The sequence below is a fragment of the Apium graveolens genome, chromosome 1 (genome assembly GCF_009905375.1).
Source record: "Apium graveolens cultivar Ventura chromosome 1, ASM990537v1, whole genome shotgun sequence".
NCBI lineage: Eukaryota > Viridiplantae > Streptophyta > Magnoliopsida > Apiales > Apiaceae > Apium > Apium graveolens.
Window position 1 is genome coordinate 158,837,486 of NC_133647.1, and position 72,089 is coordinate 158,909,574.

The 72,089-nt window shown below is 35.4% G+C and overlaps 5 protein-coding genes across 8 annotated transcripts; 3 read left to right on the plus strand and 2 right to left on the minus strand.

Moving 5' to 3' along the window:
- Positions 1-20,448: 20,448 nt before the first annotated feature.
- LOC141708669 (uncharacterized) lies at positions 20,449-21,513 on the minus strand. The gene has a single exon (XM_074512414.1). The coding sequence runs from the start codon at positions 21,511-21,513 to the stop codon at positions 20,449-20,451; it is 1,065 nt and encodes a 354-aa protein (XP_074368515.1).
- Positions 21,514-27,160: 5,647 nt separating this feature from the next.
- LOC141668791 (uncharacterized) lies at positions 27,161-29,295 on the plus strand. Its single transcript, XM_074475808.1, has 3 exons — positions 27,161-27,352; positions 28,237-28,274; positions 29,005-29,295. The coding sequence occupies exons 1-3, from the start codon at positions 27,280-27,282 to the stop codon at positions 29,116-29,118; spliced, it is 225 nt and encodes a 74-aa protein (XP_074331909.1). The 5' UTR covers positions 27,161-27,279; the 3' UTR covers positions 29,119-29,295.
- A 3,735-nt stretch (positions 29,296-33,030) lies between these two features.
- On the plus strand, positions 33,031-45,742 carry LOC141668802 (cytochrome P450 CYP94D108-like). Of its 4 annotated transcripts, XM_074475833.1 has the most exons (8): positions 36,795-37,247; positions 38,402-40,542; positions 40,762-43,364; positions 43,524-43,637; positions 43,724-43,881; positions 44,111-44,300; positions 44,401-44,643; positions 44,720-45,742. In XM_074475833.1, exons 2-3 carry the CDS (start codon positions 39,606-39,608, stop codon positions 41,385-41,387), a joined length of 1,563 nt encoding a protein of 520 aa, XP_074331934.1. In that variant the 5' UTR covers positions 36,795-37,247; positions 38,402-39,605; the 3' UTR covers positions 41,388-43,364; positions 43,524-43,637; positions 43,724-43,881; positions 44,111-44,300; positions 44,401-44,643; positions 44,720-45,742. The 4 variants fall into 4 exon arrangements, with proteins under 4 accessions (XP_074331931.1, XP_074331920.1, XP_074331924.1 ...); XM_074475830.1 differs by lacking the exons at positions 40,762-43,364; positions 43,524-43,637; positions 43,724-43,881; ... (1 more) ...; positions 44,401-44,643; positions 44,720-45,742 and adding an exon at positions 33,031-36,218 and having other exon boundaries at positions 36,789-37,247; positions 38,402-38,750; positions 38,929-39,335; XM_074475819.1 differs by lacking the exons at positions 40,762-43,364; positions 43,524-43,637; positions 43,724-43,881; ... (1 more) ...; positions 44,401-44,643; positions 44,720-45,742 and adding an exon at positions 33,031-36,218 and having other exon boundaries at positions 36,789-37,247; positions 38,402-39,335.
- Positions 42,029-45,476, plus strand: LOC141708679 (G-type lectin S-receptor-like serine/threonine-protein kinase SD1-1). The gene is made up of 7 exons (XM_074512424.1): positions 42,029-42,213; positions 42,321-42,522; positions 43,004-43,364; positions 43,491-43,637; positions 43,724-43,881; positions 44,953-45,060; positions 45,252-45,476. Exons 1-7 carry the CDS (start codon positions 42,029-42,031, stop codon positions 45,474-45,476), a joined length of 1,386 nt encoding a protein of 461 aa, XP_074368525.1.
- A 137-nt stretch (positions 45,743-45,879) lies between the features above and the next one.
- Positions 45,880-48,351, minus strand: LOC141668822 (uncharacterized). The gene is made up of 3 exons (XM_074475845.1): positions 48,089-48,351; positions 47,029-47,143; positions 45,880-46,390 (listed from the first exon to the last, which is right to left on the minus strand). Exons 1-3 carry the CDS (start codon positions 48,338-48,340, stop codon positions 46,314-46,316), a joined length of 444 nt encoding a protein of 147 aa, XP_074331946.1. The 5' UTR covers positions 48,341-48,351; the 3' UTR covers positions 45,880-46,313.
- Between the last annotated feature and the right edge of the window lie 23,738 nt (positions 48,352-72,089).

Here is a 72,089-nt window from a genome sequence, read left to right on the forward strand (position 1 = left end):
AAGCTTCAACGGATGTCTCTAAAGCTTCAACGGATAGAGCTTCAACTGCTAACACATCAACGGATAAAGCCATCAACGGATGAAGGCTTCAACGGATGTTCTGTTAAATAGCAGTTGATAAGTGGTAGTTGTAACAGCAGACAGAGGCACATGGGTTGACAGAGATAACTGAAATGTGGAAGCCTAATTTCAGGATCATCAGAAAAAGCAGCCGTTCTACTCTAGTACAAAGAGGCAATAGTCAAAAAAGTACTTGAGTGATATGGAGAAGAAACAAGTGGAGAACTTATTTTAATATTGTATTTTTATCTTTGTCTTCACTTGTACACTTGGTGATATATAAACCAAGTAGCAGCTAGTAATTAGAAAAGAATTTTTCCAGTGCTGTTTAGAAAAATCTTGAGAGAAAAATTATCTAGTTTGTACTAGGATGCAGCTGTGATCAACATCTAGAATCACAGATTTTCTGAAATACCATCTCTGGTGGAACAACAATCCACCAGAAAAGTTTTTAAGGTCTGTTGTGTTCTTTACATTAGTGCTTGAATATATATCTGTCTGTATTAGCTTAAAGCAATTCACACACTTGTTTATCTTGAACACAAAGCCTCTAAAACTGCTCAAAACTTGAAAAAGTTTTGAGATTTACATTCAACCCCCCTTCTGTAAATCTCATTGTTAGTCCACTAGGAATAACAATCTTCATAAATTCACCCAAGCAAGTTGTCATTAAAAAAATTCCAAATGTCAATGCAACACATATTACACGTTGTTATACCAAAAGTGATGCTTGTAAAAATTAATGTACATATAATGTCCTAATCATTCGTTTAATATTCTGAATTTATCTCGGATGTCTTATTTATAAACAGCCTAAATGCATTATTTTTACGAATCAGGCCTAAATTCTGATGATACGTAAATCACATTGCATAATTATGTTAAGACTGTAGCATTCAATGGCTAGCCATCCTGAGTGATAGTAGTTGAAGGAGTTTCTCATCAACTGATGAGGTTTTTTAACACTTTTTTGTGAGATTCTTTGTTATAGATAGCAATGATGTTATTCATTCAGAATTCGTTATTCTTTCAGGAGTCATTTTGACTCAATGGATAATAGAAATCTTGGTAAAGAAAATGAAATCCAAGATAAATTTTGCATGCGATCTTGAATTCTAAAGAAGAAGAAACATTTCATTCCATGCATGACAAATTGGAGGGATATTCAAAGAAAATTTAGCCTCATTTGTCAAGTCTCACAGGCAAAAGAATGAACAATCTTGATGGACCTTAAAGACTGTGTTACGTATTGTCTATTAAGAATTGTAATCTGGTGATATATAAACCAAGTAGAAACGGATGTTTCACTTAAGAAATAAGTTTACATTCTTGAGAGAAAAGAGAGAGATCCTCATATGAGTGAGATATTGTAACATGCTGCTGTAAGATTACTTTATATTCGTAACAGATTATTTGTTCAACAAGAAATCTCAGGTGGCAAGTCGAAAAATAAACCACCTGAAAATTTTAAATATATATGTTCAGTTTTATTTCCCATATACGAATTATTAACAAAAAATATATTTTCCTTATTTGTTCCCTTCAACCATCCAAGGATATAATATTATAATATAATGATACTATGATGCAAATATAAAAAATGATGTCGGATTTCACTTAGAATAAAACACCCTGAATCAGTAATATTCAAAATATTTTAATATTATTTTTAAGAAATTTTTTAAAAATTTCAATAAAGTTGCTCTAAGCTAGTGATTTATCAAATATTATTTTGACCGGGTTTATGAAGTTTGTTTTCATGTTTTTGTTTAAATAAGATTATTTTCATATATATCCTAACTTATTTTTTATTAACCACATATAAGGAGTCTCAAAATACATAAAGCAAATCATGTAAATTTTTCAGAATTTGACATAAATATCACCTTTTTGGAATAGATGGTCACGAATGGTACATTCTGATTTAATGGCAAACTAATTGGCACAAAAAGACATTTACCAAAATAGTGTTTCCACTTTTAACGATTTTTCTCGTATATGCTGCAATTGTTGTAAGAGCATATTGCTTTCATGTACTAAAATGACAAACAAGTCTTTTTCTTTTCATTTTTACTTTTCTAGTTTTCAAAAAAATGGAAAAAATATGTACACCCGCAGCAAAAGTTAATCTGGCCTCTTCAAGTTTTGGGAACCAAGATTCACGTTACCTTTTCAGTTTTGCAATGATAACCGTAATTAGTTACGTTCCCATAAAAACTTTATATTATATTAATTTTTGGGGTTAAATATCAAATTGACCACTAAATAAACTTGCATATCTTAAATTTACCACTGACAAATTCGGCATCTCATTTAAAACACTTTAAAAGACATAAATCTCGTCCGTCACCACTCCGTCCTCATTATTAGACAAATGATCGACATAAACATCTATTCTACCAAGACTTGTAGAAACATTAACCAAATTCATAACTTAAGTATCATTCCAAAGAAGTCTAACGCCTTATTTAAAAGTACGACCATCATTTTTAAAGTGTTTATGTCTTTTAAAGTGTTTTAAATGAGATTTATGTCTTTTGAAATATTTTAAATGAGACGTCGAATTTATCAGTGGTGAATTTGAAATATACAAGTTTATTAAGTGGCCAATTTGATATTAACCCTTAATTTTTGTAATTAATAATAGTTTTAAGAATAGCCATTTTCTCATCTTTTACTATTTGGAACATTATTTTACAAAAATGTGTCATTATCGGTTAACACCCTAAATTTTTTGACATCTATCTATATTATTATATTAAATACGAAAAATTAAAAGTTCGGTTATTGGTCCTTAATCACTCAATTCAAACCATCAGATCAAACTAATGAGAAGCGTTAGATATAATCCTAAAAATTATTATACAAGAAGTATAAGGTCTGAAACCTATCAGCAATATATTAAAATTATAATTTACAATATATTTAAACTAATCGTGGTATATTGTAAAATTATTATACTAGAGGTATAAGGTTCGAATCCCAACAAAAATATATTAAAATTAGCCCACAAGGGTTGGCTCTGTTTATTAAAGAGGGGATAACTATCCTCTTGGTCACAGTTCGAATCCCACGGGAAGAGAATTTATGATTATGCCTCCTGAGTCAGAGCATGTCGCTTAAATGCGGTTCACCTTGGTTCACGTAGTTTGCAAGCTATTACGTGAGCCCGTAGGGTTTACCCAGTGCACACCCAAAGGGTAGCGGCTGCGGGTTACCTACGATAAAAATAAATAAATTATATTTTACAATATATAATGATAAAAATAAATGTGCATTGCACGAGTTATATACTAGTACTATTATATTAAAGATGAAACATTAAAAGATTGATTGTTGGTCTTTGGTTACACCATTCAGAGCTGTCAGATCAAACCGATAAGAACCGTTATATATAATCTTAAAAATTATTATACAAATTTTGAATCCTACCAACAATATATTAAAATTATAATTTATAATATATAATGATAAAAATAATTGTGATGTATTTTAAAATTATTATACTAGGAGTATAATGTTCGAATCCTAATAACAATATATTAAAATTATATTTTACAATATATAATAATAAAAATAATTGTACATCTACTAGGTTATATACTAGCAAGAAGTAAAATCGTGTTATTTCATATATGTTTTCGTGTTATATTTATATAATAGATATACTAGAAACTAGAGAGAAACTTTGGAGAGGATAATCTTCATCTTATTCATGTATATAAACAATGTACAAACAAACCTTTATATAGGCCATCTAATCATAGGTTACAAGATAATGAAAAGCCAAAGGTTTGGAAGATCTAAAGCTTGGAAAGGCAAAAGGTTGTGGACTTGAAAAGTTGTGCTAAGCAAAAGTCATTCACAAATAGGTTGTACATAACACTCCCCCTTGAATGACTTATACGAACAACATGCCTCATTAAAACCTTTACTAGGAAAAACCCTGTGGGAAAAAAATCCTAGTGAAGGAAAAAGAGTACATGTAGTACATGTGTTGTACATAATGTAATGTAAAAGAAATATCATATATCCCCCTCATTTTAATATATCCCGAAGTTTACGCATTCCAATCTTGTGTATCATTTTCTCGAAGGAAGATGTAGGAAGTGCTTTCGTGAACAAATCTGCTGGATTTTCACATGATCGAATCTGACAAACATCAATTTCACCTCGTTGCTGAAGTTCATGAGTGAAGAAGAACTTTGGATCAATGTGCTTTGTTCGATCTCCTTTAATGTAACCTTCTCGAGTCTGAGTGATGCATGTTTCATTATCCTCAAATAAAACAGTAGGGCTTCCTTTATTGACTAAAAGACCACATGATTCCCGAATATGATGGACCAAAGATCTTAGCCACACGTATTCCCGACTAGCTTCATGTAGTGCCAATAATTCAACATGATTTGAAGAGGTTGCTGCAAGAGTCTGCTTTGTAGACCGCCAAGATATTGCGGTATCACCATATGTAAATACATAACCTATTTGAGATCTCCCTTTGTGTGGATCAGACCGATATCCTGCATCTGCATAACCAACTAATTCCACTTTTGAGTCTTTAGAATAAAATAAACCCATATCCATTGTTCCTCGAAGATATCTAAATATTTATTTCACACCAGTCCAATGTCTTCGAGTTGGAGCAGAACTATGTCTTGCCAAAAGGTTAACAGAAAATGCAATATCAAGACGTGTACAATTGGCAAGATACATTAGTGCACCAATGGCACTAAGATATGGTACTTCAGGACCAAGAAGTTCTTCTCCCTTTTCTCTTGGGCGAAATGGATCTTTATTCTTTTCTAAGGATTGTACAACCATAGGTGTACTCACAGGATATGCCTTATCCATAATAAACCGTTTAAGAATCTTTTCAGTATATGATGACTGGTGGACAAAGATTCCTTTAGATAAATGTTCAACTTGAAAACCAAGACAGAGTTTTGTTTTACCCAAGTCCTTCATTTCAAACTCTCTTTTCAAATATCCAATCGTCTCATGAAGTTCATCTGGGGTTCCAATGATGTTTAAATCATCAACATATACTGCAATTGTGGTGCCCTCCAAACCCGGGTCAGAAGTTTGGGGTCCACACACATATCTTATTTATAACCAGCTTATAACAATATAAAGGATAATAATATTATGCAATGACCCTACTTACCAACTACCACGGATCACAACAGATTAAAGTATGCCCACAAGCCACACACACTAATATATTACAAATCGTTCAAATCCCAACTATTTCAAACTCAAACTGAGTATTAAACATTATTACAAACTTTTACAAACTTAAATTATTCTAAAAGAAGCCTACTAGCTCAGCTTTCTTAACCTGAACCCCTAGCTCTCGCGCTGGACTGGGGATCCTCTTTACCAACTGGTTCCTTTTTAACTGAAAAGAATATACACAACATCGCAAAAATGAGCTAACTAGCTCAGCAAGTCACAATGACAAAACTGAGAATAATGATCATCAGGTGAATATGATTATGATATCAAGTGAACAATGGATTATGATTTAGAATTGGATATTATACTTTTAATTTAAAAACCAAGGTTAGGCTGCTGATCAGTCACGCACTAACCCCGAGCAAGGCACACAACATTGCTCTAACTACTGGATCCAAGGCACACATTGGCCTAACTTGACCATTATATGGTCTGACCACGAATCTGGTCCACAATTTTATAAAAACAATCCAATTCTAACATAATAACAGAATATGCAATAATAAACAATAACCGAAATCATTAACAACAATAAATGTTTAACAATGAAAGGGTTTCAATCCTTGTAAGGATCAACAAGGTACTTTCAAAACTTGAATGCTGGGTAATGAAAGAATTGGATAACAAAGGAAACAATGTTTCAGGGTTTCAAGGTTTTGGTCTTTCAAAGCATAAGATATCATGGATTGAGTATATAATAATTCAGTTCAGTGTCTGGTATTTAGTTTGTATGTATTTGTGGAGTAGTATCGTAGATTTGTGGTTCGTGTTTGGGTATACAATAATCAATGGCTTAGAAAGAATATGGTTCATGGCTCAAGAACAATAACTGAAATCAGGATTTAGGTTTCCGTGCTTCAAAGCACTTGCAATGTCAACAAGACTATCAAGAATTATAATATCTCGAGAAAGTTCAATACACTTGCCTGATATTAGCTTACTATCCTGCACTCGCTTTCAATCACAATCGTCTTACTCCTCAACTACCTGTTTCCCTTTCCTACGCCTTGCCTCTTCTGCTCACATATCATAAGCATCTATCAATCATCAACTCACAGGATTCTATTCAACACATACTTCTATCTACCCTTCGTTTTACCCAAATCCGATTAACGGATTGAAATCTATGCAATAACCAAGTAAACACCGAATATATAGACCGATAGTCAAACAACAGGTCACGTATAACACATAATACATCACGTAATCAATGACATATCATTTATAAAGAAGTCTCGGGTCATAAATATGCTTTCGGGTATTTAAAATGATTTTTAAAACATTTTTTGGAATTAAAACGGGTCGTTGGATCAATTTCGAAATAATAAACAGGGTTCGGTTGGCCAATTCTTGCTCCGAAACAATTTTAGAATAATTATCGAGCCTTGGAAATAATTTAGAATAATATTTTAAAGCTCGAAACTATTTTTCGGAATTTTTAAATCATTTTTAAATAATTAAATCTAATTAAATAATTAATTAAAAATCAATTAATAATTAATTAAATCAATTAATCAATTAATTTTCGAATTAATTGACTAATTAATCAATTAAAAATTAACTGAAATTAATTAACTAATTAATTCAGATTTATTTGTGAATAAAAAATAATTTTCGGAATTAAAATAATAATTTTTAGAATTTTCAGAAATTAAAAACAAATTTTTATAATAAAAATAAATAGGAAATATGATTTTAAACATTTTTAAAACAGAAATCCAATTTTTGCAAAGTCTGGAAACTACAGGGACCAAACTGCATCATTTTCAAAACTGTAGGGACCAAACTGCAATTTTGCAGTCCAATCGCCGGAAAAAGTCGGGGGTGGCCGGAGAACACGTTCCCGGCGTCCTCACCCCACCAACACCTCTAGATCACATCTACAGGTTACCAGGAACACAACCATGCAATCAAAACAACCTAACAATCCCTGAGTTGGCCGGAATTTGGCCGTGAAAATTTCCAGTTTCCGGCGAACATCGGAAAACTTCCAAACACAACTCCCTTCTCTACAGACCTCGTTGGTTCATGAAACTTATACGACTAGATTGCAAATTTCACAGAGAACACAACCCACTATAACACAACATCAATCTATCACAGAATAAGAAACCCCCAAATTTCAATTAAGAACATTCATACGGGTTATAAACCCTAATTTTAAAATTCGAAAATCAAACTCAAATTTGAACATGTTATTGAACTCCAAATCAAACGTATGACATATGAAAATCATCAGGAAAACAAGCTCTACAACATGCAATCATCAAATCATACAAACAATCATCCGAACAAAAATTCATATTTTTAATAAAATAAATTCGAAAATAAATAAATTTTTAGAAAAATAACCTTGATTTCTGCAGTGAAACAAAGCTCAGAATCTGATAGAACACCTCAAATCCTTCGTTTTGGTTACTCAAGCTTTGAAAACAGAGATCGGTAACACCTTCGTTTTGTTGTTTGATTCTTCGAACAGTTTTAAGAAATTAGGGCTTTTCTCTGAAAAATATATAATTAACTATCTGCAAATGATTTTGATACGAAATAAAATACGGTAAAAGGCTATTTATAATTACGGAAAATTAGTATCCCGTTGGATCATTCCGGATATAAAATGGTACGTTTATTTGTAAAAACTGATCCAAACGGTATCGGTTTTCGGGATAATTATCCAAATCAGTACAATTTGTACTGCGGTCTTGGTCTCAGCGCCTGGTTACACGTATTACGAAGTGATAATTGGGATAGTTTAATAAAAAGCTCCCGTTTATCGAAAATACGGGTTTTATTGATTTACCGAAACGAATATTGTATCGAAAATGTTGCGCCGGGACCCGCGCAGGACAAACCGTAAGCCGGATCGAAAAAGTCGAAACATGGAATATGCTCGGAATATTACAATTAGGTTAGGAAGGAGTTCTCGGAAGAGTTTCGGGTTCCAAAAACGTAACAACGGTTGACGTCGGTTGGTTCCCGTTTTTATAAAATAGATTTTAATTACCCGGAAAAAGATTTTAGAAATTTCATATGATTCTTATAAATCCATAAATCAACATAAAAATAATTAGGAAGATATAACAATTATCTATATTTTATTTTGGACATATAAAAATTAAAATACTCAATTAATATTATTTTTGAATATTCAAGTACAGATAACTCTTAACAATTAACTCACAGAATAGATACTGAGCACACATAATAATATCAAAAATAATTACACGATATATCCCGGATATTACATCCTTCCCCTCTTAAAAGGATTCTGTCCTCAGAATCTCCTAAGAAAACAAATGAGGGTACTTTTCTCTCATATCACTTTCTAACTCCCAGGTTGACTCTTCAACCTTTGGGTTTTTCCACAATATTCTTACTAACTTTACCATTTTATTTCTCAATACTTTCTCTCTTGCCTCTAGAATCTCTATCAGACTCTTTACATATGATAAATCTGCCTGAAGCTCTATTGGCTCATATTCTATTACATGCCTGGAGTCTGGATTATATTTCTTGAGCATCGATACATGAAAAACATTGTGAATGTGCTCTATGTGCGGAGGTAACGCCAATTCGTAAGCTACTTTGCCAACGCGCTTTAGGATCTCAAAAGGTCCGACATATCTTGGTCTTAGCTTCCCTTTCTTTCCAAACCTCGTTAATCCTTTCCATGGTGATACTTTTAGTAATACCAAGCTTCCTTCTTCAAATTCCATGTCTTTCCTTGATTGGTCTGCATATTTCCTCTGACGATTTTGAGCATCTATTAATCTTTTCTGGATAAGTTCAACAACTTTCTTTATCTGCTGTACCAGTTCAGGTCCAAGTATCTTGCGTTCTCCTACTTCGTCCCAATATATTGGAGATCTACATTTGCGTCCATAAAGGGCTTCATAGGGTGGCATTCCAATGCTGGCATGATAACTGTTGTTGTAAGCAAACTCTACCAGGGGTAAATGTTCGTCCCAACTTCCTTTGAAATCAATAGCACAAATACGTAACATATCCTCGATTGTCTGGATCGTTCTTTCACTTTGCCCTCCGTTTGGGGGTGATAAGCTGTACTCATATTCAGTCTTGTTCCCAAACATTCTTGAAAACTCTTCCAGAATCTTGAATTAAACCTTGGATCTCGATCAGATACGATAGACACTGGAACTCCATGACGAACTATAATTTCTTTCAAGTACATATGGACTAACTTGTCGAGCGAAAATCTTTCATTTATAGGCAGAAAATGAGCTGACTTGGTAAGTCTATCGACTATAACCCAAATGGCATCATGATTAGCCCTTGTCCTTGGTAATCCGACTATGAAATCCATGGTAATATGTTCCCATTTCCACTCTGGAATTTCCAATGGTTGTAGCAATCCGCTTGGTCTCTGATGCTCTGCTTTAACTTTCTGACAGGTATAGCATTTGCTAACCCATTCCACAATTTCCCTCTTTATATTTGGCCACCAATAATTCTTCTTTAAATCTCTGTACATTTTGGTAATCCCTGGATGGATGGAATATCTTGAACTATGTGCTTCTTGTAAAATTTCATTCTTTAACTCCATCACCGGTGGAATCCAAATTCTAGATGAAAATCTCAAAATGCCTTGATCATCCTTCTGCGTGCATAATTCTTCACCTACCAAACGATTTATATCTTGATCCATTACATTTTCCTGACATTTCTTTATTTTCTCCAACAACTCCGGCTGGAAAGTCATACTGTACATTTTCGCTTCCTCAGGTTTGCAAACTCTAATTTCCAATTCCAATTTCTGAAATTCCTTATATATATCTTCAGGTACTGATAACTCATTTAACTTTTCCTTCCGACTTAACGCGTCTGCCACCACGTTCGCCTTACCGGGATGATAATTAATCGAGCAATCATAATCCTTGATCAATTCTAACCATCTCCTTTGCCTCAAATTAAGTTCCTTCTGGGTAAATATATATTTCAAACTTTTGTGATCCGTGAAAATCTCGCACTTTTCTCCATACAAATAATGTCTCCAAATCTTCAAAGCAAAAACTATAGCTGCTAGCTCCAAGTCATGAGTAGGATACTTTTGTTTGTGTGGTTTCAATTTCCTTGACGCATAAGCAATCACCTTGTCGTGCTGCATAAGAACACATCCTAATCCTTTATGAGAAGTGTCGCTATAAATTACGAAATTCCCTTGATCGTCTGGAAGTGACAAAACAGGTGTCGTAATTAATCTTCGCTTCAACTCCTGAAAACTTTCTTCGCACTTGTCGTTCCATATAAACTTTTCATTCTTTCGTGTAAGCTTTGTTAATGGTGTGGCAATCCTTGAGAAATTCTGAACGAATCGTCGATAATATCCTGCCAATCCCAAGAAACTTCTTACCTCAGTGGGTGTTCTCGATCTCTCCCAATTCGTAATTGCCTCGATCTTTGTCGGGTCCACTTTGATCCCTTCGTTACTGACTATGTGTCCTAAGAACTGAACTTCTTGTAGCCAAAACTCACACTTCGAGAATTTAGCATATAACTTCTTTATCCTTAAAATCTCCAAAGCCGTTCTCACATATTTCGCATGATCCTCTTCCGTCTTGGAATAGATTAAAATATCGTCTATAAACACAATAACCAACTTATCCAAATACTCTTTGAAAATTCTATGCAACAGGTCCATAAACGCTGTCGGGGCATTGGTCAATCCAAAAGACATCACTAGAAATTCATAATGCCCATACCTTGTTCTGAAAGCTGTCTTTGGTATATCTTCTGACTTGATCTTTAGTTGATGATATCCCGATCTTAAATCAATTTTAGAGAAGTACTTGGCTCCCTTCAATTGGTCAAACAGATCATCGATTCTGGGTAACGGATACTTGTTCTTGATTATCAGCTTGTTGAGCTCCATATAGTCGATGCATAGTCTCATGCTTCCATCTTTCTTCTTGACAAATAATATCGGGGCTCCCCACGGGGATACGCTGGGTCTAATTACTCCTTTCTCTAACAATTCCTGCAATTGCTTTGCTAGCTCTTTCATCTCAACAGGCGTCATTCTGTACGGGGCCTTGGACACTGGTTCTGTTCCAGGTGCTAAGTCGATCGCAAATTCAATTTCTCTATCTGGAGGAAGTCCTGGTAACTCGTCAGGAAATACGTCTGGAAATTCATTCACTACTGGAATATCTTCAAGTTTTGCTGGCTCCTGACTTTTGTCAATCACGTATGCTACGAAATGCTCACATCCTTGCCGTAGTAACTTCTTGGCTTGAATCATCGTTAAGAACTTCTTTACCTGCTTCTGTCCCTTGAACGTTACTATTCTTTCATCTGGCATTTTCACCATTACTTTCTTATTTCGACAATCTATCTGAGCATCATGCTTAGATAACCAATCCATCCCTAATATCAAATCAAATTCTCCTAACTTAAATGGTATCAAATCTACACAAAACTTACTACCAGAAATCTCAACCTCACAATTCTCACAAACTTGATTCACAGTTACACGTTCTTGATTTGCTAATTCCACAGTCATTATTTCATTTAAGCACTCAACTGGACAGTTTAATTTACTAACAAAATCTTGTGAAATAAACGATCGAGTTGCTCCCGAGTCTATTAACACTTTGGCACATAAAGAATTCACATTAAGCATACCTGCCACGACATCCGTATCCTGGATCGCATCCTTCACCGACATGTCAAAAGCTCTAGCCCTTGGAGTCTCATTCACTGTTGGGGTAGATCCCATAATTCTCAATGCATTACTAACTGGGGCTGGTGTCTTGCAATCCCTGGCCATATGTCCTGGCTTCCCACATTTAAAGCATGTAAATCCAATGACTGGAACCTTCACTGCTGAATTCCGGATAGGTTGATCCTTATTTGCTGGCTGATTTCGGCACTCCCTTGAATAGTGCCCTTTCTGGTTGCATTTAAAACATACCACATTCAACTTGTTACAAACTCCTCCATGCTTCTTTCCACAAACTTGACAATCTGGAAAAGTTAATCTCAACTGATTCGGCTGATTCACATTAGCTGGACGATTGCCCTGGCCTCCGTCTCCTGCATTTTGTCTCCTGAAATTAAAAATTTTCCCTGGCTGAAACTTGCCCTTCTTAAAATTTGGAAACTTCCCTGTTTGTGACTGACCCTCACTTCCCTCAACTTTCCTTTTCTTGCTTTCCTTTTCTTTCTGGAACATCTCACTCTCTGTCTCTGCGATCATAGCCTTCTGTACAACCCCGGCATAGGTATCCAATTCAAAAATAGCTACTTTCCCCTTGATCCATGGTTTCAAACCCTGCTGGAATCTCTTAGCTTTCTTTCTATCAGTATCAACATACGACGGCACATACCTTGACAATTCCTCAAATTTACCCTCATAATCTGTTACCGACATATTCCCTTGCTTTAACTCTAAAAACTTCAGCTCCATTTGATCCTGAACAAACTGAGGAAAATACTTTTCTAAAAACAATTCCTTGAACCTTTCCCAACTAATAACATCCGTGCCTTCCAATGTCTTCACCATTTCCCACCAATAGGTGGCCTCATTCTTCAGATAGTAACTTGCAAACTCAACCTTCTGTTCCTCTTTCACTTTCACTAAGGCAAATGCCTTTTCTATTTCTTTTAACCAAACATTTGCTTCAATTGGCTCTAAGGAACTTTTGAATTCTGGTGGGTTTATTGCCTGAAAAGTTTTGAAAGTTATCTGGGGATTGGTCTGTCTTTGTTGTTGTTGTGCCAGGTGAACTGTTTGTTGGGCCAAGATTTGAAGAATCTGGGCTATTGTTGGGTCCATGGGTCCTGGGTTCACATTCTGGGTTGTATCATCTTGGTTATTATTATTATTAGTTTCTTCATTCTGGGTGTTGGTGCGGGTATTTCTTCTGGGAGGCATTCTCTGTAAAGAATCAATCAACTTATTTAGCTTTTGAATCAATCTTTTACATAAAAGAATAGTTTTGCAAAACAGAAATATTTCTTTTTGAAAACAGTTGTGACTAAATAAATTGCATGCTTCTTTACAGAATATAAACAGTTATGGAAAACAGGGCACAGGGTATCACAGGGTATAACTGGTGCAATAAATAAGGTAAGGTAAAACAGGTGCAATAAAATAAATGACAGTGCTGGAAAGGAAAAAGGTACTGATATATATAGATCAAAAGTTTTAGGGTAGTACAAGCGTAAAGACGCTTCGAAAGTAAAAGCAAAAAGGGTACAACAACCTACTCACTAGTCAGCATCGCTAGTCTATAAATACAACTCAAAAGTCTTCTGATACACACTACACACTACTGTCCATACTACATAACCATACAACACTGCTCAGCATCTCCATCTCAAAATTTCTAACTCAGCTCCAAGGAAATTCTGGTCCTGCCAGCCTCTCGAAGTCCTCCATCACCTCAGTAGCCCAGCCCATCAGTGCATCAGGGCCTCTGCCAGGTAGTGTAGCTCCATGTAGCCTAGCCTCAAGAACCCTCCGTGTCACATGAATCTCCTCTCGAAGCTCCCTCACACCATGATCAACATCTGTAGTCCTGATGATATGCTGTAACTCTCTGATCTGAGCCAACAAGGAATCACGCTCCAATAGAAGAGCCTCATACCGGTAATAAGGAACTGGGGGCAATGTAGACTGGAATGGGGCACTCGCTACTGAATGCCCAGTGGAATCTGAATCAGCTGGTGAGGGTCCTCTGACAGGTGGCCTCACGCCTGGAGGTGGAATAGCCTGCAGTGGTACGGGCTGCAACACAGGTGGAGGTAGAATATCCAATACTGGTGGAACAACAGGACGTGGATCCGAAGACGGCACTCCAACTGAAGGCTCTGAGTGATCAGCGGATACGGGAATAAAAGAGTCAGCCATTACTGCTATCTGAAATCATATCGTAATATAAGAATCTCGTACCATAACACGAACTATATTAATATCTGATATACTGAAACACTCAACCTCTCAACATTCTATCATCCTATGCCTTACTTCTAATCCTAACCCTCTACCCATTCCTGTTAACCTAGGCTTGTGTCAGTGACTTATAACCTGTAGCTCTGATACCAAACCTGTGGCGCCCTCCAAACCCGGGTCAGAAGTTTGGGGTCCACACACATATCTTATTTATAACCAGCTTATAACAATATAAAGGATAATAATATTATGCAATGACCCTACTTACCAACTACCACGGATCGCAACAGGTTAAAGTATGCCCACAAGCCACACACACTAATATATTACAAATCGTTCAAATCCCAACTATTTCAAACTCAAACTGAGTATTAAACATTATTACAAACTTTTACAAACTTAAATTATTCCAAAAGAAGCCTACTAGCTCAGCTTTCTTAACCTGAACCCCTAGCTCTCGCGCTGGACTGGGGATCCTCTTTACCAACTGGTTCCTTTTTAACTGAAAAGAATATACACAACATCGCAAAAATGAGCTAACTAGCTCAGCAAGTCACAATGACAAAACTGAGAATAATGATCATCAGGTGAATATGATTATGATATCAAGTGAACAATGGATTATGATTTAGAATTGGATATTATACTTTTAATTTAAAAACCAAGGTTAGGCTGCTGATCAGTCACGCACTAACCCCGAGCAAGGCACACAACATTGCTCTAACTACTGGATCCAAGGCACACATTGGCCTAACTTGACCATTATATGGTCTGACCACGAATCTGGTCCACAATTTTATAAAAACAATCCAATTCTAACATAATAACAGAATATGCAATAATAAACAATAACCGAAATCATTAACAACAATAAGTGTTTAACAATGAAAGGGTTTCAATCCTTGTAAGGATCAACAAGGTACTTTCAAAACTTGAATGCTGGGTAATGAAAGAATTGGATAACAAAGGAAACAACGTTTCAGGGTTTCAAGGTTTTGGTCTTTCAAAGCATAAGATATCATGGATTGAGTATATAATAATTCAGTTCAGTGTCTGGTATTTAGTTTGTATGTATTTGTGGAGTAGTATCGTAGATTTGTGGTTCGTGTTTGGGTATACAATAATCAATGGCTTAGAAAGAATATGGTTCATGGCTCAAGAACAATAACTGAAATCAGGATTTAGGTTTCCGTGCTTTAAAGCACTTGCAATGTCAACAAGACTATCAAGAATTACAATATCTCGAGAAAGTTCAGAACACTTGCCTGATATTAGCTTACTATCCTGCACTCGCTTTCAATCACAATCGTCTTACTCCTCAACTACCTGTTTCCCTTTCCTACGCCTTGCCTCTTCTGCTCACATATCATAAGCATCTATCAATCATCAACTCACAGGATTCTATTCAACACATACTTCTATCTACCCTTCGTTTTACCCCAATCCGATTAACGGATTGAAATCTATGCAATAACCAAGTAAACACCGAATATATAGACCGATAGTCAAACAACAGGTCACGTATAACACATAATACATCACGTAATCAATGACATATCATTTATAAAGAAGTCTCGGGTCATAAATATGCTTTCGGGTATTTAAAATGATTTTTAAAACATTTTTCGGAATTAAAACGGGTCGTTGGATCAATTTTGAAATAATAAACAGGGTTCGGTTGGCCAATTCTGGCTCCGAAACAATTTTAGAATAATTATCGAGCCTTGGAAATAATTTAGAATAATATTTTAAAGCTCGAAACTATTTTTCGGAATTTTTAAATCATTTTTAAATAATTAAATCTAATTAAATAATTAATTAAAAATCAATTAATAATTAATTAAATCAATTAATCAATTAATTTTCGAATTAATTGACTAATTAATCAATTAAAAATTAACTGAAATTAATTAACTAATTAATTCAGATTTATTTGTGAATAAAAAATAATTTTCGGAATTAAAATAATTATTTTTTAGAATTTTTAGAAATTAAAAACAAATTTTTATAATAAAAATAAATAGAAAATATGATTTTAAACATTTTTAAAACAGAAATCCAATTTTTGCAAAGTCTGGAAACTACAGGGACCAAACTGCATCATTTTCAAAACTGCAGGGACCAAACTGCAATTTTGCAGTCCAGTCGCCGGAAAAAGTCGGGGGTGGCCGGAGAACACGTTCCCGGCGTCCTCACCCCACCAACACCTCCAGATCACATCTACAGGTTACCAGGAACACAACCATGCAATCAAAACAACCTAACAATCCCTGAGTTGGCCGGAATTTGGCCGTGAAAATTTCCAGTTTCCGGTGAACATCGGAAAACTTCCAAACACAACTCCCTTCTCTACAGACCTCGTTGGTTCATGAAACTTATACGACTAGATTGCAAATTTCACAGAGAACACAACCCACTATAACACAACATCAATCTATCACAGAATAAGAAACCCCCAAATTTCAATTAAGAACATTCATACGGGTTATAAACCCTAATTTTAAAATTCGAAAATCAAACTCAAATTTGAACATGTTATTGAACTCCAAATCAAACGTATGACATATGAAAATCATCAGGAAAACAAGCTCTACAACATGCAATCATCAAATCATACAAACAATCATCCGAACAAAAATTCATATTTTTAATAAAATAAATTCGAAAATAAATAAATTTTTAGAAAAATAACCTTGATTTCTGCAGTGAAACAAAGCTCAGAATCTGATAGAACACCTCAAATCCTTCGTTTTGGTTACTCAAGCTTTGAAAACAGAGATCGGTAACACCTTCGTTTTGCTGTTTGATTCTTAGAACAGTTTTAAGAAATTAGGGCTTTTCTCTGAAAATTATATAATTAACTATCTGCAAATGATTTTGATACGAAATAAAATACGGTAAAAGGCTATTTATAATTACGGAAAATTAGTATCCCGTTGGATCATTCCGGATATAAAATGGTACGTTTATTTGTAAAAACTGATCCAAACGGTATCGGTTTTCGGGATAATTATCCAAATCAGTACAATTTGTACTGCGGTCTTGGTCTCAGCGCCTGGTTACACGTATTACGAAGTGATAATTGGGATAGTTTAATAAAAAGCTCCCGTTTATCAAAAATACGGGTTTTATTGATTTACCGAAACGAATATTGTATCGAAAATGTTGCGCCGGGACCCGCGCAGGACAAACCGTAAGCCGGATCGAAAAAGTCGAAACATGGAATATGCTCGGAATATTACAATTAGGTTAGGAAGGAGTTCTCGGAAGAGTTTCGGGTTCCAAAAACGTAACAACGGTTGACGTCGGTTGATTCCCGTTTTTATAAAATAGATTTTAATTACCCGGAAAAAGATTTTAGAAATTTCATATGATTCTTATAAATCCATAAATCAACATAAAAATAATTAGGAAGATATAACAATTATCTATATTTTATTTTGGACATATAAAAATTAAAATACTCAATTAATATTATTTTTGAATATTCAAGTACAGATAACACTTAACAATTAACTCACAGAATAGATACTGAGCACACATAATAATATCAAAAATAATTACACGATATATCCCGGATATTACAGCAATGATAGTAAACCCCAATTTTGTCCTTTTAATAAAAACACATGGACATATTACATTATTAGTATATCCATCTTTCAAAAGATATTCACTGAGACGATTGTACCACATACGACCCGACTGTTTCAATCCGTATAATGATCTCTATAATTTAATTGAGTAAATCTCTCGGGGTCTTGAACTATATGCTTCAGGCATTTTTAATCCATCAGGGATTTTCATGTAAATGTCACTATCGAGTGACCCATATAAGTAGGCAGTTACAACATCCATTAAATTCATTCGGAGCTCTTCTAGAATTGATAAACTTATTAAAAATCTGAATGTTGTTGCATCCATTACCGGGGAATAAGTTTCTTCATAATCGATTCCCGGTCTTTGTGAGAAGCCTTGAGCAACAAGGCGTGCCTTGTATCTCACAATTTCATTTTTCTCATTTCTTTTACGCACAAATACCCATCTATATCCGACGGGTTTTATACCTGCAGGTGTTTGGACAATAGGTCCAAAAACTTGGCGTTTTTCAAGTGATTTCAGTTCTGCTTCAATAGCTTCTTTCCATTTTGGCCAATCATTTCTTCTTTTACATTCATAGATCGATCTAGGTTCATGGTCCTCGATTTTTTCAGAAATGTCAAGTGCAGCTGCATATGCAAATATATCATCCATGACAATTTCTTTTCTGTTCCACCTCTTTCCTGAAATGACATAATTTATCGAGATCTCTTCATTATCAACAATTTCAGGTGTTTGATCATCCTTAGAAGACGTCTCTTCAGTGATCAATTCTATGATGTCATTTGATGTACCAACTTCCTTATCAAGTTTCCTTGTTTTTCTTGGAGTTTTATCCTTGGATCCAATAGGTCTACCATGTTTCTGGCGTGCTTTAGACTCATTTGCTAGCATGATTTTATTATCTTCTTCAGGAAGTTTAATTTTACAAGGAACATTAACAGCTGGTATGTGTGACTTTGTCACATTCTTGACATTAGTAAATGCATCAGGCAATCTATTTGCGACTTCTTGTAGGTGGATAATCTTTTGAACTTCAAGTTCACATTGATTTGTACGAGGATCAAAATGAGAAAGGGATGCTGCATTCCATAAAATTTCTTGCTTTTCTTTTTTAAATTTTATCTTATCTCCCCCTAATGCAGGAAAAACTGTCTCATCAAATTGACAATCGGCAAACCTTGCCTTGAATAAATCACCAGTCATGGGCTCCAAATATTTAATAATTGAGGGGGAGTCAAACCCAACATATACCCCTAATCTTCTTTGGGGTCCATTTTTGTTCGTTGGGGAGGGGATATCGGAACATAAACTGCGCACCCAAAAACTCTTAAATGAGAGACATTCGGTTCTGTACCATTTATAAGTTGCATAGGGGAATATTGATGATAAGAGGTCGGTCGTAACCGAACCAAAGAAGCCGCATGTAAAATCGCATGTCCCCAAGTAGAATTTGGTAAATTCGTTTTCATAAGTAAAGGTCTAGCAATCAGTTGTAGCCTTTTGATGAAAGATTCGGCCAGACCATTTTGAGTATGTACGTGGGCAACAGAATGTTCCACTTCAATCCCAATTGACATACAATAATCATTAAAAGATTGGGATGTAAATTCCCTTGCATTGTCCAATCTTATTTTCTTTATATTATGATCAGGGAATTGTGCTCTTAACCGAATTATTTGAGCAAAGAGTCGTGCAAAAGCAACATTACGAGTGGATAATAAACTAACATGCGACCATCGTGTTGATGCATCAATGAGTACCATAAAGTACTGAAATGGCCCACTAGATGGGGTAATTGGTCCACATATATCTCCTTGTATTCGCTCCAAAAATTTTGGGCATTCAATTGAAACTTTCACAGGAGATGGTCTAGTTATCAATTTTCCTTGAAAACAAGCAATACAAGGGACATCTTTAGATAAAGGAACAATTTTGTTCTTGAGAGGATGTCCATTTGAGTTTTCTATAATTCTTCGCATCATTGTTGAACCCGGATGGCCTAAACGATCATGCCGCATCATAAAATTAGTTGGGTCCTCTAATTTTTTGTTCACCACCATATATGATTCAACTGGATTTATGAAGGTGTAATACAATCCAAATTTATATGAGGGGAGCTTTTCAATTAGCTGCTTCACCCCTGAGACAACTGATGTGATATATAAAAATTCTTCATCATTTGCATTTGTTGTCTCTATGTGATATTCATTTTTACGTATATCTTTGAAACTCAAAAGATTTCTTTTTTGATTTGATGGAAAACATTGCATCATCAATAGTAAGTCGTGTTCCATTAGGTAACACTATATTTACTCTTCCAGAGCCATCAATAAGATCTGATGCACCAGATATGGTGTTCACATTAGCTTTAGCTAACTTTAGATGCGAAAAATATTTTTGATTTTTTAGGATTGTGTGTGTTGTTGCACTGTCTGCTAAGCAAAGTGATTCCTCATCTTTTATGACATATGATGAGAGGCTGCTATCCATGTTCTTCACAAAAATAAAGCAAAATTAGAAAATAAAATATCTCATAATATTCCATTGATTTGAAATTAAGCAACAGATCAAACAAAAAGTTTATAGTTCATCCGTAAATACATAAACACTTAATAAAATAAAACAAGGCCTTTTATTTAATTGGCATCATCACCGGCAAATTTGGCCACCTCCATATTGCCATCTCCAAAGAAATCAGACACTTCCATGTAAGTAGAGTTGAGTGGATCAATTTGATTATCTCCACCAAGGTGAGTTTCAAGCTGGGAAAGACCCAGAGGATCATGTTGCTCAGTAAAATTAGTCTCAACACATTTTAAAGAAGTTTGGTAGAGATCAACAAGGTGTTTGGAGGTACGACATGTTTTACTCCAGTGCCCTTTCATTCCACAACGATTACAAATGCTTTCAACCCTTTGACCCATCATATTTCCCTTAGGCTTTTCCTCATTCTTTGTCCACTTCTGGTGGTGAGGCTTCCTTTTAAAATTTGAGAAGTTTCGATATTTATGACCTCGACCATGACCAAAACCACGTCCACGGGCATGTCCACGGCCTCGTCCAAATCCACGTCCTCGTCCAAAATCAATATTAGTAACAGCATTCACTTCAGGGAATGGTGTGGAACCAGTTGGACGAGCTTGATGATTTTTCATCAAAAGTTCATTATTTTGCTCAGCAAGAAGCAGGACAGAAATAAGTTCAGAATATTTCGTGAACCCTCGTTCATGATATTGCTGCTGCAGGAGCATATTGTTGGCATGAAAAGTGGAATAAGTCTTTTCCATCATATCTTTATCGGTTACATTTTCACCGCATAATTTCAGTTGAGAAGTGATTTTGAACATTGCTGAATTGTACTCGCTTACACTTTTATAATCTTGCAAGCGCAAGTGTAGCCAATCATAGCGAGCCTTAGGGAGTATCACAGTTTTTTGATGATCATATCTCTCTTTTAGATCATACCAAAGGTTTAACGGATCCTTAACAGTCAAGTATTCAGTTTTCAAGCCTTCATGAAGGTGATGTCGAAGGAATATCATGGCTTTTGCCTTTTCTTGCTCAGTTTTCACATTTCCTTCCTTTATGGTGTCTCCAAGACCCATAGCATTAAGGTGGATTTCAGCATCAAGAATCCACGTTAAATAATTATTGCCGGTGATATCAAGTGCGTTGAATTCAAGTTTCGTGAGATTTGACATTTTTCTTTCTACAAAAATATAATTAAATTAAATTCATTAAAGCAAACACGTATTAAAGAATACACATTCATACACGAGCCATTGCTATTAAGAAGTAAGCATATATTCACAAAATAACAAAAATTTGACAACCAAATGCGTGCATAAGTTTAAAAATAGGCATATCAATTGAATATAAATAAAATCCTTAACATGGCAAAAGTTACGTACAAGGTATATTATGCAGGAAAAGATCAAAATAAGATAATAACAATTTTAATAAACCTCGGTTTAATATTTAAAAATACACCAGAATTTATATGCATGGTATAAAAGGATCAAACATGTCACTAAAATATATTACCAAGTAAACATAATGTACATACTAAAAATATGTTATACACTTGGTTCAGAAAAATACGGGACAAGTATGTGCACATTAATCTATTACAAATTCATATTTTTTTTTAAATCACAAATATTTAAAACAATTATATTTAAAACAAAAATCATATGAAACAATAGCAAATTATAACAAAGATGGTAAGAACACTAATAAATAAGTGGAATAAAATATTTTATACAGAACATATAATAAAATTATATATTTACCTTAATTAACATAACACGGTTAGAAAATAATAGGAAATAATAAGACTATAAAAACTACAGGAACCATAATCGTTGAGTCCATAGTACAAACATAAGAGTGAATGAGTTACCAAATCTAAATCCAACTCCACCAACTAAAGGAAAAGGCAGTAGGTTCTGGTAGTCAAAAGCAAAAGGAAGACTCCAAAACATATATACAGAAAATTAAATGAACAAGTTTAAAAGCTACACCACCACATGTCACTTGTGATTCACAAGCCAAGAAAACCATGGCGTACATATCATGTATTTGTATGCTAAGGACAAGTAATTACACATGCATTACAGAAAACAAGTGAGCCATCATATAAAGAACATGAAACTTATGGCGTAGGATGCCTACCCAGTACCAGCATGTGTGCTCAGAACATTTAGTATTAGCATGCACTTCATGTTACAAGAAGTAAGGAGATAAAGTACCTTAAAAGATTGACTCCCAGCCACCAGAAAAACAGAAACGCTAAATATAAGAACGTCGTGCTGATAACGTGTTATATTTATATAATAGATATACTAGAAACTAGAGAGAAACTTTGGAGAGGATAATCTCCATCTTATTCATGTATATAAACAATGTACAAACAAACCTTTATATAGGCCATCTAATCATAGGTTACAAGATAATTGTAACACCCCCAAATCCGGGGTCGGGGATCCGGGTTGTCACGAGTTCCATTTCCCTTAATAACACCCAATCTTAATAATTACTCAACTACTCTGTACTGTGACCCCACAATAAACACACACACCACACGTTATAGTCTCAGAGATGAACATCCAAAAATAACCACAAGTTATTTTATTCCACAATTATCTGCCAATACACCTTAAAAGGTTTTCTGAATAAATTTACATTTCTTTGCCATTATTACAATTCATAATTATACATAAATCTGGTACATTAGAAGTTGAAAGCCTAGCCTATTGGTAGTTCCTACCTCAGCTACGGCGGCATCAATGCTTCTAGAAAACTGTGGAACGTCTCCTAATCGCTTGCGAATCGGGAGCTTGGTCCTGTTCATCCTTTCTATTTGTTGTTGTGTGATGAAAGAAGAAAGCAAGGGTGAGCAGCAAGCCCACCAAAATAATATGTATAATGATTAATAGTATATGAGCCTTCTCATAGTACTCATGAAAGTCTTGGTCAAAAGAAATGAACCAAGTTTGATATCTTAATGCGATGAAGTCGCAAAATATTCAGTATATATACATATATACTTTTCAAAATCTTGGAAGTCCTCTTCCATGCATAATACACACAAAGTCCCAGTGTATAACTGTATAAAAAAATATCGTTGCAAGGTGATCTCATATATCTAACCTTGTCTCAACGTTTTTCTGAAAATCTTTGCCATTCATAAGACAATTATTAACTAGATATAAGTTTAAAAGATGAAGTTACCAAATGCTTCACTACACTTATATCATTTATAAAGCTACTTGAACTACCACTGTTTAAAGTATAAAGAGTTTTCAACAATTCATCACATAGATGAGACTACAAGACAAGATTTGAATAGATTAAATCTTTGAAATTCTATTAAAGGAAATGAAGTCATGATATACTTCATTACGTTCTGATATATATATATATATTTATATATATATCCACATATACATCTTCTTCATACAATTTCCTGAAAACCTCTGTCATGTAAAGTATGAACAGAATTGCAATATCCAATAAATTTGGAAAGGAAAAGAATTTGGCATAAACCAGATATCTTGCTGATCAGGCAAAGATACCCATAAGTAACCTTTTCTACTAGTAGATGGACGAATTCCCCACTGGTCATCACCCTGGTCGTAATAGGACCTTATGCTGGACTGCCACTCAGCCACTTATGCATTTGATGGACTCCCACTGAGCCACTTACACTATCATGGACGCCCACTGAGCCCATGTTGCTTATGCCGACTCAATAGATGGACTTACTTCCCGAACGTTGGGTAAGTAATCAATTCATTTACCAAAACTGCAACCGTGTTGCGAATATAAAATACACCACAGAGCCGGATCCCTCAGGTTTTGAGCGAGTATTTAAATCCCCTTAAAAAGAAAGATCTTAAATATAAAAATGAGTTTTGGGATCCGCTCTAACTTTTAAAAAAATCATTTTGAAGACTCGAAAACACTTTATAGAGTGTTTGGAGTAAAGCTGATTTAATGAAGTAAATCAGTCCCCAGAATATTTAGAAAATGACTGAATATTATTATTTAAATAATATTCCCATAAAGAATAATCTTTATAAAAATAATTGAAGTAGAAGTATTAAAACTTATACTTGAAACGAGTATTAAATAACCAAAGATATACTTATATGAAAGTACTATCTTTATTTGAATAATCAAAAATAAGTTTGATTATTTACACCTTATTCTTTAATAAAATAAAGAACAAATCTCAGCAAATAATCGGAGTCATAGATCCTCAAATGAATATTCAAAAATATTCATTAAATAATATAAACTGAGTCATAAGCCCTCGAATGAATATTCAAATATTATTCAATAAATAATATAAAAGAGTCATAAGCCCTCGAATGAATATTCAAAATAATATTTATTTAATATAAAGGAGTCATACGCCTTCGAATAATATTCGAAATAATATTCAATAATAAAATAAAGTTAAAGTTATCGAATAAACCTTATTCGATTAATAGTTTTGAAAACTATGACCATATATATATATATGTATATATATATATATATATTTATATCCATATATACAAAATCTACTCGGGATCCTCGACTCCCGGTTTTAGAAAATATTTCCACCTTTGGGTCCCTATACTAAGGGTATATGCAAATTACCGCTATCCTCTAGCATAGGTATTATCAACAATTATATATGGAAAGAATACGAAACAGGCATGCATATATATATACCATAGCAGCATGCTTCAATATATAACAACATTTGCTAATTAACCAACATGCATCTATCGCAAGATAATGCAAATACATATATACATCACAACAACAGTTATAACTGGTAGAAAACTTGCCTTAGCGACTGGGGGTTACGAATGGCTCGGGACGAGTTTGGTAACCTATAAACAACAAGTAAGTTGGAATTAAACCAAAGTCACTTGTAAATCTATACTTTAACTAACTTAGACTCTAACGCTTATTTTGCGCTTACTGATTCACTTAAGTCACTCGAGTACCCTCGGCTCCACCATTTTTAATAATTTAACCTTTACGAGTTTTAAGGCGATTCCTTCGCGAGTGTCTTACCAACTGCCTAACACACTTACCATAAATGTTTCATACTTCACTTAGTCCTTTTTGGTCTTTAACCTATGTTTCAAAGTAAGGCGAGGGGAAAAGTTTCGTTCGCGAAACGCCGTTACTTGAAACGGTCGTTTCTCCTAAACCGTGCATCGGAATCGAACGAACTACATATCAAAACGAAGCTCGTAACATGAGCTATCTAAACATGGCAGTGGTCATAATCTAGCAGGGGGTTCTCGGGTCCTAATGTTATGCACAAAAACAGTCCAAAGAAAATCGGACGTTACGACGGCTATGTTTACGCGATTTCCCAATTTTAAACCATTCAAAACCAACCCAATTCAACCTCAAATCCAACATACAACCAACATCCATCCTTATCACATCATAACAACCCCAACCAATTCAATTTTAACATTCATACTTATGCCTAAGCTTAACTTTAACCATACTTAAGTTCTTTTAATCAAAACAACAACATTTACCATTCCATTTCAATACCAATTCAATCCCAAACTCTAAATCACCAACATCAAGCTACAATATCATCCTACTAATCAAAATCATCTTATAATATATAGGAATCTAGGGTTTGGAGATGATATACCTTTCTTGAAGTGGTGGGAGGAGCTAGGAAGCCTTAAGAAGCTTTGAGAAGTCTTAGGAATGCTTGGATCTTCAAGGAAAACAAGAAAAATTTCAAGTTAAAAACTTGAAAACACTATTCATAGTCTTCTTCTTTGATTAAATGAAGAAGATGGAGAAGGAATTGATGGCTTAAACTCATGATATAGCCCTAACTAAGCATGAAGATGATTAGGGAATTAACTCACCAATTTAGGAAGCTTGGATCTTTGATTTTTGAATTTCCTTGCCTTTTGAATAGTAAAAAGCCGAGAGCAAAGATGAACCATGCCTTGGTTGCTTTTTGATTTTGATGAAAAATGATTTTGCTTGGCTTGGTTGACTTGTTTTTGTGTTTGATTTAGTTAATTACCTTGTTGCCCTTGAATTTGTGTGGTTCTCATTCAACCACACCTCCTTCCTTCCCATGTCATGCCTATGTCATGTTGTGATGTCATCCTTCCCTCTTTGTCCTCCTCTCATTGGTTGGGTGACATCACTCACTCTAATCCCTTTGATTAACTTCCTAATTGTTTGCCTAATGACCGCTGATCTGTTATACGGTTCGCTTAACTTTCGTTTTCGTTTATCGTTTGAAGGATCATACCCGGGATCTTATTACTTAGGTTCCCTTAACCTTTCTCAATACATTATATTCCTTTTTATGATCCTCTATTATAATCCTTTAATTTAAATCATTTTTGTCCTGTTACCTTATACTTAATTCTTTCCGCATCTAGGGTATTTCCGGTAAAAATCAAAGTGTTCGGATTTGGATTCTGACGATCTTTACATACACTTATATCCCATATAAAGTACTAATAAAATCTCAGAATATTCATATCAGAACCCCTACATAGTGTGGCATGAAAAATTTTCTCATTCAGCAAAAACACTATTCATAAGGGTTTCAAAATTTCTCAAAAATTGGGGTTATTACAATAATGAAAAGCCAAAGGTTTGGAAGATCTAAAGCTTGGAAAGGCAAAAGGTTGTGGACTTCAAAAGTTGTGTTAAGCAAAACTCATCTGTGTAGGTTGTACATAACATTTCGATAATTTTTGTTATGCGCTAGTTTTTAATTTTTGAGGATTCCGGCATCATGGGCCAAGCCCAACACATTAGATTTGTAGAATGGTGATATGCTTTATGTTTAGCAAGGCCCAAACTTTATTTATCTCCGTCCCTAAAGTTATTTCTTGTACATAATTCCTCGTCTCGCCGACGTTTACTGTAAAATTATCCGATTATTCCTATTTCCCACAACTGAAATGGCAAGGGACAGCTGTCTTGCAAGAATCACCGCCGGAGTTGCTGTCGGCGGCGCTGTTGGTGGCGCTGTTGGTTTGTACTCTTTTCTTTAATTCATTTAATACTTGTATATGTATCACCTATTTTATGCCTTTTTAGCTTCTTGAAACCCTAATTGTAATATTTAACAAGTTTATTTTTGTATAGTTTTTCCCGTTTAATATGATTGAATTTGATGATTCTTGATTTTGTGTATATGTACTTACTGATAGTACTCTGTATAAGTCTTGTAGATTGGACTGTCTGTAAAATAAGGGCAAGTGTAGGAATTTTTATTTAGATGGCCTAAGAGCTAAAATACTCTTGATAGGTTACAACTCTCAGGCTAATTTCTCGCCTCTTTAGATGGGTAGTTGTATATTATTGGTTTAGTTTTCGAATGTTTAGATATGACTATAAGAGCAAGTCCAATGCTAGATGCAGAACTACTATTGTCATTGCTGTAATTTGGCACCAGAATGTGCTTTTTCATGCTAAAATAGACTTCACTTAGCATTTTGCAACTAAGTAACTTTAAATTTAACTAGTTTTTTGTTTCTATTTTAAATTTCATTTGAAGCACACACCAATATGCGTTTCATTTTTTGTTATTTGATGATGTGGCTAGATTTATATATGCATCGTTGGTTTCAAACTTAGGACCATGTATGCATATTTGCATCTAAAAATAGAACCCCTTTGGAGTTGAATTTTTTAACAATTGGTTCCAAATTATAAAATTTGAATCAATTTTAGCTTTGCATTGGACTTACTCTTTCTGTTTTTAGTTTGGGTACTTGTTCCTAATCTGCTTTTGCATAAAATTAAGTAGATGAATTAACAAAGACAGTGAGTATTGACTGCATAAGATAATTTATAAACAGTGGCATAAGCTTTTCTTGGTGCGGCTAATATAACGATTATTAAATGACCTGCAGGGGCTGTATATGGGACATATGAGGCTGTTAGATACAAGGTATAATCTTCGCTTGTTATTATAGTCTTTCCAGATATTTGTATGATTTGATTTTTACCGTTTTTAGTGGGATATACTTTTTGGCTTAATTGTTTGTCGCGGTGAAATACTTTAACGATATGTTGTGACAGGTATTTGGATGACGGTCATAGTTAATTTTATGTATTCTTGTTTCTTCTATGCCTAGGTTTTGTTATCCCAGAGAAATAAAAGTTGAAGTGGACTTAAGTTAGTTGGGTGATTTATCTGGATCGTTGTCAGAGTCTTCTCCAATTAGTATGGGACCAGTTAGACAGTTTATATAGCACTTTATATATGCTTCTTGAACAAATCTGTACAAAGATGAAATGTTAATATTTTAGTGTATATCACATCATCAACAGCTGTTTGTTTACCAGCGACGTGTTAGATCCAGTGATTTACTTTTTCATCACTGTCTAGTCTGTCTCATGTCCTTGTATAGGAATTGAGGTTTAGCTTGTTCCAAGACATTCTTAGTTTATTTTAATAATCTCTATATGTAATCCTGGTAACTGATTTTCAGGCACTATTAAATATTGATAACCTCGAACATTAAAGGCCCGAAGTTAGAGCTACATAGGTTTCACTACATGACTTCTGAATAATTCTTGTGTTTCCAGTTCGTCATTCTTGCAATATAATTTAGTTCTTGCAACTTCAGCTGTTAATGAATTTACTTTCTAAAATTTCTTTTAATAATAAAATGCAGGTTCCAGGGCTTTTAAAAATTAGGCATATTGGACAAACAACACTTGGGAGTGCTGCTATTTTTGGACTGTTTCTAGGTGCTGGGAGTTTAATACATTGTGGAAAGTCATATTAGGGAGTGTTTTGTTGACAAATAAGTTTAATGTGTATCAAACCATCAAGAATGAGATTATCCTTTTACTGTTCATGTTTAAGTATTCCTTTTTGTTGCTTTGATGTACGAGGAGAAACCCATTTTAGGAATTGAATGTTAGTTATTCCCGTTTATTTAATCGACTCATTAGTTGTTTCATCTGTGAACATTCTACTGAAACCTGATACCTGGTGTGCTTAAAGCATATTAGATGACTCACAGGTGCACTTCAGACGATCTGATAGCAGAGGGATTTTACATTATATCAATATATATGATTATTAATGTTATGAAGAACATGATAAATGATTTTAAGAAAACAACTATGTAAATTGTGCAGAGTGCTTACCCGGGCTTTTGGTACACCTAGGATTTTTAAATGTGTAATCTAGTTCCCAGGATTTCTAAGTTCCTGTGTAACAATAAAACTTGATAAACAAAGGAGGCCAAGGTATTTTCAGACATTTAAATACTTTGTGCTTATCTTATGTGAAGCTGCTTTTGGGGCTTTAGAGCTTCAGTAGACTTCTCTTGGTGCTCTTATTGCAAATCCTGATGTAGAAGGCTTAGGTGGTCCGAGATGAAGTGAAATTGTCCATATACGAGGATATTCTTGACCCGGGTGTGGTGTTGGCTCTAAAGGTCCTTTTTTCAAAAAATTGTGCGTGTTAAGGAAAGGTAGCTCATGTTCAATATAATGTTGTAGTTAAGTTTTAATATATAACTTCTCTTAAAAACAATTTTAAAAAACAATTTTTTTAAGTTTTGCTTTTGAAAATATTGTTTATCAACCTAAAATGCAACTTCAATATATATTTTTTCCGAATTTATTTTAAGGTTAATTCGAGTTGAAATCAAAAACACAACGGATTCAATATAAATCAATTTTAATATCAGTTTTTTAAAATATAAAACAAAGTGGTGTTTTTGGTTAAAAATGACTTAAACGCATTTTGTGTACGTGCACCCAGACTAGATGAGATATTGCCCTTCATATCTAACACTTATTTAAGAATTACTAAAAAATTGTGTCTCGCCCTGAGTTCTGTGTTAACTTTTTGAGGGGTAAATCAGTTTTATAATATTTTAACGGATCTGTAATGTATGTATAAAGTGTAGTAACCCCCTCTTGTTCCCCATCTCAATTTCCAACCCTATTTTCACGGCTCATTCTTGGGCATAACTCGGAATGGATGAAAAAATGCCTCATTGTGATGATTTGCTCGATCTGATGTGGGACTGTAATCAGCTCAGCATGATGAAGATGCACTGGTTTGGGGAGAATGGTAGGAGGCTCTGCGGTATGGGGGAAGAGCAATATGGATATCACATGTGGATTGACCCACCACTTGGTTCACGGGCTGTTGCAGTCATCGAGGAGCTGCATGATATAATTGCTGAGTCGATGCACAAGTACGAGGGTAGGATTGATCGTTTGATTGAAAAGTATCAAACCCATATGACTGCAATGAAGAGAAAGGAAGAAATGACATTGATTGCAATGTTTGTGTTGTTCTCATGCATGATTAATATGGTATTTCAGGCTGTTGGTGAGAACACTGAGATTTCAATGACTGAATCTGATTCTGAAGAAGAGTAAAGCAGTGAAGTGTTTGTTTCTAGTATGACATTGTTGAAATGTTTGCTTTAAGTATCTTTTTTGTAATTTAGGTGTTGGTTGTTAGTTTATCATCTTTTTGGTGTAATTTTGTTGTTTGCCCTCCTCCTGATCCTACTTCAGTGATACCATTTGGGGCACCTTCACTAGACTTAGATTCTCCTCTAGTCCTTCTTTTAGTTTTGCCTACATCAGCTCATCCATTGGATGCACCATCTCCATCAATGGCACTCTCATTGGCACCAACAGTTGATGCCTTATTCTTTGGTGTATTATTCCTCATTTCGAACTGCTTTTCACAGCCATTACTCTATCAACCATATGCAATAATAATTATGACCATGAATCTCCACTTCATGACTATCACTAATTAGTAAAGTTCGTAAGCATTAAAAAGTAAAATACTTTTACCCTAGCTGGGCACGTTCTTGCATTGTGGTTGTATTCAATATAATAGCTGCATTTGACCTTTCTGTTTTGCCTTTTCAGTCTTGTTGGATATGTATCGGCACATCATTTCTATTATTTCTTTTTTTAGGCCAGCCTATTTGAGACTTAACTTGTATAGACAAAAGGCTTGTGATAATTTATTGCCTCCCACACTTCTTCTCCACATATAGGTTTTACGATATGCTGATAATATGACAACAATATGTCCTTGTGGTATGAGTGATGGATGAATGGTTCAAAAGGTTTCTTATTCTAGGCAATACATGCACATGTATGGTAACATGGGATGCCAGACAACTCCCACTTCTTGCAAGCACATTTATGAGCATCTAGATTAAGAACCATCTATATCCACCAGATGACCTTTTGCTCTTACCATGTACCTTCTCCATTGCCTTGACATGTGCCCTGAATTCCCTCTTTTTAATTCTCTCGGAATTGTGATCACAAACTTTATCACCAGTGCTATCTACATTGAAAAAAATCGCAGTAAATACTATAGTCAGCAAATCCCTATCAATTGCAGGATTGTATTCCTCATCAATATCATCATCATTATACTCTACATCATCCACGCCACTTAAAAGATTGTTTAAATTATCTTGCACATGCTTATCATTCATGTATTCAATGTTTGGATCCTGAGATGGTGCATACTCTTGTGTTGAATTCCCATAAGCACCAATAACATATACAACCTTTATTGTTATTAAATAAACATGCATAACCCTATATGTTGGAAACAACTCACACATTTCAACCACATCTGCATCATTTTCAATTAGATGCAAACTCAATTCATGTATGTTTTAGGCCATTTGTAGAAGAAATCTAGAGAACCTAAGTCACAAATCTCTTTAGCCATTAAAATTAACTCAATCAAACTCATTGTGTCAGCATCACATAGATCAAAATAATTTACAGTCCCACCCACATATTCAGTAGGATTCACTCTAAATTTCCCGTCATTGTGATACTTTATACTAAAAAGGCTTGAATCTTCTACATAAAATAATGAAAATTTAAATATAAACTTATGCACATAAAAAACTACACACACATCACTATCATAATAATACATGATTTACTCTAAAAATTGCCTTTTACTAGACATCATCAAAAACAAATGGTGCACATTGGAGCTATTTAATCAAATTAATATTGAAACCCTATAAATCAAACAATATAATTTTACATGCATTTCTTATTACAAACATAAACTGAAGATAAGAATAAATACATAATCTAATTAAGAGTCTCTGTAATTATTTAACACCACAAACATTAATCATAATTAAGTTGATACACACGCACATAAAGTGAAGGCCGAAAACTACCTCTATAACGAGGACTCTCGTCAGAAAAGTACACATTTATGTCCTATATAGTTCTTCGAAATCAAACCATATAGGCAGAATTTCGATCGTCCATGTGGCAATATTGGGCAGAAAAATGAAGGGGTAATGAAGATGGAATAAATTTTAGAGTAATTAATAAAGTTACAGAAGAGGAATATGTAATTAAAATGTAAAAAGAAAAATGAAAAGACAATCTTTACCCTCAAAAAGTTGACGGGAGAATTCCGACACATATGTTAATTAATGGTTAAATATAGTATATCAAATGCCGAATTACAATATCTCATGTGGTCTGATATATAAGATATACAAACACAAAGTACTTTTTACTCTTGAAAAAGTTGTATATTGTATTTAGAAAATGAAATATAAAAATAATGTTTTTAAAAATAAGTTTAAAAGTAACCCTATCTAAAGAAATATATTGAATTTTTTTAGGTATTTTCAGTCATTTTCCTAAAATTATTATTCCACGTGATTTTAAAGCTCCATCAAAATAAACACACTGTTGATCCTGTACGCTGTATTCAAGATGCACACACATACATACATCAGCAAACCAGCTACTTATTCTGTAAGTTGCAGCTTGTTAATTGATTTTATGACTCTATTGTATTTGTTTGATTGAATATAATCATTGAATTAACTTTACATTACATGTGTATATGGCTTCAAGATTGATTATTGTAGCACCCCATGAAGCTAATAACTTACTTGAAACCTCTTTAAGACAAGCTTTTGAGCTTCTTGAATCTCAGTTAAGGCCCCCTTTCTCACTCAAAATTCGCAATCAATCCGAGTATTTTGATATCAATAAGGCCATTCTTTATGGGATTTTATGTGAACCCCAGTTGGCCAATGTGCATATTAAGCACTTACATGGGATTGTTACTGATGGGTATGCGTTTTTTACGAATACCCTTGTTAGGATTGTTAGTGAATTGTATGTGAATATTGTCGATTCGGTTAGGGTGCAGTTGATTTGGGTTAGTTTGGAGATGATTGATGTTTTGGGAATTGGGTTTCGGGGTTTGTTAGTGGCCCTTTTGAGGCAAATTGTTGGTGGGGATTTCGGGGAGAAGAATTTGTGGTTGTGTTCGGAGATGGTTCGTGTTTTTATGGCGAGATGGGATTGTTTGGTAGAGGAAGAGCCGGTGGTTTTGACGAGTGGTTTGTATGTGTTTCTTAGGTTATTGGCGGATCATTGTAGGATTGTAGGTAATTCGAAGGTTGATGTGTTGAGAAGAATGGAGATTGATTTTTGTGTTAGGCTTTTGAGGGAGCAGTTTCATTTGTGTATGAAGATAGGGAGGGATCTTGTTAGGCTTTTACAAGAATTGGTTCATGTACCTGAGTTTCGAGCTATATGGAAGGACTTGATGTTGAACCCTGGTGAATTCAAAGTTCACGGGTTCTTGGATATTTCTCACCTTTATCGTCTAAGGACACCAAGTAAGTACTTTTTGCTTCGCATAACACCTGAGATGGAATCACAGTTGCGCTTTTTGCTTATACATGTTAAGTTTGGTAGTCAGAGAAGGTACCAGGTCTGGTTTGCAAAGAAGTTTCTCTTCGTAGCAGAGAGGGAGACGCTTCTTATTGACATAGTTAGATTTATTTGTTGCTCACATCACCCTCCTAATGAGATTATCTTATCGGATATAATTCCTAGATGGGCTGTCATTGGCTGGTTACTGAAATGCTGTAGGAAGAATTATGTGGGGGCTAGCGTTAAATTGGCACTATTTTATGATTGGCTTTTCTTTGATGAAAAAGTGGATAATGTTATGAATATTGAGCCTGCATTCCTGCTGATGGTTAACTCAATGTCCAAATATATTGATATGACACATATGCTTCTCGATTTTCTGCTCCTTGTGGTAGATAACTATGATACAGAAAGGAGAACTATCGTTGTTCACGGTGTACAATCAGCTCTCGATGTACTGATTAAGAGAGGTGTCGTTCAGTCTCTAGATGTTTTGTTTTCTTCTAATAAGCTTTCCCCTTTTCTTAAAGAAAGAATACTAAAGCTGTTATCGGAGAGGAAAGCAATTCCTTTAGAAGACTTCCAGGCTGGTAGTTTTCGTGGTTGCACTTCCTTGTCCATAGATCGGCCTGTTGCAATCAGGGTGGAATCTGGAACTTTACCACATGAAATCTCTGCATCTGCAAGCCGCAACGATGCAGAATTGGCCCCCCTTACTAGTGTATCCATTACTTCTTGTTCTCCGTCCGCAGAGAATGATGACCACCATGAACAAAGTCTAGAATCTTTGGTTCAGAATCTAAATAAAAACATCCAAAGTTCAAAACAATTGGGCGTGCAGACATTGGACAAGATCCTGCACTTATATGTGAGTTTATCTTCTGAAGGAGACACTACAAATTTTTCTCTCAGCCCTGATCAGTTGTCTAGTATAATTGCAAAGGAATTTCAGTCGAGCGGGTACCAGCTATTTGAAGAATACTGGGATCTTGACCCTCAGTCTGCAACAGCCATAATAGCGCGTCACTTCATATTTTCTCAGCATGAGAAAATGCAACTTATGTTTTTGTGTTGGTATAGAAATGGTCTTACAGTCGGGCCTTGCTTATTGTCTTATGCATCAAATCTTGCTCACGAGGCTCATGTTCTGGGTTATGGTACGCAGCCCAACACCTTTACACATCCCGACACCCTGAGAGAATCTGAGAAGATAACAGAGTCTGGAATGTCCCTACTTAGATGTCACTGCGAGCAGCATTTCTGTTTTATGAACAAAGGAAAGGAAACTTCTCAAGCTATTATTTCTACTTCAAACATCAGCGACAAACTAGTAACTACCTTGATAGAGGGTGCCTTTGCTGCCTATAGGTGCTTTATTGTGCATAGGGGAAAGGAGCTTGCTACAGATTCTGAAAATGTCCTGCCTAAGATACTCTACGGTGATCTGATGTCCTATGCCAAACGGGATCTTAAAATGTTGAAATTTTCTTTGTACAGTCTCTCATCTAATCTTCGAGAGTTATTTTTAGGTGAAGAAAACATAATGAAGTCAATTGTGAGTCAGTTAGACTATACTGACCTTCTTGATCTACAATTTGATCTAGGATTGAAAAAATTATCCATATTTGGGGACAGTACTGAAGCTATATGTCACTTGATAAGAAGTTCTTTTCAATGGGATTTTATCGAACAACACAACTTTTGGGGTTTGCTGAGATCAGAGCTTGCAGTTTCTGAGGTTCCAATAGAGAAGGTGCTGTTAGAATTTTTCTGCACTGATGATTTAGATCTTAAGCACTCCTCCATTGCTGTTGGTGGACTCTTGGCACTGTGCAGCTCTCTTGCACCTACACCTAAGCTTGTTGGAGCAGTTCTTTTACTACCTAATAAAAAATTCACCAATTTTGCTACTACAGTTCTATCTGCTTGGGCTGTGTCTAATACCTCAATGTTGTTTACTAGTTTGGCTGAATTTATGGACAAGATGAATTCTGGGGATTCTATGATTTCTGATCTGAGTGAGATAATGGTTAATAACTCTGCCTTCATATGGTTACTAACTTTTCTGGATGCAAAAAAGAATGAGAAGCAACAACTTTAGTCCAAGTATTGCCCGGGTCAAATATTTTGGTGTATTTTTCTTCGAACAAGTGTAGAGGAAAATATTGTAAGTTTTTTGTTCTGTTTTATTGCAGATAATTAGATAAATGAACACTGCTGAAACTAAATGAAGGCAGGCAATGTGAGCACCGTAATTAACTTTGTACATAGGCTTTTTGATGTAATTTTTCCTCAAATTATGAAGTATGTGGATATTGTCGATTAGCAGTAGCAACATATGCTGTTCTTTAGGCACTCCTTGAAGTCAGACTTCTTTCTTTAATTATGGTTTAGTCTAAAACAAATTGAACTTACATATGAGTTGGATTTTGGCTGTAAATCATAAACAATCAGTGTTTCTCTTGGGATCAAGAACAATGAGTATTACTTTGGATGTAGAAATGTGTGCTTTAAACTGATCTTTTTTGTACAATGTACAGTGATTGTTCTTTCGGTCTTAATAAGTGAAATAAAGTTCTTGAATATTTCAGAGCTTAAATTAGTTTTTTTTATGACATTGGATCTAATAAAGTCATATAGTTATTCGACCAATTACTATATTGTCGTAGTTTCTCTTGTTCAATATACCAATTCCACTGTAACTGCTGCTGACAAGCCTCCTGCTTTGTTTAAATAGGAAGTTCATCTCTTGCACCTGCTGAAAGAAAGTAATGCATCATAAAAGTCCTTTGGAGTGTGTGAGGACGCATTATTTATGGGAGATAAATTGGAGGAGCGTGCAGAAATTTGGTTTTAGTCATGGTGTGGGTATTAGAAGCCTTGGTTTCCACTCGACTAAAAAGATATAAATCAACAATGATAGCAGGTTTCCAAGTTGCCATGCATCAGAAAATTAAGTTCTTGATAATTGGGCCCTGGGGCATTTTACAAGCACAGATTGCGTTGGCGATGTTATGGGCTATAAACTCAGCTGCTGATAGCAAAATTCTCTGACCAATTCTTAACTGAACAATCAAAAGATTTGGTAACCAAATGAATCGAGATTGACCATTGACAAAGGATCAGAAGTAATATACCAGCATCCAATTTCAACTGATGCTGTCAATTTTAAACATCTACAAACTTTGTTGAACAGGTAAACTCTCAAATTTTAATTTGAACTCTACATCATCAACTCTCAATGTTCATTGCAATAGTTCTTTGTTTTAGTGTAATAGAGTTAAGTATTGTGTTTTGCTATTGTAGCTAATACCTGGTGAAATGACTTAATAATGTATTGTAGTTTGCTGGGAGTTTTTTTCAGCATTAGTAAATATACAGTTTTGAAAGGAATAATGTACATGGAAGTTTGATATTTTAGCATAGCAAATTACAATCTTGAAAGCTATATATGTCTATACGTATATTGAAAGTTTATTTCTTAATAACATTTAGCTGATCTGTAATATAACTTCACTTGTAGCTACTTAACATCCGTTATTGACCTTCAATTTTGGAGAAAACTCTTTATAATTACACTAGAAATATGTCATGGAAATTGTTGTTATAGGGTGCACGAGTATGCAGTGTAACTAATTAAAAAAGAAAGTTGGAACATGAAGTTGTGTTTTACAGATGGGTCAACTATTTATTTACATGTCCACCAATTTGGCTGTTCTTATGGTATCCTTAGCATGTGATTTATTCAGTTATACATCCATACTGGTGAACCCACATGAGTTTCTACAAGCAGTCAGAAAAGCAAAGAAAGAAATATTTTAAATAGTTTCTTGGTCTGATCCCAGAAGAGTTTATGTCGCGGCTTCTTAATAAGCTTCACGAAAACTCAAGTCTTCCAAGAAAAAGCACATCACTCATCAGTGTTTTCTGCTCTATTTAAATTTTGAATTAACCTAGGAAAGACACAAACAATTGTTTTAAAAGGAAGCATTATGAGGCCCCAGCTTTCTTTTTCTTGGCCTATGTGACATAGTTCTCCCGAGGGTTTTGTGGTATGATGTATTAACTTACTACATAATTTTACTTCTTAGATCAGATATACAAAGGTTGTCACTAAAAATTTGGCCCTGGTTTGTCTATTTTATTTCTGCTGTGTATGGCCTTCAACTATCAAAGACTTTGTTGTGCTCCAAAAAGTAGATGTCTAGATTATATTCTGTCAGTAAAGTAGAGTGATTCGTGAAGTGGTTTCTGTTGAATTGGATTAAAAAAACGTATAGCATGATCATGATTACATATTTTTAGTTATTGCATTTTAAAGTTAAAATTCGCTCATCTTTTTTTGTTTAGCTGCCAGGATGAAATCTACCGGAAAGCAGATCCACAACCTGGAAGGAAACTGTATGGAAGCCAAGATTGAATTGTTCTGGTGGTCAAATAAGCATAAACATCAAATATTACTAGAATGTCAGGACTTGCCAAATTCTGTCATGCCTGTTCTCCTTCAAGTTTATAAAACCAGTTTCCGCTTATGTTTTTCCTCTTCTCTGCCTCCACAACTTCATGATTCAACCATGGGTTGTAATACTCAACTGCAGTTTCACCAGCAACTCCTAATGCATCTGGGGCTTATTTTATTGCAGCATACAAGAAGAGCGTTAACCAATTTTGGAGCTTTTTTAGACAACCACAAATAAAGGTCAGAACCAGTGATATTTGACTAGTTAACAGTTTCTTGGGGGCTTTTGAGTTACACTAATGAACCTGTTGAAAGCATTACATTAGCTAAACATTTGGCTTTGAATATATCTCCATTTCCCCCATATTTACTTGAAATGGGCATGAGTCATGACATCCGCTTTCTGTAATTAATTTAGGAGTGGTGATTATCATTGTCCTGGTGGTGCATCTGTTGGATCAATAATTAATGGTCGGAATATTGTTAACTGGCTCAAGCAAGCTTAATACCAGTTTTTAACCTTGCTATGATAATCCGTGTTGTACTCATATCTCTGGGGATTGAATTTTTGGCTTACCTACTTTTACGAAGGATTTTGCATTTTTTTTTTGAAGTCGGTGCTTCTGCAAATTGAAGTATAATCTTATTCAAACATAAGGATAAGAGCACATTTGATTTTGTAGCTGTAGAAGAGGTATCTGCAGGACTCTTGTGGTTCCAAAAAAGAAGTGGTGAAGCTGCCCAACAATTCTGTTTCTGTATTTGGCATATGAAAAAGAATCAGAGATTACACTTTATTTATATTTAAATTGGGGCATTATTTTATATTTTTCTTCATCTGGGCTGGTACTCGATAGTATTATATACCTGCTGAAATCGGTTAACTGTAGCCGAAAAGTGTGATTTTCGAATAAATGAGGTTATCTCATTGGCACACATCACAATATCTGGAGGTTAAATACAAATGTAAGCATAAACAAATTTAGTCAAGTATGATTTTGTAGATGCTAGGAAACCTATCTATAACCTGCGTGACATGAGTTGAAAACTGATCACCTATTCTTGTGAAAAAATCATTGACTTTTCAGTTTAGCTATGGTGGACTCAAACTTATCTTCTCTTTCACTCTTGATCATCTCCTTCATCTTCTTCATTTTCACTTTGTTGTTGTACAACAAATCTCACTCCAAAACACCAGCTCCTCAGTCATATCCACTCATTGGGAACCTCATTGGACTCGTTCGAAACCGCCACCGTTTTCATGACTGGGTCACTGACATGCTCTCCACCACTCCTTCCCTTACTCTCCAAGTCACTGGTTTTCTTAATCTCTCTCACGGCATTTGCACTGCTAATCCTACTAATGTTCAGCACCTCCTTCGATCCAACTTCACCAACTTCGTTAAAGGCGATCGCTTCTACTCTGTCCTCCATGAGCTCCTTGGTGATGGTATCTTTAACGTTGATGGTCATCTTTGGTCTTCTCAGCGTAAAATTGCTAGCTATGAATTTAATACTAGGTCTCTCAAGAATTTCATTTCTGACACTGTCAAACTTCAGATCACTACTAGTTTGATTCCACGTCTTGAGGCGGCCTGTGATGCTGGAGAAATTATTGATTTTCAAGAATTGCTCAAAAGATTTACATTTCATAATATATGTAGAGTGGCATTTGGGGTTGATTCGGAGGATTTGGTAGGAAAATCGTCGTTTTCTGAGGCGTTTGATTATGCAGTAGAGAGGAGTTCCGAGAGGATTATGTTTCCTGTGCAGATGTTGTGGAAAATTATGCGGTTTTTAAATGTTGGGAGTGAGAGGAAGTACAGGAAAGCTATAAAAGTGATTGATGAATTTGCAATGGATGTGATAAGATTGAAGGAGAAAAAGTGGGAACTGAATCAAGGAGATACTGATTATAGTAGTGAAGACTTGTTATCGAGATTCATGGGGTCAACATTGGATTTTGGGTTTCGAGACCAAGATGAGCAGAGGAAGTTCTTGAGAGATATTGTGATTAGTTTTGTACTTGCAGGTAAACTTTTTCCATCAGTTTACAAACCTGGCATGATGTTCATAAAATGTTTGTACTCTTGAGTCATTTCAAATAAAATTAGGGTTAATACGAGTTGTACTACTTAATCCTCTAGATTACAAACTCGACTTCTTTGCTCTTGTGTCGGATATTCCTGCTCAAATTGAGTTCAATTGGTTTGTTTTTATATGTTAATCTATATTCTATTTGGTTATTTAGGTAAAGACTCAACCTCAACAGCATTGACATGGTTCTTTTGGTTAATGTCCGGGCATCCTCGATGCAAACACTTGATCTATGAAGAATTATCATCAACAGTTCCAGAGTCTGAGAACTGGTTAGAAAATTTCAAGTATGAGGAGCTGAAGAGGTCTCATTACCTTCAAGCAGCGCTTTCAGAAACACTGCGTTTGTTCCCTCCTGTGCCGATAAATTCAAGATTAACATTGAGAGAGGATGTTTTGCCTGATGGAACCCATGTTGGCAAGGGATGGTACGCTGATTACTCAGCTTATGCGATGGGGAGGATGGAGAGACTTTGGGGGGCGGATTGCAGGGTGTATAAGCCAGAGAGATGGTTGGATAGTGATGGAGTTTATCAGCCTGTTGATCAGTTCAAGTTTACAGTGTTTCATTGTGGTCCAAGAATGTGTTTGGGGAAGGAGATGGCGAATGTGCAGATGAAGGTCATTGCTGGTGCTGTAATGAACATGTTTGAAGTTGAGGTGGTCGATGGTGGTGGTTGTGCTTCACGGATGAATGATCCACCTTATACATTATCGCTTGTTTTGAAGATGAAAGGTGGGTTGAATGTACGACTGAAAAGGAGAGAACAAGAGAAATAAGATCCGAGCTGCAACCTGTACCATTTGTGGTGTGTTATACAGTGGCAACTGTCACAGAACTGCCCTTTGTTACATTATCATTAACCTCTCTCATACTTTCCAAAACTCAACAAATATTGACAGTCAGCAACTGAGCAACATCAAATTTCTAATTTTCAATCGTACCTGATTTCATTAATTTTCATCTTGGAAGATCCTATTTGAAAATAATCCGCCAATGTCATCAAGTCCGAAACCAACTATTCCTTCTGTTTGATCTGAATCTTCCCCTCAAACGATCCCGAATGCACACTCTGTCAGTAAATCTATTACGTCCGAATTTTCTAATATCTGTTCAAATTTTGTATCGTGATGTAACGTCAAATTATATTGTATACAATATAAATTTTTACATAATTTCATATATCTACAATTTTATGTCATTTTCCATCGTGATGGTTGGATTCAAGAAGATAACTCTTAAAGACACTACGAAGTTGTCAAACACAAAAATTTATGGTAACGTGGTAGAGAAGGTCAATTCTCCCTCTTTCAAAACCTCAGTTCCCCTTCATATTTCTTGTAACCAATAAAAGGTATGTGTTTTACAAAACATATTCCATCTTGCTCTTCAACTCTTCTAAATAACAGAGTTAATGTTAATGGAAGGCCGCAGTTCTACAGCAGGTTTAGTTAGTTTTTTATTGTGCTTCCTTGCATTCTCTGTTTCAATAAACTCTAAAGTAGCAGCAGTAGACTTTATAAGAGCCAACCAAAGCCTTGAAGATGGAAGCACCATTGTTTCAGCTGGTGGTCATTTTGAGCTGGGTTTCAGTACTGCGGGCAGGTCCACTAATCGATACGTGGGTATATGGTACAAGAAAATACAATTGTATGGATTGCCAATAGAGAAACTCCTCTCAATACTACATCTGGTCTCATAAAACTTAATAGCAAAGGAAATCTTGTTATTCTCAATGCTTCTGATAATATCGTCTGGTCATCAAAGTCCTCGACATCTGTGGAAAATCCTGAGACATCTGTGATAATGCAGCTGCTGGATTCTGGGAACCTTGTTGTCAGATATGAAACAGATGGTGCCCCTGAAAATTATCTCTGGCAAAGTTTGATATACCTGGGAATGCTCATTTACCAGGTTGCAAACTTGGGTGGTATTTGGTAACTGGGCTTGAAAGGTATTTCAGTTCTTGGAAAAGTGTGGATGATCCATCTCCCAGTGACTATGCATTGCATATTGATCATAAGGGCTTTCCACAAGTAATCCTGAGAAAAGGCTCTGTTATACAATTTCGAGCTGGCCCTTGGAATGGTGTTAGGTTTTCTGGCACACCTGACCTGAAACCAAACCCTGATGTTTTCTGGCACACCTGACCTGAGACTTTATGTTTGGTTTTGTTTCTAATGATAAAGAGTTGTATTATCATTACGAACTTCATAATAATTCAGTTTATTCAGTGATAGTACTGAACTCACTTGGTTATAATCAACTCTGGACATGGATTGAAAAGTCTCAAATTTGGCAACTTCAGTTAGGTCGTCAGGCAGATTATTGTGATAGCTATGCATTGTGTGGGGCTTATGGGACTTGTAACATTGAAAAATCTCCTATTTGACAGTGCTTGGATGGGTTTGAACCAAAAGTTAGAAAACAATGGGATGTTGCAGATTGGTCAAGTGGATGTGTAAGAAAAGTACAAATGACTTGCACAGATGGAGATGGATTTTTATTGCATCCAGGACTGAAATTACCGGATACTCAGCATTCTTGGTTCAATAGGAATATGAGTCTTGAAGAGTGTAAGAGGTTGTGCTTAAAAAATTGCTCATGTACAGCTTATGCAAATACAGATATAAGAGGTAGTGGAAGCGGATGCTTATTATGGTTTGACGAGCTTACTGATATTAGAGAGTTTAATGAAAATGGTCAAGATCTTTATGTAAGAAAGGCTTTATCCAAGTTCACTGCTCCTGTATTAGGTAAGTTAAATTGTCTTAATTTACTGCAGGATTTATTCTACGTATTACAGACTGCGTCTATAGTTTAGCTAGCGGCCTACCACATATTATCGATCTGGTTTATCTATATTATAATTTTCAAACTAGTTAATAAAAATTACTTTGTGGCTAAACATGAAGCTAGCAAGGAAAAATCCAAAGTACAGTACATTATTAGCCCTATTCTGTTGACTGCGACAATGATTGTTGGCCTATGCCTATGGGTAATTTGGAAGAAAAAACAGCGCCTACAAGGTAATTTTATTATTCAGAAAATACTAGGTTTCTTCAAAAATTTGTGCTTAGTGATTACTGCATGACTTAAACTGTGGAAATTGCAGAGATAGCAAGGCTTAATTTTGAAAATGACGGGGAAAATGGGAACATTGATGGGGATCTAGAGTTGCCATTATTTGACTTCAGAACCTTTGCTAATGCAACCAATGGCTTCTCTACAAACTCTAAGCTTGGAGAAGGTGGCTTTGGGCCTGTCTATAAGGTAAATTTAGACAAGTCATATGTACAGATATCAGCAGTCTTATAGAATTACTGTTTTTACATTCCAAGTGAGATTCTTTTCCCGTCAAAGCATAATAATCAAACTTCATTGGTGTGTCATTCAAGGTCCAAGGTCTGGCATCTTTGTTAAAGTGATCTACATCAGAATATAGGCATTCAAATCCATTGCCGAATATAAGTTATGACACTATCACATTGATACTTTTCAGGGCATGCTTGACTAGGGAAAAGAAATAGCTGTAAAGAGACTCTCAAAGGAATCAAGGCAAGGGCTGAAAGAGTTGCACAACTTCAGCATCGAAATCTTGTGAAGCGTCTTGGCTGCTGTATACAACGAGGAGAAAGAATTTTGGTTTACGAATACATGCCAAATAAAAGCTTGGGACTCGTTCATCTTTGGTAAAGTTGTCTGTAAAAATACCGTTCTTTTATACTACTTGTCGCATGTACAACACTTTCTTCTTTTGATAGTCGATTAATCTTTATTACCATTGAATAGATGAAAATCAAAGCGACACGCTTGGCTGGCCCATGCGATATAACATCATAAACGGCATTGCAAGGGGTTTTCTCTATCTTCATCAGGATTCTAGACTACATATAATTCATAGGGATCTCAAAGCCAGCAATGTTCTACTCGATCATGAAATGAACCCAAAAATTTCATATTTTGGTACAGCAAGGATCTGATCTGCAGAGAGACTGAAGCTGGAACCAATATCACTAGAGTAGTTGGAACATAGTAAGGATATCAACAATTGGCACAAATAGTGCTTCCATTTCCAAATTCTGATGCAATATATGAAATGTTTATGCAGTGGCTTCATGTCCCCCGAGTACGCAACAGATGGCATATTCTCGGTGAAATCTGATGTCTTCAGCTTCGGGGTACTGTTGATAGAGATAGTGAGCGGTAAGAGATACAAAAACTTTACTCATCCGGATCACAATCATAACCTACACGGACATGCGAGTGCCTAGGTCAAAACACGATTCCTTATTTGTCTAACTTAGGATTGAGTAATTTAACTTGTGTCACCAAATTGTTTAGGCATGGAGAAGCTATACAAATGGCAATCTTTTTGAGCTAGTGGATGAGATTATTGCACAGTGTAGCCAGGAAAATCGATTTGAAATATTTGGAGCTATCCAAATAGGGGTTGTTATGCTTGCAAAAATATCCAGCAGATAGGCCAACCATGGCAACAGTGGTACTAATGCTAACTAGTGAAATTCCCCTGGCTCGGCCTAAACAACCTGGATTTTTCATCGAGAGGAAACTAGACTAAAGAAACTCGTCATCATCTTCAATCAACTATATATTCTGATTCGGACTAATACAATGCAAAGGAAAGCAGATGCAAATTTATGATGCAATTCATGATAAACAATGCTGGAGGAAATGTTTCGAGTAGGAATTTGGATATTAATAATGTTGTTTGTCATGAGTTGGATATGAATTTCGGTGTTAGTGCTGATGGAATTGGTACTGAGAATGAATCATCTATTGTAAATATGGAAAATGATGATACCAAAGATCTGAGACTAGATTGTTCAAGAGCTAGGACAGAATGAAATCACTGCTGTGGAAAATAATGACACTTGGGTCTTGGAACCACTTCTCGCGGCAAGAAAGCACTCTGATGCAAATAGGTATAAAAGATCAAATATAAATCGGATGTTTCCGTTGAACCACTCAAAGACATGCTAGTAATTTTGAGGAATTATAAAACCGAAGTCATCGACTAAACAAAAACATTTGCACCTGTAGCTAAAATGGTGACTGTGTGAGCCTTTCTCACTGTTGCTGCAGCTGAAATTTGGTTTTTGCCAATCATATTCTAATTACAATAGTAATTATTTCTTATTTGCAACTTTCAAGGTAATGTGCAAATCAGTGTTCTAGTGTATGTTGATGACTTGATCATTTCTGAAAATTATGGGGTCTACCTCAGTTGATGTTTTGGCATGAAAGACCTTAATATATAATGATTTCTATATTTCCTTGGTATTTGAAGTTGCAGATACCCAGAAGGTATTTCCTTACGTCTAAGGAATTATGCTCTGCCCATTATTTCTGAAGTTGGATTACCTGGATCTAAACGAGCTCCAACTGAACAAAATCATCATATTGCCTTAGCTAAGGAAAATAACGGAGTTTGATCTGCTGACTTCTTTAATTTCTTCACTTGCCCAAATTTAGCCTGTTCATATGCATGAGCCTTGACAACAAGAGCACTGGATGCAGCATTACGGGTAGTTTGATACTTCCGAAACACAATTGTAAATCTCCACTTCTATAGTTGGTGTAATTCAGATGCAGTACTATATATTACAACTTTTTTGTGCAAAAGAAATACAACTGATGTTATTAAGTCAAAATTCCATAATATAATGTTTTATTCATCAACATCACGGAATTTGTCTCCTCTTCCTGTCTTCTCTTCCTAATCCAAGTGATTTTTGAGCATTGGCAATTCCATCTGGATCTGCAAAGAAGAAATAGTAAACGGATAATTAAAAACTACTAAAGGTTATCGATTACATGAATACAAAATGATTGCAGAAGTAGTGGTAGTAGCAGGCAACAGTTCAAGTCTTCATTATATGTATATACTGATGAGGCTAGGCACATGTAAACAGCATAATTCACTAATTAACATTTTAAGATTTCTAGTCAAATTATTGGCCATTCCATCTATCTATACTATCATCTTGTATCTAATATAGATGTCGACGTGTTGGACCACATCAAAATGTTGAAAAACTCAATGTTTTTAGCTTAAATATGTCCGACTGCCAGCTGCTTGACCTAGGTAAATGATGAAATCACAATATATAAACCATAAAAAATGAAGAGAAAAATAAATAAACCATCAAAAATTGAAGAAAAAAATATACAAGGTTACCAAATCGCAAATTATTTTACTGAGTTTTGTTATCTCTATGCTGTTACCATTACTAAAGGCCTGCTTACTTAAATTACTTAAGAAAATATGCTAAGAAAGGAAAAATAAAGATAGGCTTGGGGGTCTGTAAATGTCATGAACAATGAAAATTAGAGATTTATTCTACGCATCTCATTTTATAGGCAATTCAGTGAGAACAAGGTAAAGATATATGTTACCAGTGAACTGTGTGAAGATCCGATTAAAAAAACTCAAGTTGCGGGAAACATTTTCTGCCATTGTAGGAGGAAGAGGTTTGACAATGGTATCGATACTGAATACATTCTGAAGAAACTGCATATCCAAAAAAGGATGATGATATATAAGATCACATAATAAACACTGATGGGGAGAATAATAGCACAAACACAACCAATGGTAACTGATATGCATTTTATTACAAATGTAACAGAACAGCATTATGCAAACTTAGTGCTTAACCTTTCAAAGATCCTTGCGAAAAACACACTAAAAGATACTATGGTTGTGCTACAGAATTTTTATCTTCATATAAATATAAATCTGTTCTTAACTTCATCATATGAATGCTCTTTGAGCATGCATGAGCAAGAGTGTCTGCAAGAGAACAATAGTCCAGTGAAATCTAAGATAATAAAGATTGAATGGACAAAAAACTAAGAACAGTGTCTGCAAGTACAGAGAAATTTGAAGTAGCCGTAGCAAATGTAGACAACACAATTTCATAACTAGCAGAGTTCATTGGTACTCGTTAAGGTCAACAATCTACATGGTTTACAAATTCTGCATCATATGTAATATGTTCATAGGTATATATACATAGTTGATTTATACAAGTTGTAATGGCATACTTCTCCTAACTGGGTGTGGAAGGGAAAATTCGAGATTAAAGATAAATTGTAGGATATCCGATTATCTGTAGTTAATGATCAATTTTAGGATAATGGGTAGACTGAATAATTGAGTACCATCCAAGAAAAGCAGAGTATATTCGTGAACCAAGTAGATGATCAGCAAGCATGATACTTGCTATAAAGCCATAGGGCTTAATTCAAGACCCACACGGGATTCAAATGAATATGATGAATGTTTATGTGTTCGATTACTGCAACTAAAACTGCATGGTCTTCACGGAAACAACTTAAACCTCTACTCAGCATGCATCTTAAGTACGTTAAATTTCGCAAGCATGAAAACACAAAATAAAGATTTGCTACGTACTAAATATTTAATAGAAATATAAAGGGATTTATATGGAACCTGGTAATTTCTCCGGAACGTGTAACTAAGTTGAGAATCAATTTTAGTCATAGAAGAAGAATCTTGATATTCTTCCTCAAAAACTTTCTTGATTTTCTTATTATCATGATCGTAATGGATATTCATATTAAAAGTAGAGTCGTTTGGTGCGTCAAATAGGTTGCCCCCGAAAGAATCGTCTACGTCTTCTTCTTCTACTACCGCGCTTCTCCATATCGCAGACGCTTGCAGGTCTTTTTTCGGCTTCACCATATTCAACTTTTCTTTTCTTCTGCCTTTTAACTACTATCTCTTCCTATATATTACTACTATCGAGTTGTGACCTACCAAGAAAATATCTTATATTTTTTTTACCCAATTTTGTGATCTGTATTATTATTTTTCTTAAAATTGTGAATTATATTATTATTTTTAAATTTAAATGGATCAATCTATATCTGAAATCTGTTACATTTATTCATTAAAATAATGGATCAAATATGAATTCACCGCTAAAATATCTAAGTTATATTCAAATTCGATAAATTAAATACATCTAAATTTGGGTCCGAATAAAATAGGAACTAGGGTAAGTCAATTGGGGCCTCTATATGAAATCTCAAAAAATAAGTTCCAAATTTTTTATTTCATTGTAAATTTAAATAACACATTTACGAATAAAATGAACTTACAAAATAAATCATAAACAATAAATCTATTTCAACAAATTCACTTGAAATAAATGTTTTTATCAATAATTTTGTAACAAAGTTATTAATACACTTTTATGTCCACTTCGTCCAATTTTTTTTTTTTTATCCTAGATAACTCGCAGCCGCTACGCTTCGGGTGCGCACTGGGTAAACCCTATGGGCTCACGCAATAGCTTGCAAACCACGGGAACCAAGGTAAACCGCATTTAAGCGACATACTCTGATTCAGGAGGCATAATCATAAATTATTCTTCCGTGGGATTCGAACCTGTGACCAAGATGATAAATATCCTTTTTTAATCAACTGAGTCAACCCTTACGGGCCCAAAATTATACTTTTGATTATTGCCCAAGCAAATATAGTTAATCATTCTTGCGACATACCCTTAAACGTTTAGTTATATTTGATCGGTCCAAAATCGGTTGTATTTAGTTATATTCGACTGATTTCAGTCGTATTTAGCTAAATAAGACCAGTTTTTAGACCATTTGTATTCGATCGAGACATATTTAGTAAAACAGTTGTATTTAGTGCTAAATATGACCGTCTAAATACAACCACTAAATACGACCGATTAAATACAATCTAATTTAAATTTTCAATTGGAAATTTAAAATCCCGTCCAAAAAATTTAAAATCATAACATAATTAAAAGCCCCGCCCAGTAGTTAAATTCAATTGTTTATTGTTGAAAATAAGATTCTAAATCTGACCGCCACCGGTTGATTAACGAACACCAACTTTTTTTTTTTAAAAAAAAAATAGCTCACCGAAAATCAATAATTTCCAAAATTCGGTGAGCTTTCACTCTGGTTTATATACCAAATTGTTGCAAATCAGTTTCCCACACTACAACAAACAAAGTCTAAACCGATCGAGTCGTAACCGAGAAACCTTGGTTAATGATTAAACTCGACCGTCTTTGGTAACAGTCAGGTTTAAGCTTAAACCGACTGACATATCTTCCGGGCCCACTTTTGGGCGGAAAAGTTTGACTTCTGTCACGGAAAATGAAACCAACCGTCTATTATGACCGGCGTAAACCGACCGCTTAAAAGTACAAAATCGAATGAAAATACCGACTGCAGCTTTCTTTCGGGCCCGCAACTGATGCAGTCTGTTCGGCCGATGCCACGTAGACCTAAAGGACCGTCAAACCCGAAAACTTAACCCGACCGACGGTGTTGTAGTCGATATTACGTTGCAGTTAATGCTTCGTAACTACCAATATGCACGTCAGCTGAGCAGAAAACATTACTTTAATTAAACCGACTGATATGGTCAGATTTAAATCTACAATTAATATTTAATCTTCCTATTTTTCTCTTTTATTCTTTATTTATTTCTTGAGTTACAGAGGGGGAGAAAAGTGGGTGAAGAGTGAAAATCTTGTAGATAAAAATTAAAGAGGATCTAAAGCTCGTTTATTGTAAGTTTTAAATGTGAAGCATTTGTTATTACTTGTATTTTAACAATTGACTCAATTTATAAATATATGTGTGTGTGTGTTATATATATACATATAACTTGTACATACATGCTTGTTTTGATATTATTACAATATGTATATCATGTTGCTTAACTAATTTGTTCATATCGATTTATGATTAATGATTTGGTGGTATTAAATGAATATTATTTTATTTTTGTGTTATAAATTATGAAATAAATTATATAATCGATAAAAATATTTCTTTTATAATGGTAGATGTGTAATCGAAATTGGGATTGGATGAAAATTTGATTCGAACATGTCAAACTTTCACCGGACAACGCATATTAGGATGATGTAGAAGATTTTTTGAAATTTGCTCGTGCAAATAAGATGGTATCCGGAAAAAAATTAGTCATAGAAGAAGAATCTTCATATTATTCCTCAAAAACTTTCTTGATTTACTTTTCATGATTATAATGGATATTCATATTAAAAGTTGAGTCATTTGGTGCGTCAAATAGGTTGCCTCCGAAAGAATCGTCTTCGTCTTCTTCTTCTACTACGCTTCCCCATATTGCAGACACTTCTAGTTCTTTTTTTGGCTTCACCATATTCAACTTTTCTTTTCTTCTGCCTTTTAACTCCTATCTCTTCCTATATGTTGTAGGGAGAATTTCGTACAACAGTATTTTGGTGGCTGATGGCCGGAATAAAGATACAGGGTGGTGTTTGAGGGCGGCGGAAGGTTGTGTATGGTGGTGGATGGGCTTGTATGATGACTTCTTAAGAAATAATTGGGTTTTATTTATTCTTTATCATGTGTCAACTCATGTCTCATACAAGTGCGTACGTACCCTAGGGATCAAGTATCAAGTAGTTCTTGGGGAACAAGTTACCTAGACTAGGGTTAAGGTTTTTACCCCCATGTTGCCCAAGCTCATTTCTTAGTTTGACCTTCAGCCAATGAATCACGTAAATCTCGACCGACCCCACACGCTCCCTACAATTTCGCGGCATCCTCGCATTTCTTCCCCTGATTGTAGGAATGTCCAGTGCCGGCCCCAAAATTTACGAACAACTTAGTCATCTATGTGTCATTTTCTATAATAAAGCTAGAGCCTTCATAATGCGAGCCGTCCTGGCCACCTCGGCTCGCACTAACAGTAAGCATTCAAAAAATTGAGAGGTGAGCCCATCTGGTCTCCCCTCTATTTGCCACTTAACTAATTTTCTTGGACTTTTGATGTAATGCGAGCTCACGAGTCCAGCTCGCATGTTGATGGTCTTTTCTCATAACTTAAGTTAGATGTGATGCGAGCTGGACGTCATGCGGGCTTGCACCCTACCATCCTAAAAATAGAGTGATGTGAGCCTGTCGGTCCAACACGCATTCTATCATTAGTTTCCTTCACTTGGGCTCATGAGCCATATTCAAGTACAGCGAGCCCATGAGCCCAACCCTTTGGTCCATCTATTATTTAATAGGCAATGAGCCCAGCTCACCATGTTTTAACAAAGAAACCATGGTATGAGCACACTGGCCCAACTTGTACTTACCATAATTCCAGGCCCAATTCCTCCATTTATACAAATGGGGACCTGCTTAGGGCCCATAACCAAAAATGGGTATAACAACTATCCCCAAAATTCCTGGTCGCATTTGGGGCAAGAAATTTTCCAAGTGCAACCGTCTTTAGCCTTGTCCAGCAATGCGAGCCCATTGGGTCACCTTTAGTCAATTTGTTTAAGAAGAAAATTTTAATCCAATGTTTAACAAGATGCGAGCCGAGGAGGGCGCTTTCGAATTCTCCCAACAGTCACATCCTTTGAATTGTTGACAGCTGTAGGACAACTGTCATAGGGATTCATGTCACCCACCAGGATAGTGAACTATGTCCTTGTTACTTTCTCTCTCCTCTTCACTATAAATATGATAACTCCACTTATCATTTGTAACTTTTCCAAGAACATTGCTAAACTTTTTCCATTTCTGCTCAAGGATCTACCACAACAAAGACTATCATCACCGCTAGGACGGTTTACCGGCGGCTATGTTCTCCGGTAACAGATTCTTCAAGATCTTGATTTGAATCATCTACAGGTACCTCTTTGATTCAAAATCATATATCTTTATTGTTGTTTGCTCATCAATTGGCCATGCCTAATGCGAGCACACACCACCTATTCGATGTGAGCCCGCTGCTTGCACACACAATCACAAGGCGCGATGCGAGCCCGTTGGCTCATGTAGACTTTTAGGTGCGACCCCGTTTTCATGTGTGAGCGAGGACACTAGCCTATTTTTACTTTTAATTTTATAGGGGTACACACTGACATTCACCATCTTCTTTAGATGTCGAGTGCGTCTTCAGCCCGTTCTTACGGGTCATCTCGCGTTTCCTCGAGGCCGGATCGCTCCTCTGCTACTCTTTCAGTTACTCCTTCTCCCATTGACCAATACCCACCTGAGCAATGGGGCTCCAAGAATTTCCAACGCGAGCTGACTTTCATCTATGCCCGTCTTAGCCAACCCATCTCTCCCAGCTCTGCCATCACCCCTCAAGGGGCCATATATATAGCCATGATGGAAAGTTCAATACGAGCCAGCGGCTCCAGCTCGCTTAACATGAATCTTGACCCCAACCTTGAAGATTATACCAGGGAGACCAACATCTATGATTGGAGGAAAATGCCGACTGATCTTTTAAACATTCCCAGCTTGCTTGGACTGAAGGAGATTCTCAGGCGTGAGCCCACTCGCATTGACAATGAGTGAGCCGATGAGATCCTTAAGGAGATGGCTTAGGAAAGAAAAGCTCGTCTCAAGCTTTTTGGGGACACCTTCCTCGACCCCATTCATCTTGACTCTAAGTTTATTGATAGCGACCTGGGCAGCGCTTACTATAACATTAACAGAAGGAAGAAACTAGCTCCTTCATAATAACCCGTTCTTGGACTCGAAGGTCAGGAGGACGGCTTGTATGGGTCCTATGATCCTCCTAGAAGCGAGTAGGTGGAAAATGTCACAAGTTAGATTAATATATGTAATTAGAGTTATGTCCCTGAGTCCTCCCATGAGCCATATCTTCCACCTGTCAAGCCCGAGCTTGAAAGCGAAATCATCTTCAGAAAATAGGCAATTCCAGATAGGGAGGAAAGCTCGAGCTCAGCTCAAGACGAGGTAAAGGTCTTGGCATGCCGTGACCTGGCGTCCTCGCTCACCCAGAAGAACCTAGCCGACATCGTTGACTAGTTTCAACTTGAGGGCCATATGATCTTTCCTCTTCCTCATATAAGATGTTACGGTTTTAATTATCCTGAAAATGGGGGTAAAGTCCCTCGCATAGTTCTTTCCATTTTCCTGCTTACGCTAGGAATTTATTCTCCTCTCCATCCATTCATCAAGGACATGTGTTGTGGCACCCTCCAAACCCGGGTCAGAAGTTTGGGGTCCACAACACATACACAAAATATAAACCTGTATAAGAAATATTATTTGCAATGACCCTGCTTTACATAACCACGGATCGCAACAGGTTAAAGTATGAAAATAAGCCACAACCTTAACTTTTATTATAACGTACCAAATCCCAACTAATTTAACTTACAACTGATAATAAAATTATTCTTATAATCTTACTATTTCTCTACCGTATGAAGCTCCTTGCTAGTTCGATCCAACTCAAACTGGAACCTTAAACCGCACTTTGGACTGAGAAACTTTACTATCATCCATATCCTTTTCAACTGTAAAATATATGAAAAGAATCGCAAGGGTGAGCTAACTAGCTCATCAAGTCATAACAGTGATAACCGAGGTTAAGCAATGTTCAAATAAAATGATTCAGAAGAATCAAGTTTATTGTTAAACAATCGTTAGAATTGGATATTCATTTTAAGTTTTAAAACCAAGGTTAGGCTGCTGATCAGTCACGCACTAACCCCGAGCAAAGCACACAACACTGCTCTAATTACTGGATCCAAGGCACACATTGGCCTAACTTGACCATTGATATGGTCTAACCACGAATCTGGTCCACATAAAAAAAACTATCCAATTCTAAAGCAGTTCAATATGATAAACAATATCATTCGATAAAACAATATCATAATTAATGATGGTTAAACACTTGAATAAGAACATAAGGAAACTCATGGATATCTCAAGGGTATATCAAGGTATGTATAAGAAACGGTTTTCAGTCTGTAAAAGGATCAGGTATTAGACAAATAATGATTTTTCAAGGTATAGTTCTTTGATGTTATAAAGAATGGTTGGAGTATAAAGTTTCTGTGTTTTCAAACAATTTTGTTCCCGTGTTTGGTGTTTGGTAATTATACATTTGGGGAGTAGTATCAGATTTGTGTGATTTGGTATCTGAGGATCAACAAAGGATGGTTTACAAAGAATAATGCTTACAGCTCAAGATCAAGAAAAATCAGGGTTCAAGGGTAAATAGTTTAAAGCACTTGCAATATAAAACAGGAGTTATTTTGAATAATGGCGACATGTTATGAAATAGTTCAAAAATATTTGCGATATATCTTGAAGAAAATTTTAGAGGTACTTGCCTTACAGGGCTTTATAACTATTACTGATCAACTCTGAGCCGACTCTGCCGCTCAGGCTTTAACGTCCAACCACTAGATCACATTGGATTCGACTTCGATACTCAGGTTTTTCTGTTGAAGCTCTACTGAGCTCGTCGACTGACTACTAGGTCATCTTTAGTCCATCGTCCACTTTCGGTTTCCCGACTACAACCTACAGGGTCGAAATACTCTATGTTAGACACCTAGTTATGCTTGACATATCCTCGCTAACCACCTCCCTATACGAAAGCATATTCCGACTCGTAATCATTCATATTATAATAACACAAATAACAATTAGGGTTCACATTCTCGAAATCAGTTCAGTGTTCATTTTCAGAAAATACGTATACTCATCATTTTACGAAATTAGGGTTACTGCGTTTTGGACAGAACATTCACCACAACATACAATCAAGTTCGTATAAAGTATATATATATATATATTCACTCGACGTCCCGATAATTACCGGATACGCTCCCGTATTTTCGTAGTTTGAGATCCCGGAAATCGGGCAGCGTCTCCTTTGTTTATCGGACTACCCGTCGAAACATCAATCGACGTCAAATCCCAAATACAATAATCGCAAAAATTATCCAATCACATTCCAATTCCACAAATTCCAATCACTGATTTTAACCAATTAATTATTATTATTCGCGTTTTTAACGTTTATTTCTTTTAAAATATTAGGACTCGGAATAAACATCAGAGTCCACCGTTGGCTCACCGAGGCTCATTGCCGACATCAGTAAAATTTACGGGTACCCGATTAATTTCGGATCTCCAACATAAATTTCACCGATAAATAAATTCTTGCACGGATATATTTTTATTTCACAAAGCTTAATCAAACATATATTTTTCTGCAAAATAAAGATTCAGTTAGTAAATTAAAATAAACATCAGTAATTTAAGATAAACACTCGAACAACACAACATGTAACACGCGCATCACGCGCCCACAACCACAAATAAGCGCACAACAGGAGATAAACAGAGAACAAGCAAATGATGCAGAGGTAATCAGCGGAAAAAAAAGAAAGAGAGGCGATAACACCAACACGAGACACACCACAATACACGCGCAAAATCGCGCAGACCACCATGCCGGAAAGGAATCCGGCGGTGGCCGGAAATCTAAAGGCGGCACGTCAGAAAGAAACACAGGGAATCACCAAGCATAAGCGGCAATACCATGGGAGAGAAACAGATATTAAGGAAACAAGAGAGATGCGCGAGATTGTGAGGGAGGAGGAAGAGAATAAAAACAGGGGAGAGAGAGACAATTGAGAGAGAGAAAGAGGGGTTGAGATGAGGGAAAGAGAGATTAATGTTTTAATAAAACTGCATAACACAGTTTTGTGAAAACAGGCCACGTAGCAATTGCAATTCTGTGATGTTAACACGTGTACTAATAGATAATTACGAAGGTTCTGAGACCCGGTTTATCCCGAAATTCGAAATTAACCACCGAGGTGCCCGCAAAACAATTTCAGAAAATTACGAAAATAGTTTTAAAATGTCACAAATATCCCGAAGTTTATAAAAATATAAATTTCGTAATTTTAAAATAATTTCTGAAATGTAATGTATACCCGCTTTTAACGAATAAGTGAAACAACGCGCGAGTGAAATTAATCTAAAAAATTCCCAAAATAATTTTAAAATTCTCGGAATATTCCAAACTTAAATAAATATGAGTTTCATAATTTTTGAAGAATTCTTGAATTTAATATGGAATTTACACTTAAATATGATCAGAAAATCATACAGGGCTAAATAATTGATGAAATATTGATTTCTAAATTTTATAAAATCCCAAAAATAATTAATGTAATTATAAAGCCATGAAAATAATTTTAGAAACATTCTAAATATTTATGGATTTAAAACTGTAATAAAATCACCTTTAAAAATAAAACAGAACAATATAACTAAAATTTTAACTACACATTCCAATCCTTTACACCAGTAAATCACAGACAAATAGTATATATCAACACACTGTTGCCAAAACCAACACACATATTTTATTTAATTAATACTTCCATAATTATATATTTAAATAATTCAAAAATACACGAGTCGTTATATGTGTGAGTACTACCAGCTCGCACCGCTTCAGATCAACCCTAATGGGTATAGGGCTGCCATTGCTTTGTACATTATGTACAATCTCGCACCTTTTATATTTTTGCACGCATCTTTTATTTAAATTATTTGCATTCTATTTCCATGCATCTTTTTCCTGCTCACATCCTGTTTATATATGAAATTCTTTCTTGTTTATAATTTCATAAATGGTTGTCTCACCATTACCCTTCATGAATGAAGCGGAGAAAGCCGCCGCATCCTCGGGCCCGACCCAACAAGTGATAGCGATCACAACGGCTCGCACACAGGAAATCTCTATCGCTCACCGAACAAATTTGGCTGACTTTCTTCCCCAAGAACAAAAGGCATAGAAGCACCAAAGATGGGAGGGTAAACGATCCTGATCCCAAAAGGGCTCTCCTCTCCTCTCCAAATGAAGCTCTCCCTCCATCCTCTTCTTTGGTCAGTGCAGTCGCGACCACGTTTGGCCGGCTCGCAAAACCCAATGTTAGCGAGCAGGATGCCAAAGATTGGACCTCTACTTCTTGGGAGGCCAATAATGATGCTTTAACCAGGGCCACTATATTGACTCGTATTCCTGTATTATTAAAAGTGTAATTATTGAATAATTAAATAAATAAAATATGTGTATTGGTTCTATCAGCTGTGTGTTGCCCTTACCATTATCTGTGTGTGACTTATTGGTGTTCGAGGATTATTTGTGTAATTAATTGTTGAGCAGTATTATTTTGTTTTTACTTTTAAAAGTGATTTTATTGAAGAATTATTTTCATAAATATTGGAATTATCTCTAAAAGGATTTTTATTGTTTTATAATTTCAATAATTATTTTTTGGAATTTATAAAATTTAGAAAACAATATTTCATCAATTATTTACTCCTAAATAATTTTCTGATTGTATTAAAGTGTAAAATTGATATTAAATTCCCAAATATTTCAAAAATCATGAAACTCATATTTTCTTAAGTTTAGAATATTTTGAGAATTTTAAAATTATTTCGGAGATTTTCGGATTATATTCACTTGCACGTTTGTTCGTTAAATCATAAAATGCGGGTCTGAGGTGCGATTTTAAAATACTTTAAAAAATTATGAAAAATTTATTTTATTAGTTTTTGAATATTTATGAAATTTTAAGATTTATTCGGAATTATTTCAAGTTGTTTTTATCTGTGAATTATATCATCAAATCATGTTCAACGGAACAAAAACCGGGCTCCAGGACGAGAAGAGACACGTGGCAATTATAAATAAAACCCCCATATACGTGTCAAGTGATGGTGCACTCGATGGATACGTGTAAAATTCCATAAATTATGCATCCTAAATATATTATTACATTTTATTTATCTTAATCCTCCCAATTCCTCTAATCTCTCAGTTTCTCTATTCTCTCGATCTCACTCTCTCTCGAATCTCTCACTCTCTGTCGTCTCCTTCTCCTTCATCCCCTTTCTCTCCCCATTTTTATCCATGTTTCTCTGTTCGCTTCACCCCACATTTTCCATCAATATTTCATCAATTATTTACTCCTAAATAATTTTCTGATTGTATTAAAGTGTTTGTGCGCGTATGCGCGTGTGTGTGTCATGTGTTGGATTGTTGTCTGTTTCCTTATTCGATTAATTCTGATATTTCGTGCGGGAAAAATTCTATTATCGGTAGAATTTATTTGGAAACCCGAATATTATCGGGCACCAATAAATTTTTCCGCCATTGACGATGAGCCTCGGCGAGTCGACGTGGACCGTGATGATTTATTCTGAGTCCTACAATTATAAAAGTAATATTTAGTTCGTATAAATTATTTTCAAAACGAAAATCAATTATTTATTATTAGAAGTCGTATTGATGTTCGAGTTGCGAAATTGTGATTGTTGGTTGTGTTGCGTCGATTATGTTTCAACAGGAAGTCCAATAAATAAAGGAGATGCTGCCCGGTTTTTTGAGAAATTGATTTTCGAAAATACGGGAACATAACCTGTAGTTATCGGGAATACCAGTCGAGCGTATATACTTATACAATTATGAATAAATATCTTATGAACCCTAATTGTTATGTGTATATAATAATACGTATAATTACGAGTCGGGAATTGATATCGTTTGGGTATAGTTGATAGCGAGGATATGTCAAGTATAACTGGTCGTCTAACCTAGGGTATTTCGATTCTGTAGGTTCCAATCGAAGGCCTCGAGAGTTAAAGTCGGTTTAAAATCAGACGAGCGTATAGTTGTAAAGCTCTGCAAGGCAAGTACCCCTGAATAAATCTTTTACGGTTCGGTAATATATGAATAATTGTTGATTTAAATTGCGTAGTGGAACAGAATATTTTAAGATACTTATCCCCTGTATTTGAAAATATTTGTTTAAAATTATGTTTTGGGGAAAAGTAACTTTTGAAAATGCCCATCTCTAAATTGTGAATAAAATTGGAAAGATTTTGGAAAGTGTGTCGTGATAGACTTGTTTTAAAAAGAGATAGGTAAAAGTGGTTTCAAAAATTGGATAAAACGGATTAGATATTGGATGGTTGCGTAAGAGGCCTGTAACGGCCCAACAGGTTTGCGTAAGTGGCTAAGTCGGTTGCGCGCCCTATTTGAACCTCTTAGCCCAGCGTGACAGAGACCTAGCTAGTCTCCGAGTTCCGGAACAGGTTTGTGGTGGGATAGACTGATCAGTTGTCCCTAGGATACGTCCATTATATATTTGATTTTGGTTTTATAGTTCCTGTAACGGAACAGATGGTTTTGTGGTTCCTATAATGGAACAGTAGATTTGGAAAGGAAAATAGCATGCTAAAATTGGAATCTGGTATTCACACATAGCACACGACTGATGTTATGTTTTACAGAGCATGCTAGTTGTTGATATCCAATTTATACTTGTTTTACTGTTTTCATAAATGATTTATGATTTATGTTCATATAACTATTTATCATAAACTATTTTACTTGTTATTCATTTAGTGGTACTGTTGAGCAATTGATTGCTCACCCTTACAGCTTGTGAAAGGCATATGTCATAGCCTATTTGTTTATTCGAGGATTTAACTCAACTCAAATAAGAATGTAACAAGTAAATAGTGGATCTACCGTCAAAGAGATCTCACAAAGTAACATCTGTCAAAGGATTCAGAAACAAGATTCATCTACAGACTTGAGGAATTAATTCACTGGAAGAAGCTCAAGAAATTGATCAAGCCTCAGTGATACAAATCAAGATTATGGATTTAATCAAGTTACAGAGATCTCGTCAGGGTATCAGATAATTACAGGGATTTAATCTGAAGAAAATCAAGTATCAAAGTCAAGACATGAAGAAACATCACAGAAGTTAGTCACTCATGAACCAGACAGTACATCGAGTGTCAACATTGAAGTGATGGAATTGATTTATAATTCTCAGTGATTTTCAGAAGATTTTCAGAAAAATGGTTGCTGTTCAAGACTAGTATTAATTCTCTATTAATTAATTAAGTCATATAGTTTAATTAAGAAAATAAATTATATCCGCAAAGATTAATTTATTGATTAATTGAATTAATTGATTAATTAATTCTGAATTAATATTAAGAATTTTCAGAATTTTAATTTGATTAAAATCAGTTTTAATTCAGCGAAACAATTGAAATTGAACTAGCATGACAATCTGGATTGTCATACCGATTGTCATGCCAAGTCATTTCAATTGTCTCACCGAATGTTCTACTGGTTCAGTAGATTGTCTTGCTAGTTCAACATATTGTCATACTAGTTCAGGAGATAGTCTTGCCGAAAGTCATGGTGGTTCAACAGATTGTCTTGCTAGCTCAATGGATTGTCTTGCCGATTGTCATTCCAAATATCAGATTGTCTTGCCAGTTCAAGTAGGACTGTTGAATGAATTATAAAAGAAAAAAAGCAGCAGAAGTCAATGATCATCCAATCAAAATAAAAACAGTTCAAGAACAAAAAAAGAAAAGCAGAAGCTGAAAAACATATTATCTCTTCTCTGCTAATTCAAGATCATCAATTTCTAGTTAGTAAAGTTAAATCCAAACAACTAGAAATCATTCTCTTGTTCTTGTGTAACTATCTAGCGGATCAAAATCCGTAGAACTTAATCTCAAATTGCGTTTAACATTTGAATCTTTTTATTGCAAAAATAGAAAAAGTTCATGTCGAATTTATTCTAAATTTGTGATAATCTATTTGAGATTAATCCCTTGTAATCGATACCGTTGTTGTAACACCTTTCAAGTTTAATAATATTTTTATTTAACTTGAATTTTGTTTCAATTTTTATTCCGCACTAAATTCGATTATTCGGTATAGTTTGTATTCAACCCCCTTCTACAAACACATTGGGACCTAACAGCTTGTTTTGTATATATATATATATTGCAGATGCCTAGGAGACTCATCCATCATAGTTAGGGCAAAATTCCAGTCCCTCTCGTACCTGGCTCCTCAAAGGTAGTTTATATCAGACCAGATGTGGTCTGATGAGTTGTTGTAATAAATTAGTGTGTCAGACTTGTTGAATAAGTTTGGTTGTATAGTTTTGTAACCTAAGTCATACTTAAACCTGACAAAGGTTTTGGGAATAAGGGGTCGTGTTTATGTTAATTCGGGCTATATTATGTTTGATGTTATTGTTATTCGTGACTTCAACTCCTGACCCCGGGGTTGAGGCCGTCACAGCCGCGGCCGAGGTCTATTTCCGTTAGCTTTCCAGGACTCGAGAAATTTGAGCCAATGATAAGGCCAAGGCCCTTACCATTAGCGACTGCGAAGTAGGATGCCAAGGTCAAGGCCCTGCAAAGCAAGATCAACGAGCATGGGCAGGAGAAAGTGAGACTAGTGGAGGACTATAAATAAAAGATGCTTAATATATCCACTGCCCATGCCAAGGAGTTGAGGGAGCAAAATGAGCCTCATGACTTGGCCGCGGATAATGCGAGGAGAGAGAGGAAGGCCCAAGAGAAGAAAGTTACTGAGCTGGAGGGATCGCTTTCTAATCTGACCGCGAGCCAGGAAGCTACACTTGTTGATGCCAGAAATATAGGCGCGAGGAACTTCATGAAAATATTCATCAGTAAAGTTCCAGACTTTAATTAAGGCCTCCTTGGTGTGGGCACAACTAAGCATACTAAGAAGCTCAAGCTCAAGCTGAAAAGAGACAGTCTCCGAGCTGCTAAGGAGGCTCGGGTCACGGCCGAGAAAGCTGAGAAAGTTAGACAAGCTCATATCGCAGCTGAAAAAAGCTGAGCAAGAGAAGCGGGCCAACATCCCTTGAAACTTTTAATTTAAAATGAACTTATAATGAGGATGTGGGCACCCCGTTTGCCTCACATTTATAATTAATTAATTTTTCCCAACGGGCTCAACAATTTATCTTTTTCATGCTTGTGCTTAATCAAGTCTTTTATGCTCGCAGATGATGCTATATCTTCATTTATAAGTTTGCACAAGTAGAGAGAGCTCACACCACCACTGACTAGAAGTATCACAATTCTGGCCGCGTAAGGCTTGTACCTTTACTTGACAGCGGGCTGGGACCACCGGCTCGCGTCGCATGCTTGCCAATTTTACCAGTCACATCAAATTTTGCCAATTCAAACAAGTTACATATGTTTACTATAAATCCGAGTAAAATGAGCTTGCCACTACTGGCCTAGAACCATCATAGTTCTGATCGCGTATGATGAATGCATCCCTTGAAAGCGGGTCGGGCCGATCGGCTCGTGTCGCTCTTTTGTTTATATATAGATATAATAACCCTTTCCACTTATTCTCTCTCCTCCTTGATTATCTTTTTCTTTCTCCATGAATTCTCCTTTTTCTCATTTTCACAACTTCTTAGTTTCTCATGATATCATTTATTCTTCATTAATATAATATTATTATAATTTTGTACTCAACATATTTAAATAAGATATGAAATGTGTCTATTAAAGTCATATAAATTAATATGTGATTCTACATATGTGTGTATAATATTTTTTTTACCATAAATTTGGATACAAATCGTTATAGTGCATACTTCATTATCAATCATAACCAAGAAGTCTTAATAACCCCGTTTATTTGAAGAAATTGTTGAAACCTGTTCATTTTATGATCATCTTTAGTGATAATCTTCAATGTATACACATTTTATATCATAGTGACTGATTTTCATACGAGAGAGTAATGTGGTGTGTCTGATATCAAATCAACCGAACAATTAATGTCGGTTAAAATGAAGCATATGCCCCTGCATCTGTAATTTTGTTTGTATTTGAAGGAGGTAGTTTGAAGTCATGGGCTCAAAAGCACATCAAAATTGTCTTGATTTGCGTGTGTTTTGATGATACTAAAAGGAATTAGTATCCTGGTTAATTCTTTTGAGATATATATCAGGCATATATAGTAAATTCGGTTTTGAAGATTAATTTTCCAAAATAACCCAATTATTATCAACGATAAAACTGCTGGTTGTAGAAGGTACATATGAAGAGATACACAATAAAGATTCTCACACATTTTTTATTATGAAAGAAACGATGAAATATTTGAGATTGATAGATGCAATATTTGAGATTGAGAAGATAATTTGTGGTGTGAATCGTTTGATTAAAAAGTGTGGATAAGGGAAAGTAACCGGGACACTTATGTAGTGAATCTAGCGATATTTGCATCAGTCATTATTAATCTGAAAAGAAAATTGAAGCGATAACTCATCCATTTATTCCAAACCCCCATCAGCACAAGTCACGACTATTTGATATAAAAATTATGGTCTCTTCGTGAATACTTGTAAGTACGTCTCACGTGAGTACAATCATGGACTCAAATTTGTCTCTTCTTGTTATATTACTTTTATTCTTATATTAATATTTATCACCTTTGTTATTATTTACTTTTATTACACACAATTTTTATGGTGAACTAATCCCGGGGTCTTCACAAAAATAACTTCTTTATTTTTTAAATAAGGGTATGGTCCGCGTATATCTTACCATCCCCAGACACTACTCTAATGAGGATAAAGTGGGTATGTTTGGCTTGATTTAGATTAATATATAAAATTATAAAAAATGCAAATTAACTTTCCCATAATATTTTTAATAAAATCAATATTATACAACCGAAATAAATATTATACAACCGGTCATCTATCTTCTTTCTTTTACCATCAGCAATGGATAAGAGTACTCCAGCACAACCACTACTACGTACCACCTGCCCGATAACCAGAGACGGATCTGAGTCCAGCTGGTCCTTGCCCCCCTAAATTCATGATATATTTCAAATAGTATACTTTCAATTTGTATTGGATGTGTAGCTCAGATGGTAATAGTTTGCACTTAGAACATCGTGAATAGGGGTGCTAAAAAGAGTGTCAAAAATTTTATATGACATGACACTCTTGTTGGCTATCCATTGGAGGTTTAAGAGTGTCAATCAAAATAGTCAATTTTTGTCACCCTCCAAAAACGAAAATCATGTTATATATCAAAATAAAAAAAATGTAATTTCATATCAATTTTTTATTATACATGTAAATAAATAGTTTGACAACTTTGAGTGTTAATTGTTGGAGTAAATTTTGATAAGAAGGGTATCAAAAGTACAATTAAAGAAAGATACAATAGTATATTAATATTATTAATGAGTTGGAAATATTAGCAAATTTTGTTTAACACCCCATTAGAGATGCTCTTACGAAACTTGTAACTCGGGTTCGATTCTTCCCCTCCTTAACCTTTTACTTGAAATAATATAGTCACAAGAGTAAATTTTTTTAAAAAAATCTTAATTTTATTATTTAGTAATTAAAATTTATAATTATTTTTATTTTTATTACTATATCAATCGAACTCTCCTGAAAAAATTTGTGCAACCGCCCGGTAACTAATCTAGTACTTGATGTTTAAAATACCTGACGGGAAGGTTTTAATTTTAGAGTAAAATGCAAAGTGTGTACCTGTAATTTCAGGGTTCTGCAAAGTGTGTACCTTAGGTTCAAAAAATACAAAATGTGTACCCGATGTTTTTAAAATTGTGTAAAGTGTGTATTTTCCGTTAGTGGAGTGTTAACTCCGTAAGGACCAAAATGTAAACTATAAAAGCTTAATTATAATTTGTCAAATATGAATACATATAATCGGGTTATATCTTCCCCAACTCAATCTGTATAAACCCTAAATTTTAAATCTCGGTGTCTTTTACTCCTTTATCTAATTGATGGCTGAAAAATATGATTGTGGTAAAATAGGAGCTCAACGCACTGCTAGGACTTTAAATAATGCAGGAAGAAGATTCATTGGTTGTGTTATGGGAGAAATGGGTGTAACTACTTTCGATGGATTGATCCACCATTGTGCAGTCGTAATGTAGCTGATATTGGTGGTTTGTTAAGGTGAATTGAAGCTAATAAAGATGAAATAGATAAATTGTGTTTGGTTCAAGAAGAGCAGATGATGAAGTCGAAGAAGAACAAAAGTTGCTTAAAATTTAGATTTATTGTGGTTGTAATTTGCTTGGTGTTTGTATACTTATGTGCTAGTGATGTAGGAGATGAAATGTAGTTTTATTTTAGTTATGTATATGAACAATGGTTAGTGTAGTATTTTCTTGAGTAATGAATGAATGAAACTTGTTGTTTGTAATTTCTTGATCTTAGCATTTTGTTGTTAAGCAAGCATTTTGTTGATTAAAAGATAAAGCAGTGATGAAATCACTGGTGAAAGCACAAAGCTAACAATGACATTTTCTAAAAATTTAAAAACAACATGATTTGTAAAGAAACAAAAAAACACATAGAAGAATAGTGAAAGCATGGACATAATTATCCCTCCATCTCTTTTTCCACAATGGCCCTCACTACACCTGGTGGTTGTATGAAAATATATATGCCCCATTCACCAGCCTGGCAGTAACTAGCCAAGGATAGAACTGCATGATTTGCTCCTTCACTGATATCCTCCAATTGGACATGATCCCAGTCTTCTTGCATGAGATTGTTGATGAGCTCAAGCAAAAAAGTCATTGGGTAATTGGGATCATTCTGCAAAACTAAAGCAACAGCCTCAGCAGAATCACACTCCACAGTCACAGAGGTGATGTTATGCTCCCAAGAATGCTTAAGACCATAGTAAATCCCCCACAGTTGTGCATGCATAGGCACAACAGGGCTTATCACCCCCCACAACCAGAGACCCATTCACCACTTCTATCCCTTAACACACAACCTACAGATGCTTTCATTATAAGCCTGTTGAAGATACCCTTGACATTGATCTTGCAGTACTCATCAATTGGTTTGCTCCAATTTTTCATAACTTCTGAAAGTTGTACCTCTGTGTAATCTATTTGTGTATTCAGATTTGGTGTGTTTAGCACAAGAAGATAGTGTAATTTATAGCCATTACAATGATGTTAGATATAAATGCAACATTGTTGTAACCACCTATTTTTAAAGCAAAATACAAGGTTTGATTTTTTGACCAAGACCAAATCCAACCAATGCATGTCAATGTTGTAAACACCAAAGATTCTCACTATCAAGCTAGAAGCTATCAGAATTAAATGCAATCTGAGCACAGTTAAATGAAAAAAATTGGGAATACAGTTGCAAAAGTAATGATTTATCATATATAATTGAAAGTGAAGTACATAAGTTTTTCATTGTATTATAACTGCCCCAAAATGAAACATTCAAAATTGCTTAAATTTTGAATCCAAAAAATAGTGCTTAAATCAAGGATAGGTTCATAGTTTCATAGCTTTTAAATACAAAGCATAACTACTTAAAACAACATAATTAACTTAATACAATACTTCATAACTTCCATAATGATTGCTTCACAATTGATACCTTCTTTGCATTTCTAGCTGCTTCGATTTGCTTTGGTCCAGTCATCTGTTTTCCCTCAAATTTACCTTAGCATGGACGAATTCCTGGTGGTGCATTATCTAGAGATGCATATTGACTTATAGGTGTGAAAATGCCACATTGACTCTGTCATGTACTAACAGTTGGGAGTGTGTCTGCAGTTGGGATACAGGGGACTTCAGTTGCACTACCATGAACATTAATCACATCAACAACTACTTTAACTGATTTTGTCTTTTTCTTAGGCATTGACTTCTTCTTTTTCATTGCTTTCTTCTTAGTTTTATCCTCTGTGGTAGAACCTGCATTGGCATGATCTTCACCTCCTTCAACTATTTTATCATGTTTCTACAATTACAAAAAGCAATACAAAAATTAGTACATAAAATTATAAATTGTGATTTAAATGAAGTATCAAATTGGTACCTTTGCTGGACATGTCCTTGTTAGGTCCCAATTTGTTTGTAGAAGGGGGGTTGAATGCAAACAATACCGTTTAATCGAATAAAATGCGGAATAACAATGTGAAACAAAATTCAAGTTAAATAAAACTTTTATTAAACTTGAAAGGTGTTACAACTACGGTATCGGTTACAAGGGATTAATCTCAAATCAATTATTACAAATCTAGAATAAATTCGACATGAACTTTTTCTATTTTTGCAATTAAAAGATCAAATGCTAAATGCGATTTGAGATTAAGTTCTAGGGATTTTAATCCGCTAGATTGATACACAAGAACAAGATAAATAATTCTAGTGGATTGGATTTAACTTTTCAATCTAGAATTTTGATCTTGAATAAAGCAGATGAAAAATAAAATGTTGAGCCTTTGTTTTCTGCTGAGTTCTTGACTTGTGTTTTTGTTGAATTATTGCATGATGTCTTCTGCTGTGTTTCTGTTTGTTTAAGTAAACAAAACCATCTAGTTTACTCAGCAAGACTTTCGGCAAGACAATCAAATGAACTGGTATGACAATCCATTTGAACTGGTAGGACTTTCGGTGAGACTATCCTTTTGAACTAACAAGACAATCCCAATAGCTAGCAAGACAATCAGAATGAACTAGCAAGACTTTCGGTATGACTATCAATTGTCATACCGATTGTCATAGTAGTTCAAATTAAAATTGTCTTACTGAATTATTAATAGATTTTAATCTAATAATAATTCTGAAAATCCTTAAAATTAATTCTGAATTAATTAATCAATTAATTCAATTAATCAATAAATTAATCTTTGCAGATATAATTTATTTTCTTAATTAAATTATATGACTTAATTAATTAATAGAGAATTAATATTAATCTTGAGCAGCAACCATTCTTCTGAAAATCTTCTGAAAATTACTGTCAAGTATGAATCAATTCCACCACTTCAATGTTGACACTCGATGTACTGTCTGGTTCATGAGTGACTAACTTCCGTGACGTTTCTTCAAGTCTTGACCTTGATACTCTTGATTTTCTTCAGACTAAATCCTTGTAATTAATTGATACCCTGACGAGATCTCTGTCACTTGATTAAATCCACAATCCTGATTTATATCACTGAGGCTTGATCAATTTCTTGAGCTTCTTCCAGTGAATTAAGTCTTCAAGTCTGTAGATGAATAATGTTTCTTAACCCTTTGACAGATGTTACTATATGAGATCTCTCTGACGATAGATCCACTATTTACTTATTACATTCTTATTTGAGTTGAGTTAAATCCTCGAATATACAAATAGGCTATGCCATATGCCTTTCAATCTCCCCCTATTTGCTTGTTAGACAATAACAACAAATACCTAGAGGATAACTCAACTAACAAATAAGAAAAAGATATAAACAGTAATGTAAAGTAAATAGCAGAAAAGTTCTGGATTATATTTAACATTTTCCAGATTCCAAATGAATTTACAAGTGAATACAAGATAGATGTTCCTCTAGCCTGAACATATAACTACATTAGACTATCTTGATTCATAAAGCTCTAATCATATTACATTGAGTTTTGAGCTAATTTACTTCAGTTGTCTTCTCTTCTGACTTCACCTTCTTCTAACTCTTGAAGCAACTCTTTGTCAAAGACACGATCCTTTTCTGAAGTGAAGCTTGCTGGTCTGACTGGTTGAACTCCAACTGACTTCAGCTTATTCTTGATCTGATTGTACCTTTTAATATTCTTTTCACAATAAGCTTGAATCAAATCAGCAGCTTGAGTCTTCAACATAGATGAGTATCCAGCAGTTCTTAAATGATGTTCCATCCAGACCAGATGCTTAGCTGAGTAGTCTTTAAGAGATTGTACATCTAGCTGACAGATTTGAAGACAATCAGACTTAAAGAATCTCACTTGATGAGGATTGTTGACCACTTGAGGACTAGTCCTGCTGGCAAACTCTTTAAGCCTTTCTCGAAGAACTTCATTCAACTCTGAGCTTCTTTTTACCTTGTTGAGAAGAACCCAAGTCTCTGACAAAGAACGATTCTCAAACATATGAAGTGACACCTTGAAAGATCCTTCACTCTGACAATATACAAAAATACTCATCTCATTTAGGGATCTATCAAAAGCAGCTGTGATCCTTGAGACTTCAGTCTTGATAGCATTCATGTACATATCATTGTTAGGATTTGAGATTTCCAGCTTGTCAAGAAGATGTAGAAACTGTCTATCATTGTTAGTGCTCAGCTGAGGCATATCAAGTACTCTCCTAGCTTCATCCCATTTCTCACCGATCTTCAGTCTGACATCTCTTCTCCTTTCTTGAGCCTTAATGTCATGAAGACGTTGCTTTTGTAGAGTTTCTGTTCTTTGTATGTCTTTCCTCATGTCAATGATCTGGGAGACCTTTTTGAGTTCAGCTTCTTTTCTTTTCATCTCTGACTGCTGCTGCTGAAACTCTTTCTCAAAGATAGGATCCACTGTAGCTTCTTCTTCCCAATCTCCAAAATCACTTTCCTCTTCAGCTTCAAATAAACCATCTTTATCTTCCAAGACTGGTTCAGTGGGAATGTCAAAAATGTCAAAGTCATCCTGTTCTCCACTGTAATAGACATCATCAGCCTTTCCTTTGTCCCCAGCAGAGGTATCTTTTTCTTTCCCCTTTCCACTACTCCCTTTCTTCTCCCCCTTAGTTGAGGGATCCTCTACTGATTTTCCCTTAGATCCTCCATGACCTCCATCACCTCCCGAGCCTGAGCCTCCACCAGATGGCCCTTCAAAGTAAGTTCTTTGTTCTTCATTGGGACAGTGAGAATTTTTGATCATGTAGTACAGGTGCTTCATCCCTTCATTCAGATGTTCCATACCTGTCTCTATCTTCAGAAATCTAGAGGAATCCAGTGAATGATTCATTTCAACCAAATCTTCAAGTGAAGTCATCCTTGTATGTAGAGAGCAGAAGTCAGAAATATCATCAGCTGATAAAGTTGGAGTTTCCTGAATGGAATTGAGCTTTGGTGTGACCGTGTTTTTGAGATCTGAGATATCATTCCTTATGAGTGCCAGCTGATTGTTGACAGAGGTGGAAGAAGAAGACCGTTCAACCACTTGTGCTTTGAATGCTTGAGCTTCAGCTTGGCTTTTAGCAAGTTCTTCTTTTAGAGCAGCAATTTGAGCTAACAGGTTTACAGTATCAGTGTCTGTGTGTGCTCTCACCTGAATTTCACTCGTGTTTGGTTCACTCGCCTCACGTGCTTGTGTTTCTCTCAATATAATTGCTCGTGAGGAGTCTTCCTGTTGCTGTTCTTCTGTACCTGCAGTTAAAATCACCCTAGCCTCTTCAAGAGAGGTTAGTGGTGGTGCAATGGGAATTCGCGAGTCCCGATCCTCAGTCAAACCTATCATTTCATGTGAAATAGATGTCTGAATTTGTAACACCCCCAGATCCGGGGTCGGGGATCCGGGTCGTCACGAGTTCCACTTCCCTTAACAACACCCAATCTCATTAAACAATCAACTACTCTTTACTGTGACCCCGCAATATACACACACACCACAAGTTATAGTCTCAGAGATGAATATCAAAAAAAAATAATCACAAGTCGTTTTATTCCACAATTAAGTCAATACACCTTAAAAAGGTTTCTGATTAAATTTACATTTCTTTGCCATTATTACAATTCATAATATACATAAGTCTAGTACATTACTAGTTGAAAACTTCGCCTATTGGTAATTTCTACCTCAGCTACAGCGGCCTGAACGCTTCCGGAAAGCTGCGGAACGTTTCCTATCCGCTTGCGAATTGGGAGCTTGGTCCTGTTCATCTTATCTATCTGATGTTGTGTGATGAAAGAAGAAAGCAAGGGTGAGCAGCAAGCCCACCAAAATAATATGTATAATGATTAACAATATATGAGCCTACTCATAATACTCATGAAAGTCATGGTCAAAAGAAATGAACCAAGTTTGATATCTTAATGCGATGAAGTCGCAAAATATTCAGTATATATATACATATATACTTTTCAAAATATTGGAAGTCCTCTTCCATGCATAATATGCACAAAATCCCAGTGTATAACTGTATAAAAATATCGTTGCAAGGTGATCTCATATATCTAACCTTGTCTCAACGTTTTTCTGAAAATCTTTGTCATTCATAAGACAATTATTAATTAGATATAAGTTTAAACGATGAAGTTACAAGATACTCCAATATACTTATATCCTTTCCAAATACTACTTGAACTACCACCGTTCAAGTTATAATTAGTTCAAAAGTTCATCACATAGATGAGACTACAAGATAATACTTGAATAGATTCAACCTTTAAAATATCATCAAAATAAAATGAAGTTATGAGATACTTCATTTGATGCAAACATCATTTTGAAAACTTGACCCTGCCAACACTCAACAATCGCCCAACCGTAGCCTTTCTATCGAAGTGCTCTGGGTAGTGTTGCAGAAATATCCAATTGGATGATGAACTCATTACGGGAGTTTGCCGCGCCAGGAAGACCACTTACGATGATCAGTCGTAGTAGTGCAACCCCACCATTTTCTACATGTAGAGGAGAACCTGTCGGATTTACTTGTCAACCGAACACTGAACTCCTAAGGAATGGACCGCCTTAGCGGAACTTCCAGGCCATTTGGGCCAATATAATAAGGCTGGGCCGGCGCTACTCGACCACTTACGCCACTCCTAGTTCAGATGAAATCCATGACTCTGAAACGTAAAGCTCGTTTCCCCCTTTCCCCAAGTAGAAACTTGTTGATACGGCTCCACCAAGAAGTCGTACCTAGTTGGAAAGGAAAACTCACCGATATTTCCCAGGCGATGCCTGTTAATGGATT

Coding starts and splice junctions, on each gene's coding strand:
- LOC141708669 (XM_074512414.1), bottom strand. CDS start 21,513: ATGTCAAATCTCACGAAACTTGAATTCAACGCACTTGATATCACCGGC.
- LOC141668791 (XM_074475808.1), top strand. CDS start 27,280: ATGGCAAGGGACAGCTGTCTTGCAAGAATCACCGCCGGAGTTGCTGTC. Junction 27,353..28,236: donor CGCTGTTGGTGGCGCTGTTG/GTTTGTACTCTT, acceptor AATGACCTGCAG/GGGCTGTATATGGGACATAT. Junction 28,275..29,004: donor ATGAGGCTGTTAGATACAAG/GTATAATCTTCG, acceptor AATAAAATGCAG/GTTCCAGGGCTTTTAAAAAT.
- LOC141668802 (XM_074475819.1), top strand. CDS start 33,228: ATGGCTTCAAGATTGATTATTGTAGCACCCCATGAAGCTAATAACTTA.
- LOC141708679 (XM_074512424.1), top strand. CDS start 42,029: ATGGAAGGCCGCAGTTCTACAGCAGGTTTAGTTAGTTTTTTATTGTGC. Junction 43,638..43,723: donor GAAAAAACAGCGCCTACAAG/GTAATTTTATTA, acceptor TGGAAATTGCAG/AGATAGCAAGGCTTAATTTT. Junction 45,061..45,251: donor TTGGAGCTATCCAAATAGGG/GTTGTTATGCTT, acceptor TACAATGCAAAG/GAAAGCAGATGCAAATTTAT.
- LOC141668822 (XM_074475845.1), bottom strand. CDS start 48,340: ATGGTGAAGCCGAAAAAAGACCTGCAAGCGTCTGCGATATGGAGAAGC. Junction 47,144..48,088: donor CGTTCCGGAGAAATTACCAG/GTTCCATATAAA, acceptor TTGGATATGCAG/TTTCTTCAGAATGTATTCAG. Junction 46,391..47,028: donor GATCTTCACACAGTTCACTG/GTAACATATATC, acceptor TCTTCTTTGCAG/ATCCAGATGGAATTGCCAAT.